This window comes from Trichosurus vulpecula, chromosome 2 (genome assembly GCF_011100635.1).
Source record: "Trichosurus vulpecula isolate mTriVul1 chromosome 2, mTriVul1.pri, whole genome shotgun sequence".
NCBI classification, from domain to species: domain Eukaryota; kingdom Metazoa; phylum Chordata; class Mammalia; order Diprotodontia; family Phalangeridae; genus Trichosurus; species Trichosurus vulpecula.
Window position 1 is genome coordinate 41935084 of NC_050574.1, and position 72089 is coordinate 42007172.

Consider the following 72089-nt stretch of genomic DNA (forward strand, 5'->3'; position numbering starts at 1 on the left):
CTATGAAAGGCTCTCTGTGCAAAGCAGATATGCTTGTATATTATCCTAGAGGCAAGCAAGAATCCATTCTTGAGCAAGGAAGTGAAATGGTTAGACCTGTGTTTTAGGAAAATCAGGCAGGCAGGGTGGATTAATGAGAGGAGAGGCTGGAGGTGAGGATGTCAATTGGGTGGCAGAGGGGGTGAGAAAAGGGGGGACAGGTGCAGGAGATAGGATTGTGGGAAATGGCAAAACTAGGCAGCAGATTAGGGCAGCCGGGTGGTGCAGTGGATAGGGTGCCGGGCTTGGAATCAGGAACACTTATCTTCCTGAGGTCAAATCAGGCCTCAGACACTTCCTAGGTGTGTGACCCTGGGCAAGTCACTTTACCCTGTTTGCCTCAGTTTCCTCATCTGTTAAACAACCTAAAAAAGAAAATGGTAAACCACTCCAGTATCCTTGCCAAGGAAACCTCACATTGGGCTACAAAGAATCAAATACAACTGAAAATGACTGAACAACAGCAAATAATAATACTTAATATTTATAAGCACTTACTGTTTGCCAGGCACTGTCCTAACTGCTTTACAGTTACCACTTCATTTGATCTTCACAACAACCCTGGGAAGCTGTTATTATCCCAATTTTACAGATGAGGAAACTGAGGCAAACAGGGTGAAGTGACTTGTCCAGGGTCACACAGCTAGGAAGTGTCTGAGGCCAGATTTGGATTCAGTCTTTCTTACTCCTGGTTCAGCATCCCATCCGCTGTGCTGGTAGCCTCCTCTCAAGACAATGCATTCTGTTTTGGCTATGTTGAGTTTAAGGTGCTATGGGAACATCCAGGTAGACCTGTCCAACAGTTAGTGATCACGGCACTAGATGAGGATCATATATGTTGGGTTGAGAGACATCTGTATAGAGAGGATAGTTGAATCCATGACCCCCATAGCCACAGTATCAGAAACTTATCCCAATAGAGGAATGTACCCCGACACCTCAAATTCTACTGTATAGGTCTCTCTCCTCACTGGTGGAGATCAGTGCTGCATATCTGCATGGGGAACAAGGTAGTGTTGGGGAGAGCGGAGAGAATAGAGATTCCATCTCTTTGGGCTCCTCAGTTCCTTTGGGTTCATTCATCTTCTGGCTTCCAGTGTTGACAGAGAAAATGGATGATGCCAATTGCATTTGAGGTTGGCTAAGGGAAGCAATGACTGTGGAAAGAAGCAGACATGTACAACTCAACCAGGTCCTTATTTATAGCTTCCTGCACTGGAGACTTCAGGGAATTCTCTCCCCTTGCGTAAGATCTAGAATTCTTTCTCTCGACTGAACTGAGTTTTCTTGCTCCCGATGGGAAAGGTCCTCCTCTACGGTATATATCTGGTACGTATTCTCCTATGTATATCTTCACTGATTTCTATTTTGCTACTTATTTCTGTAAATGAGCTTCCTTGCTCTTTGCTACGTTGTGTTCATTGTGAAACTGGTATTAGGTGAGAAGAGAGTTAAGCCTTGTATGTGAAGCTTGAGGTCATCCTTTATCCATCTACCAATGATGAAAACTACATCTTCTAGGCTAATATATTGGAGGGATCAGATAGATATAACTCTAGCCCAGTACCCCCTGTTTCTGAGGAGAGGCCCCACCCTCCTGCTTCCCCTCCTGGCAGGAATTGACATCTCCTTTGGAAAAGGGTGGTGGGAAAAGAGGCTACATGTGTCTATTCTGCTTCAGGAAGACATCCTTATGCTACACGTGGGGACAGCCTCATTATGGTAACAACAAAGCACAAAATAATAATCAGGACATGTATGTTTACAGTTACATGTACTTGTAATAGCAAAAAGAGAAAACCCCAGAAACAATGTAAATTCTCTCAGGAGGCTCTTAGGAAGTAACTGAACAAACAGCAGACTTGGGAGACAGGTTATATATACAGCAGAAGGAGTGCCATGGTCAAGAACCCTGGGTTCAAATCCCCACTCTACCTCTTACAAGTGACATAACTTTGTACAGGTCACTCCCTCTCCTTGAGATTCATTTTCCATTTTTGTAAAATGGAAATTTATTACTTTCACTTTCTACTTCAAAGGAGTAGTTGTGAAGAAAACGCTTTGTAAACTCAAGTCAGTACCCAAATCTGGATTAAGCAAGGTTGCAACGAGAATGATCCCTCCATAAAGCAGAGTGGTTCAGAAGGAAAAGCACTGGGTTTGAGGACCAGAAGAACTGGGTTTGAATCCTGACTCATCTCTCCACTATCTTCGTGGTCTTCCCTTTACTTTTCTGAGTCTCAGGGGAAAGAACACCGATGTAAAAGTCAGAGGATCTGGGTTCAGATCCAGCCTCTGCTGATCATCACCAGTGTGACCTATGTAAAATCATTTTTTTCTCTCTCTCTGGGCCTCAGTTTCCTCACATGCAAAATGAGGAAGCTTGACTAGATGACCTCTAGGGTTCTGCCAGCTCTAGGTCTACGGTCAAATGAAATAATATTTATAAGGTGCTTAGCATAGTACCTGGCACATAATAGATGGTTAATAAATGTTTATTCTCTAATGAGAGACTAGATTTTTCCTAAAAGGTAACGAAGTTGGGATATGATTGGGGGGAGGAGGAATTGGGCAGGGCTCAAATCATGCTTCCTTGACTGTATTGAGATAGCTTCCTGGTTGCTTAAGGACATCAAGAGAGCCACCCATGTGGGATCAGCACCCTTCAGACTTGGTGGCTATCCCAAGACTAAGGCAGTCACCACACCTGTCCTGATGACTAAATATAGTTCCTTATCGAGAAGAAGGCAGGGAGGGCCCCATATTTATCAAAACTAAATTGGCTATGCTTGTTATGTTAGGGCTAAGACAACCTCCTTTCCTTAACAGTTCAATGACCTGTAAGTGACCCATTTCAGCCCAAAATGGAATCTCAAATAACAAGGTGCTTCCCTAACACCATGGAATTCCCCATGTAGATTTCAGAGCATGAGCAGGCATTATTTCCAGGCTGTTTGCTTGGTGTTGAAGAGTGACTTTTTTGGTTGGTCACTGAAACAACAGGCAGACAAAAGATTCCCATAGGGGCAACTCAAGCTTCTCTTTCCAGCCTCAACGTTTTGAGTGAGAAAAATGTGCTGCAAGCCTTTGGTTGAAGAGAGAGTCTGCATATAGTCCCTGAATTCCAGCCTCCATTCTTTGCCTCTCTATGTTTGTCCTTTCCTGCTCTTGGGTGAAGGAGTATTAGACCAGGGTATGACCTTGTGCAACGTGAAAGGCTAGCTGGCTGAAGGTTCTCTGAAAACTCCATCAAAGCCCTGAAGAGTGAAAAGAACTGTGGGACCCAACCTGGCAACAAATTGGACACATCAGCCAAGATGGTATTTTCTAGAGTGACTTCATACCTTAGGTATACAGATTTGGAAGTGTATTTGGAGGGAAGAACATTTGTAGCTTTAGTGTAAAACCACTCCCCCTAAGGGCTAAGGTGGTATAGGGAGTGTATTCAGAATGATGATTTGTACTTCTTTTCTTCCTATACCTCCTCAATAAATGCCACTTTGTAAAAATGAATTGTTCTTAATTGGTTAAATGAAACTTGAGGAATAATCCCTGGAAGGTAGCTATTTTGTAAAAGAAACAGTAAACCATAATCAGTGATTGATGCTGAGGAGAATACATTGGGATGAGAGCTCAAACTGATAGCATGAGAGAAAAATCTCATTATCTGGTACCCAGAGAACCCTGGAGAGGAATAATAGCTCTGGGCATCCAACTTGTCAGTGAAAGTGAGAATTGGGATTAGGATCTCAGAGCCCTCAAAAGTACTGTTTAAAATTGACTTGATGGCTTAAAAAGCCACGTGAAAGTACAGTCAGATATATCAGGAGGCCATTCAGAAGGCATTACTGATAAAAAACAAAGAACAACAAACGCCAGCTTATTAATTAGACAGGAGTGGGAAACCTGCAGCCTCAAGGCCACATGTGGCCCTCTAGGTCCTCAAGTGTGGCCCTTTGACTGAATTGAGGCCCATAGGTGGCAGATTCACCAACCCTGGCATTGGAAATGATTTTTAGTTTTAAAATTCAATGGCTTTCTTATGTAAACTTTTAAAAAGAAATCCTTTAGTTGTGCTTTTAAAAATAATGCTGAATTTGTTGAATTAAAGTGTCTCTATTAAATTTCATAAACACTTAAAAGCCCTGAAACAGCTCACAAGTCCTCTTTTTTTTCTTCTTTGTATATTGAAATGTTTCAGTTTGTTAACAATTTAATTAATAACAAAAAAGAACTATTTAAAGATGTACATTGCTGGCACTTCACAGTGATCTCCCCACCATCCTGCAGACCGTCTACCTCCACGTAGAAACATCCCTTATAACAAGGAAGCATCATTAAGCAAAACAAGCCAGCATACTGACCATGTTGGATAGTGTATACCTCATTCAGCACCTGTAGCCCACCACCTCTTTGATGATAAAAAGGAGAGCACTGGCCATTCTTTGGAGCCAAGCTTTGTCCCTCATTATTTGAGTTCTGATGTCTCTCAATGTTATTTTCCTTTACATTACTGTGGTCATTATGCAAGTTGTCTGCCTTGTTCCACACCAGTTCAAATACAGGTCTCCCTAAGTCCTTCTGAATTCTTCACATTCATTGTCCAGCCTGTCGTCAAGCCTACAGAAGAATAAGCAAGGCAAGAATCTCAGACCAAAGAGAAGCCTACAATTCTGCCCCTTTGAAACAACAGAACTTCCCAGCAGGCTGATAGGGGTGGAGTCCAGCAGCATCTACTCCTGCTCAAGCCCAAACCCAGGTCAGGAACTTACAGAGCTCAGACAAAGAGGGTAGTGATCAAATTTTTCCCTGGATCAGACCACTTTGGAAGTGTTGAAGGCTTTCAGGTGCCCAGGCTGTCCCTGCAATCCTGGAATAGCACAACACTCGTACTGAGTACTCAAGAAAGTAGCAACAGGACCAATCCAGATCTTCCCTCCAGAAGTGTGACAGAGCCCAGCCCTAACACCAAATTTCACATCAGAAAGTTGGCTGCAAGGATGGGCAAACAGAAAAAGAACTCCATCATAATGAGTTATTATGGTGTCAGGGACACTCAAGACATAGATGCTGCTCACCGAAGACGCTAAAACGTGTCATTTGCAAGAACAAACCCCAAAATCTAAAAGAGTTTGAGAAAGAAATTGATTAGGTCACTTGGTAAGGAAGAGTGAGCCAGAAAGGAGGTGTGGCTCCATCTTGTCCACGCATCTGAGAGTTTATTTTATATGGGATGTACATAAGGTTTTCTACACACAACCACACATACACAGTTGAGCAATTTTGTCAAGATGGCAACTTGAAAGGAAGGTAGATTGAGATAGACATAAGTGAATATAAGCATTCGATAAAATTTGGGTGAAGCCAAAACACAAAGGAGCCCAAAACATAAGCTTGAGTGAACCCAAAACAGTATGTGGGTGTGGGACTGAAAATAAGAATGTTTTGGGTGGATCCAGGACTTGGTGGAGCCTAAAATACCTTGTAGTCATCTCTAGCATTTGTGGGGAGTTACTGATGTCAAGGTAACATTCTGAGTTGAAACAATCTTTAGTCACATAAATTTAAGTTCAAATGATATTGATAGGTGATAAATAATAATGCACAATCCCCATTTTTGGGCTTGTCCAGCATTCTTATACTAGCAAAAGCATAATTGCAGAAGCAGAAAGCTAGGTTATGGATTCAAATGGAGTTTATTAAAATAATTTGAATCAATCAAAATGTCCTCCTCATCCACTTTGTCCAAGGCTTGATAAAATTCCTTTAAGGAGGGATAGGGCCAGAGTGGTGAAAAAACTTTACCCTATTGTCCTATAGTCAGAGGGATCAATTTGAGAAAGTCTCAGTGGCTGTAAGTCAAGAGACTTAAACATACACTGGGAAGTGCATCTGCTGTGGCCATGAGTATCACAAAAATCATAATCCCGTGTTTTCTTGAGCAAAACTAGGTCAGCAGAGTTATAACCTCATACATCCTTTAAGGAGACACATCTTGTTGAACAGCCTCTGTAGGTAAGCCAGGTGAGGTTAAAGCTTAAACTACTTAACAAGGTTCCAATAAACAGTTTTGAGAGAAGAGATTTATATATTACCAATTAGGGCTGCTGAGAAATAATGAAATTGCTTTAGGAAGATCAAAGTTCCCCTTGTCAAACAATTAACAGTATTATTCCCTAAGTCAAGTTTTGGTAGGCTAATAGAAACACAGGACAGGCTTTCAGTTGACCAAAAGTTGCCAGAGGAATAGTCCTGATGCTGGAACAGTAAATAGAAGAAATTAGAACATTTGCCTCTTCCAGGCAAGTATAAACACCATGAAACTAATAATAATGATCTTCAATATTAAGTAACATCATCTCCTTGTTCCTGGTTACTCAGTTCCAATGTCCATTTGATCAGAAACTACATGTTGGGTACCAACTGTCCCATGTAGTCATCTGATCCCTGGAAACATCTTCCCTGGGAAGTTCTTGAAAAAGCCTCATTCACAGGGCAACTCTGGAGGGGGCTCCTCTTAGCAGATTGACTTTTCTGGTTACAAGTCACTTGTAGAGATTCCCTATTTAATGTTCCTAAAATCTGCAAGTAACAAGACTCAATACAATTTAGTACAACCTTCTAAATTTGATTTTCCATTAACTAGTTCATGCAGTGAAAACCATGTTAAACCTTATGGAGCTAATCCTATTAATGACAGAGCTATAAGAGGAGCATTAAATTAGAAACCTATAAGTCACCTGAAATTTCTGAGAATTTCAGTTTTTACATACCTCTTGCTCTTCCTAGCTTTACTTGAACCTTCGCCTGATATGGACAATGCCATCAACAGGCTGAAGGAAAAATCTTCAAAAAACAAAAAAAAAAAAGGATCAATGAGAGCCAGACTTGTGAAATTAGTCCTTCTGTCTCTTAATGGTATTGAAGACTTCAAAACATGAAAAACTCATTATTTTAAAGTTCTTTACAATTATTAATGCAATTTTGTACATAAAATCCTTAATTCAGTTTTGAGAACTTATTACTAAAACATACTCAAAACTTGTATATCCCATTAGAAACATTTGGAAACTAATCATAGATGTATACACACACACATATGTTTTTAGAGAAAACAGTTTAATCTTGTTGCTTTGTCCAAGTTTACTACTCCATTAAATTTAACAACTTTTACATCTTTATCTTATCCCCCTCTTTTGAGAATATATATTATGTTCATATCATCCTGAAAGAACAAGATACTTTAAGGATCTAATCTTGTAGATGGAAAGCTTAAGAACCCATTTGCCTAATTGGTTAGGATATGGAGTTGATCACAAATTCAGATTAAAAATGGTAACATCTTTTATATTTGCATGCTACTATAGTAACTCAGAGATGTTTTAGTGTTAATGTATTAATTAATAGATTTAATGTGGAAATGACAAAAAACTTCTATAGTTCACCTTCCTTAAATATAGAAATTTGTTCTGACAGGAAAAAGGAGGGTCATGGATATAAAAATAATCTTCAAGATCCCTCCAAGGGAATGGGCTGACCTGATATGAACAGGGGCGGGGGATGGGGGGGAGCTCCCATAGCTCTGTTTGATTCTCGGTAATTGTGATAGTTAACAGTCAATTATGAAGCAAAGTTCTACATCACTCACAGTGTATCATAGCCAGGCTCAGAATTAACCAGGTGGGAAATTTTCCTGTTTAGAAAGGAAATAGCACAATGGGGAAACTGAGTCAAGAGGATCTTACTTTTGTGTATGCAATATTGTCCCTTCAACTTTGCCAGAAACAGTTATCCCCTTGTAGCAGTTCTCAAATGGAACTCCTTTGGGCAGCACATAGCATTCCCCTTGAATAGTGGACTATTTGTTTAGTGACACTCCAGACAATCCTACCTGAAATCAAAACTCAGAATGACATCAGATTAGAGTACCAAAAGATTTTATGTCAAATAGCAAAATTTCACTAATCCCAGCTTAGGACTATTATTTTTATTTTTCTCGTATTGCAATAACCATTAGCAATAAGTATACATACAGACAGCTATGTGGTACAGTGGATAGAGTATAAGGCCAGGAGTCAAGAGGACCTGAGTTCAAACCCAGCCTCAGACACTTAATAGCTGTGTGACCTTGGGCAAGTCACTTAACCCCAGTTGTCTCAAAAAAAACCCAACCCACACACATAAATAAGGCCTTATCTTATTCATCCTTTCTAATTTACATCCATCCTGGAGCAGAAATCCATCATTAAAACTTACATTTTGGAATTTTGCACATATAGTGAATACATGATAGTTGATCCAAAACCCTAGAAAAATCGTGGCTACTGTAGGCCTCCAGACTAACATGTGTCTGTATTGCCTATTAACTCCTAAGGCAAAACTGAAATCTTCGAATCTAAGGCTTATTGTTTCTAAGTTGGCTCGATGATATAACTTCAATACATATTATTTATTAACAGATACAATTTCATGATTTTCATAAGTGACAGTCAAACAATCTATCAGATCAAACTTACTCTTTAAGCAAACTTATAAATTCTTTAGAACTTCACAAGCTGCTGTCAGCCTCTTCTCTCAGATTTGATAAAATCTTATGACTCCCCCACCAAAAAAACAAGGTCCCAAGGAGCCTGGAAGATAAGGACAACTTAAGAGGCCTGCGGTGCTCTTCCCCCACCCCCATGCACTTGTCAACAGTAAGCTATTATTATTATAATACATCATAAAGCAAAATATAATTAGATACTTCACTTTTAAACTTTATTACAATATTCTTCAACAACTCATTTAATAATCTAAACACATCAGTTTAAAGGAGAAGTTACTTTTGTAATAATACAATTGTCTCCCTCTTGGGTATCATTTTCAAATTAACAGTATTTCTTATATCTTATTTCTCCAAAATCACAATACAAGAAAAATTAGAAGCCCAACAATAACATAAATAATATTTGGAGTTTTATAACAGAATACTTTTTTGCCAGTTAAATAATACCAATTCATTTGGACGCATCTCCAAATCCCGTTAGATAACTATCAATTTGGCTTTCTGTGCCAATCACATTCAAAAAAGAGCATAGAGTAATTATACTTCTTCAAAATAATAATAGCTAACATTTATATAATGCTCACCACGTTCAAGGCCCTATGCTAAGCTCTTTACAATTATCTCATTTGATCCTCCCAACAAACCCAGAAGACAGTTACTGCTATTATTTCATGTTACAGATAAGGAAACTGAGGCAAACAGAAGTTAAGTGACTTGCTCAAGTTCATACAGCTAATAAATTTCTGAAACCCGATTTGAACTTCTATTTTTCTGATCCATGCAGTTTCCAAGCACATCACCTTAATGCCAAATATCAAATGTATTTTGCACTAAGTTCAGATTTACTACAATTATCCCAATAGAAAAACATATCTCAATGTTAATGAGACCACGTCATGATTTCGTTTCAGGAAAAACTTCAATTAAATCAAATGTGGATTTACAATCACAAATAGTAACATTCAAAATCTCAATTTTGCCAAGTGGCATTAACTCAAATTATAGAGTCCTCTGCTTTCAGTTGGCTCACTTTCAAAGATTCATGGTAGTAGTCTCACCTGCCCATCACCTTTTTGTTGGAACCCATGAGGCTGTAAGGATTGGCACATGACCTTCTTATAGTTCTTCAAGGACAGAATTTTAGTATGCTATACTCAAATAATTCCATGCTGCAAAACTTGTTTCTATAGTTTCCATTTGGTAAACCTTATAACTTGATAGAATATTATCTGTCTAAAATTGGTAGTAGGTCCTTCTCCAAAAAGTTTTTCATATCCTTCTTATCTCGATGAGATAAAAAAAAAAAAACCTTTCTCAAACCTCCCTTTCCAAAACTCCAAACCCTTGTCTTTCAAACCCTCTATTTACTGTCCATGCAAAGGGGGCTCCACCTTCCTTGAACATTCCATCCACTCTCCTCCTATCTCTATTTGCTTAAACCTTCTCTCTTGCATATTTTCTTTCCTTCTAGTGAACTTCGATTAAAGCCATGGACTCCAAATTGGTCTTTCTTTTGCCATCGTGTTTCCACCCTTCATCTTACCTTTGCTATTTTTCTTAAATCTATCTCATCTCATTTCCCGATGCTATTCTAGTCTAACATTCCACTGAATCTCTCCTGTACAGATTTCCTTGTACAATACCAATTCATCACTAAACTTTTCCTTCTGGAGTGGCATAGTCTATTTCAATTTGGGTGACTTAGCTACATACCATTTTATGTCATTTTTGTAATTTCAATAAGACTCAGAGCGTGAACTAATTTACCAGAAGAAGAGTCTGGACCTAACAGTCTCTTTGTTCTCTGAGTAAGCTCAGAGATGCCTCTTCTTATGTCAACACACTCAGACAGAGCGTTCCTTCCTCTGTCCATGGCCATCAAGGGTGAAAACCTCAACCCCAGACACTATCTTGAGTTATGTGACTTTTCCTTATCCTAATATTTTATGGGCATATATGATGTTATGGAATGTTAATGGCAAATTAAGCACAGAGATCCTGGGTTGTAATTTCAGGTGACACTTTGTCAACTATCTGACTTATTGTATTTACAATCTATTTCATTAAGAAAAATCCTTGTCTTGTATCATAATTAACATACATGGGGATCATAAAAATGATGTAATGCAGGCTGCTGTGTTGGGATCAAAAAATGTATTTCAGCTTCCCCATTTGTTTGTTCGGGGAGTCAGACTTAGTATGGCCCCCATGCATGCATCTGCTAAGTTTAAAGGGAATGAATACATAAATGTATAAGTAATATGAATTTTTCTATCACTTAGCCTGTTGTTTCCTTCAACCAACTTTCAGGTTTAACACTACTAATTTCCTGAGACAGTAAAAATGTGTTGAAATATTTCAAACTAGCTTTATTTCTGCTTGTGTGCTAGTAGGTGAAAATCACCTTCTACTAGAAAATATACATCTAATACCTCTCAGGAAGTGGAGAGTTATGTGCTGTTTGTCCTTAATCTTAACCCTCTCTGTAAACTTCCAAAAATCCACTAAGATGTTTTGACAGTTACAAAAATCTTTAAACCATAATTTAGAAATTTATAGTTGGGATATTACATTTCAGTTACAATTTTTAGTCTCTAATAGTTGATAATGCTATAAATATCCAGAAACCAAAAGGAAAAAAAAATTCCTTCCTTTTCTTGTCTATCCTTATCTTTACAATCTCCAACCTAGTCAGGGTGTAAAGGCAAAGAGAAAGAAAGAATCTTGCAGTTTTCCTCCTTATCTCCCACTGGAAGTCACAAAGTCAATGAGAGTAAATCCCTGTTAAACATTACAAGTAACTGGGTAAGCTGGTTTGGGTACAAAACTTTCTTAGACTTCCCCATCCATCTAAGCTCCCTTTTCTGCACTGCCTTGTGGAAGATTTATGGGTGACAAGGTGTTCCTCTTCAAAGTTCTCCAAGGTAAACAAGACTTTGTGCACGCTAGAAGTTGTTATTGCTTGTCCTTCATTCTTGAAGAGGATCATGACATCAGGGAGGCGATTCTATTGTAGTCTAGGGATGCTGGGAACTCCAAAACGCAAGGGTGTAGGCCTTGGGTCTGCCTCAAAAGAATTCAACCACTCAGACCTTCCAAAGTAATGAGTTTATTAATGATGTCAGTGCAAGTGGGCCAGACTCCTAGTGAGCTTGCACATTTGATGGGGAGGAGACTGATATTTTTATAGGGAAAAAGACTGGTGGCGATTTGGAGGTAACAGAGAATGGGGGTTTGGATAGGATTAAGGAGTGGGAAGGAAGCTAATTTAAGTAATCAAGGTGGACTGCTGTGGGCCAAATTCCTTGGGCAGAGGGACCAGGTGATTTGGGCCATTGAAATACATGAAAAAATTCCTTGCATGTGGTGGTGCCTTCTGTAACAGCCTTCATGGACCAACTGAGCCACAAGTTAGGGACTTTTCATTAAGTTTTGGATTTGGAAAATACTTTTTTTCTATCCCTATTGCCCCAGAAAGTGAAGAACAGTTTGCCTTTTCAGGGGAAGGGTGACAGTGGATATTTCAAGTGTTATCCCAAGGCTATTTGCACAGCCCCACTTTGTGTCATGGCCTGGTGGCTGCTGACTTGGCTGCCCTTACCTTGGTGGCTCATCTACATGAGAAAGGATGGGCAGTCAATCAAGACAAGGTCCAAGGGCCTGGCTTATGTGTCAGATTCTTAGGTGTTGTTTGGCAGAAGATTATGCCTTCTGCAGTTATTGATAAGATACAATCCTACCCCACCCCTACAACTGCAAAGCAATTACAGGAATTTTTAGGTTTATTGGGATATTGGAGAGTGTTCCTCCCTGAGTGGAACAAGTGAAGACCTCTCATAAAAAGGACAAATTGAATAAGTAGGAAATAAGGAAGATAGTAAGGCCTCTCATGAAATCTAATCTTCAGCTTCCTACTTAAGTTTTTCTGTAAGACAAGTTAGTGACTGTGGGAAGACAAGTTAGTAACCATAGGATCCCCCGAGAATAAAAATAGGACACAGGATGCGATCCTGTGTATTTACCCAAGGGCACGGGGCTCCTGAAAGAGAAATGCATGAAAAGCTGGAAAGCCAGGTGCAATGTAGCCGTGCAAGACCTGGTCAGAAAGGCCAGTTAGGTATAAGAATGATGGGAGACAAATGTAAGGGTGCTGGGAGATATCCATCACAGATGTAAGGGTGATGGAAGGCATCTGTTGTAGAAGCAAGGGTGGTGGGAAAGGCTAGTTTGCCACTGATGTGAAGATGAGGTAACCAACAACTGGCTTCTGCTTGTCACAGATAACCAAACCATTTGTTCATTGTCATTGTCACTGAGGTAGATTTATCACTTAAGATGTAAGAATGGTGCATCACCTGCTTGTCAAAAATAACCATACCATTTGTTCTTTGCCATTGTCACCGGGGTAGATTTATCACGTCCACATTGTATCCTGAAAGCTTGTGTCTTTAAGCTGAGAGGAAAGAGGTTGGGAAGGGGAATTGTGGTTAGGGACCTATAAAAACACCTGAATTTTCTGTGTTCAGCATGCTCTGACCCTGAGAGGACCCTAGGTGCTCTCGGCACTTGAGTTGCCCTTTCCTGTGGGATTGTAATTAAATTTCCTTTCTACTTTCTACCTGAGATGAGTCTGATTTCAACTAGTCATCTGTGCCACACATCCCTCACTTAGCTTAGATCCTGAAGCTCCTGTATGGTGTGACACACAAAGGTGTTCAGTGGGACTGGGATGTGGAGTGTACCCAAGCCTTTAGTACTGCCAAGATGACTATTATGGCTGTATAGGCTGAAAGGGTCTTTTATCCTTCATGTGCTTGTAAACTGGAAGTTCACATAACCCCAGAGGGAAATGGTTGCCGATTTTGGCAAAAAAAATGGAGAGAACCTGGCAACCAATACGGTTCTGGTCACAATTACCGAAGGGAGAAGAGGTGTGATATTCTTTGATTCAAAAGCAGTCATGTACTGGGTACCACACCTTCTTGCAACAGAACCTATCACAGAAGTGGGACCAGTTACAGTGTGGACTGCTTACCCCATAGCTGGTGCATGGTTGGACTCAAAAGCCAAGAAGTGGCGTAGCACAGACCCCAACCTTGGCTCAGTGAGATTATCACCTCCAGCAGCAAAGCTCAATGTCCACCAGTCTGCGGAGCCCTGAGCTTCAGGCAGTTTTGGGATCTGTTACCTATCTGTCTGATAAGGCAGAAGAGGCTATTGATTTGAGTGTGTTGGAAAGCTCCTATAAAGATGGCAAGGGACCTACATCCCCTACCATTGGTACATGGATGGGTCCATCTGGGGGCATTCCCTGAAGTAGAGAGCTGTGGCCTTCCACCCAGAGACTGCAAATACATGGATGGAGGTGGGAGAAGGACAAAACAGTCAGTGGGCTGAGTTACAGGCCCTGTGACTTGCGGGGACCCATGAGAAAGGCCCTTTAACTATATGTACTGACACCTGGGCTGTATTCTGTGGCCTAATAATATGTATTCTTCCCAATGGTTAGTGAGCTATTGGCCATTGTGAGGCACGGACATGTGGAAAGACTTGTGGTCTATAGGACAGCAGAAGGTGATAACCATGTATCATGTAACTGGGCATGATCCCCTGGCTTCACTAGGGAATGATGAGGCACTAGTATGGTGGCTTGAAGATGCCCTAGCCTCAGATGTAGCACAATGGTTGCATTGTAGATTGCAACATGTGGGGTCCCATGCCATGTGGAAGATTGTTAAGCAATGGGGCTTGCCCCTGACTTACGAAGAAATTGTTGTGGCTAAAAGTGATAGTGTGGCCTGTTCTAAACAGGACCTCCAGCGCATACTGCAGGTGGATGGCACCGGGACATGGGGAATCTGACCCCTGGCAAGATGGCAAATTGAGTATATTGGGCCACTCCCACTTTCACAGGGGTATCAGTGTATTTTAATGTGTTGACATGGCTACTGGACTGGTAATGGGATTCTTTGTCTGGAATGGAGATGGCTAAATTAGCTTCTGTTAACTACTCACCCCACCCTGTACCAGGATTTACAGGAAACTCTCCACACCCAGGAGAATCATTCCCTGCTGGAATGGGTGATGGCAGCTACTCAGGCAGCTTGGTCAAATCAGAATTTGCCTTTGGCTCCTAGGTAATGGCAGAGTTATGCTGACCTACAACAGGTGATAAGGGAACTGGGTATGAAAAATGCTATATATAATTTGAACACCAGAGGAGATTTTTACAGCCGGCATGTGCCGCTGCACCCTCTCACCATTTGGGTCCCTTAATGGCTATATTAGCCCTGTATGTGGGACAGCCTATCATTGTGGTGACCAGCACAGTTGCAAATCTAGGAGAGGCTGAAAACATATGGAGCAAAAAGGGAACATGTACTACAGTTGACAAGGAAAAAATAAGGGCCAGGATCCTGGCGGTGTGGAATGTATGTAAGGTGGATTTTTAGTTTGTGTAAGGTGGATTTTTATTATTCTTTTTAAATAACAATTCCCAGCCTCATGGCCTAAAAACAGTTCTACTATCCTTGCATGTCATTATATAGCCTTCCAACATAGAAACATTTGTGCATAAAATCACATGAACTATGCTGAACCAACACGATATTGCTAAAGGTAATGTAACCTTATTTGTGGAGTTGTGAATTGATCCACCCATTCCAGAAAACAATTTGGAACTATGCACCATGGGTTATAAATCTTCATACCATGAGAAATGGTCAAAGGATATGAACAGGCAGTTAGAGGAAGAAATTAAAGATATCTATAGTCATATGAAAAAATGTTCTAAATTGCTATTTATTAGAGAAATGCAAATCAAAACAACTCTTAGGTACCACATCTCTCCTGTCAGACCAGCTAATATGATGATACAGGGTAATGATAAATGATGGAGAAGATGTGGGAAAACTGGAACATTACACTGTTGGTGGAGTTGTGAACTGATCCAGCCATTCCAGAGAACAATTTGGAACTATTCACAAAGGGCTATAAAAATGTGTATATCCTTTGACCCAACAATACCACTTCTAGGGCTATGTCCCAAAGAGATCATACAAGTCAAATTTTTGTTCCTAAAACTTGGATCTTTGGGTTTATCATATATTGGATTACTATAGCTATTTACTACAATGTAATTTGTGCCTAACCTATTCCAGCGATCCACTATTCTATTTCTTAGCCAGCACCAGACTGTTTTGATAATTACCACTTTTGAATACAGTGTGAGATCTGGTTCAGCTAGACCACTTTCTTTTGCATTTTTTTCCATTGATTCCCTAGTGATCCTTGAGCTTTTGTTCTTCCAGATGAATTTTGCCGTTTTTTTAGCTCTATAAAATAATCTTTTGATAGTTTGACTGGTGTGGCACTGAATAAATTGATTAATTTAGGTAGAATTGTCATTTTTCTTATAACTCAGCCTACCCATGAGCAAGTAATATTTTTCCAACTGTTTAGATTTAACTTTATTTGTGTGAAACGTATTTTATAGCTTTGTTCATATAGTTTCTCAGTTTATCTTGGCAGATAGACTCCCAAGTATTTTATAATGTCTACAGTTATTTTAAATAGAATTTCTCTTTCTATCTCTGGCTGCTGGACTTTGTTGCTAATATATAGAAATGTAAATGATTTATGTAGATTTATTTTGTATCTTGCAACTTTGCTAAAGTTGTTAATATTCAAGTACTTTTTTGTTAATTCTCGAAGATTTTCTAAGTATGACATCATATCATCTATGACATCATATCATCTGCAAAGAGTGATAGTTTCATTTCCTTGTTGCTTATTCTAATTCCTTTCATTTCCTTTTCTTCTCTTATTGCTATAGCTAACATTTCCAGTACAATATTACATAATAGAGGCAATGATGGACATCCTTGCTTCACCCTTAATTGTACTGGGAAGACTTCTAGCTTATCCCCATTACAAATAGTGCTTGCCGATGATTCTGGATAAGTATTACTTACCGTTTTAAGCCTGGTAAGCTCCATTTCTTCCTATGCCCTCTAGTGTTTTTAATAGGAATGAGTGCTATGTTTTGTCAGAGGCTTTTCCTGCATCTACTGAGATAATCATATGATTTCTGTTGGTTTTATTATTGCTATGGCCCATTATGCTGATGATTTCCCTAATACTGAACCAGCCCTGCATTCCTGGCATAAATGCCACCTCGTCATAGTGTATGATCCTTGTGATATATTGCTGTAATCTACTTGCTAGTATTTTATTAAATTTTTGCATCAGTATTCATGAGGGAAATTGGTCTATAATTTACTCTGATTTGGCTTTTCCTGATTTAGGTATCAGCACCACATCTGAGTCATAAAAGGAATTTGGTAGGATTCCTTCACCTATTTTTCCAAATAGTTTATATAGCATTGAGATTGATTGTTCTTTAAATGTTTGGTAGAACTTGCTTGTGAATCCATCTGGTCCTGGGGATTTTGTCTTAGAAAGTTCATTGATGGCTTCTTTGATTTCTTTTTCTAAGATTGGTTTTAAGTATTTTATTTCTTCTGTTAATCTGGTTAGTTTATGTTTTTGTAGAGATTCATCCATTTCATTTAGATTGTCAAATTTATTGGTGTATAATTGGGCAAAATTGCTCCTGACAATTGTCTTAATTTCCTCTTTATTGATGGTGAATTCACTCCTTTTGATACTAGCAATTTGGTTTTATTGTTTCCTTTTTTCAATCAAACTAATCAATGCTTTATCTATTTTATTGTTTTTTTTATAAAACCAGCTTGTTTTGTTTATTAATTCAGTGATTTTCTTACTTTCAATTTTATTAATTTCTTCTTTGATTTTCAAGATTTCTAATTTGGTGTCTAATTGGGGATTTTTCATTTGTTCTTCTTATAGTTTTTTTTAGTTGCATGCCCAATTTATCGAGTTGCTTTTTCTCTATCTTATTTATGTAAATATTTAGAGATACACATTTTCCCATAAGTGCTGCTTTGGCTGCATCCCATGAAGTTTGGGATGTTGTTTCATTATTGTTATTTTAAAAAATGAAATTATCTAATGAAATTATCACCTGTTTCTATGATTTGTTCTTTGACCCACTTATTTTTCAGGATTAAATTATTTAATTTCCAATTAATTTTTAATCTCTCTTTCCACCATCCATTACTGAATGTAATTTTTATGCATTATGATCTGAAAAGGATTCATGAATTGACGCTGTGTGAAGTGAGCAAAACCAGGGGAACATTGTACACAGCAACAGCAACAGTGTTCTCTGATCAACTTTGATAGACTTAGTTCGTCTGAGCAATACAATGATTCAAGACAACTCCATAACACTCATGATGGAAAATGCTGGGCACATCCAGAGGAAGAACTAGGGAGTCTGAATGCAGACTGAAGCACACTTTTTCACTTTGGGGGGGTTTGTTTTTGTAGCTTTTCCCTTTTGTTCTGTTTCTTTTTTCACAACATGACTAATGTGGAAATGTTTTCCCATGATTGCACACATGTAACCTGTATCAGATTGCCTGCCTTCTTGAGGGGTGGGAAGGGGGAGAGGTAGAGAGGGAGAAAAATTTGGAACTCAAAATCTTATTAAAATGAGTGTTGAAAGCTATCTTTATGTGTAATTGGAAAAAAATGAAATACTATTCACAAAAAGAAAAGAAAAAACCAGAGTCTCTCTACCAGCAGGCCCTGGGGGAGGACTCTTATTACTGGTCTGCCCCAGGGATGGGGGCCCTGATACTGGGTTGCTATGGAAACAAGATCTCTCTGCTGGCAGGAGGGGCTTCAATACAGGTCAGCAATGAGGTCAAGGCCTTGTTGGTGAACTGCCCCAGGTTTGGGGCCTTGCTGCAGGCTCCTTGCTGTGAGGCTGGCTGCTGCTGCTCTTCAACCTTGATCCCCTCCCACATCTGGGCTGGTTACCTGCTTCCCTGATCCTGGACCACTTCTGAGGCTTATTATTAAGCAGAGAACCCCAAATGTCCAATGATCAATAGTAATACACTCCCAGTTCCTTTTCCCTTTGTCTGTTTCTATAATTACCATTGGGATTTTGGGAGTTGTTTTGAAGGGATCCACCACTGTTCTGGCTGCCACCCCAGACCACTGATTATCTGAACTCTTGGCAGGAATCGATCATACTGGCCCCCAAGAGAAGTAACCCAATTGATTAAACTACTACCTATACTCAATCTGGAACTCTTTGGCCTCTGCCTTTAGTATCAAAAGAACACCTCATGGTTATGGGAGAGGTACAGGGTTCTCCAGCCAGGGGGAATTCTAGACCTTACACCTTAGAAAACAACATGGTTGTTGTTAGGATCAAATGAGGTCACTTTTGTAAAGTGCTTGCTACAGTGCCTGGTACATAGTAGGTGCTTAATGAATAAATGCTTGTTTCTTTCCAGTGAACATGAAAAGATGTTCAGGATAAATAGGAGGTTATATCCTGGGAGGTAAAGGTGGGTGTGCCATCAGACTCAGAGTTCAGTTTTGGTTTTAGTTCCCATTCTGCAATCCTATTATTCTGTTTTCCTCCACAGGGCACTTAAATCAATATCATCTCAAGGGAATTGCTCTAAGGTGGGGTCAAGAAAAGTAACATTCAAAAGTAACAGTCAGAGGCAGGCAGAGACAGAAGCCCTAGGTCAGCCAATTCAAGAGGACCATCTGAGTGGTGTGCTGCTACTACTCTGTGTCCTGGGAACCACCTGGACCTTGACTGGTATGTGAGAGGATGGTGGCCTGGGGTGGGGGAATCAGGATTCTTGGAACCCTGGGGAGTGTGTGGATTGGAAGTCCACCATACCCATGGGTTCTCCTCTCCCTTCCCTGGGAGGTTAGACAGCATCTCAGTGGGTTTTAGGTTGCTTTATTGAGCCCACGCTCAATTCAAGAGACATAGAAACCCTTTGAAGGATTGGGGATGGTATCTGTCAAGACACTCACAATTTTCACCCAAGTCTCCTGAATCTGGGGAGTAAGATCAGAGCTGCCATTGGCAGAGCAGAAGGAGAACTGGGCTGGGGTTCCAGAGGCTTGAGTCCTGGTCACAGGTCTCTCCAGAACGTACTGCATAGCCCTGCATATTTCCCCTCTGGGCCAAAGATGCCCATCTGTAAAACTGGACTAGATTCTAGAGTCACAGATTTGGAGCTAGAGGGAGCTTCAGAAATAATCTAATCAGACTGCCTCATTTTAAAGATGAGCAAAATGAGGCCCAGAGTGATTAGGACACTTGCCCAAGGTCACACAACCTGTTGCCAAGGCTGAGATCTGAAACCCATTACTCTGACTTCAAGGCCAATGGATTGTCCATTGAATGCAACCCCCATACCACTAAAGTGCCTCTTTTAGGGTATTTTCCTTCTGTATTCTGACAGTCTTTGTTCTAAGGTCCCTCCCAGCTCTGACATGCCATATTCTAATGTCTTTTCTCAGCTCTGACACCCTATGTAATAATGTTACCTTAAGCTCAGCCATTCTCTGTTTCAAGATTCCTTCTAGCTTTGCTTATAGCTCTGACATCCAATATTCTAAGGCCCCTCCCAGCTCTGATATTCTCTGTTCCAAAACCCCATGAGCTCTGACGTCCCACATTCTAAGGCCCCTCCCAGTTCTGACATCCCATGTTCTAAGGTTCTTCCTAGTTATGGCATTCTGTGTTCTAAGCTCTCTTCTACTTCTCTAATTCTAGGTTCTAGGTCTAAGATCCTTTGCAGTTCTAACATTGTCTCACCAGGTCATAGCACAACTCCCAGTGATTCTTGCCGGAATTTCCCCACTTGGGGTTCACAGCTCCTCAGTGATGCTGGTTTGGGTGAGGAAGCTCCCGTCATCCTTGGCCATGTTCCTTCTCTATATTTGAGGAACAGCTGATGTTACCCCCCCCATCCTTGTTGCTTCCTTATGACATCTGCCCATCAGATCCTTTCCCCTATGTTCCTGTCTGGCCTTTCTGTTCAGAAGTCCAGGACATGGTTGAAAGGCCACTGGGAAATGGTTAGGGTTAAATGTTTGTGCCATGGGAGGAGGGAAAGAGAGAGGGTGGCAAAGAGAAAGAACAAGAGGGTAAGAGAAACTCATTGTCTTTCACCCCAAACTTGTGACAAATTTCCCTACTCTTGTTTAGGGTCCCAGTCCCCTAGGCTCACATTTCTGATGGCAACTTCAGCTCCTCCATCTCTCTCACTCATCTGCCAGGGCCTGTCATTTCTACCTTGAAATCCCCTTCTATCCTCACAATGATCCATGCCTTCATCACCTTGTGCCTAGATTATCGATAGCCTCTGGTGAACAGGGGGGTGCCCCCACCTGCCTTTGGCCTCTGTCCACCCCAGTCCAACCCCCATTCAGCCACCAAAGGAATTTTCCTAAAGCACAGGTCGGATCATGTCATCTCCTGCTCAATAAACTCCAATGGCTCCCTATGGCCTCCAGCAGCAAAGACAACACCCTCTGTTTGGCTTTTCAAGTTCTTCACTACCTGGCCCCCTCCTCCCTTTCCATGCTTCTCACACCTGACTCTCCTCCACATGCTGCAGTCCAATGGCTGGGCTCCTGGCTGTTCCTCACACAAAATGCCCCAGAGCTGACATTTTCACTGTCTGTCCCCTACATGTGGAAGGCTCTACCTTCTCCCTTCTGCCTCCAGGCTCCTTTGGCACACTGTAAAACTCAGCTGGCATACAGCCTTTTGTGATAAGCTTTTCCTGGTCCCTCAGCCCCTTATCCCTTCCCTCTGAGATCACTTTCCATTTACCATGTATGGATCTTACTTGTGTCTAGATGCCCCACGCACACTTTGGAGAGAGCTGGTGGTACAGTAGATACTGCTGGGCTTGGAGTCAGGAAGACCTGAATTCAAATCCAACCTCAGACACTTACTAGCTGTGTGAACCTCAGTCTCCTCGACTATCAAGTGGGGATAATAGTAGCACCCACTTCCCAGGGTGGTTGTGAAGGTGGAATGAGAGAATCTTTGTACAAAGTACTTAGTACAGTCCTTCACTCCCTTCCCATCTCTCGTTGTATACTAAGCACAGGCCTTGGTGCTAATAGGTAACTGATAAAATTCTCTGCCTCTAAATCATTATTCTTTTAAGTCAACCTAAGGAAGGAGAGAGGATTGGGAAAGCTGAAGAGAAAGCATGGGGATAGAAGGAGGGCTAGACAGGAAGAAAGTTGTGTTAAAGACAGGAGGGGCAGGGTGGTCAAAGTCAATGTCAAGCTGTGCAACTTTTCTCCCTCCCCCCCATCCCTGGGCTGTCTTAATAAATGATTGACACATTCTGAGTTGAGGCAAGTCTGGAGCAAAGATGTCCTCACCTGATGAGGAAACTAAGGACCAGGAACCCTGATAGATTCCCCCAAGGGGGCAGGGTCTAGGGAATGGGATGCCCCAAGTCTCTGAGGAGTGGCTGGGTACCTGGGTCTCTGAGGATTGTGGGGGATGGAGGATGAAATTTCCCTAAGGAACCAGAAGCCTGGCTGCTAAGGTGCTCTACCCTGGCATGCCTTTCCTTTGACTCAATGGTTAAGTTATTTTGAGTTCTCTTTCCCTACCCTGAGGTGGAAGTTTGCTGAGCAGAGGGACATAAGAAGAGAAGTTGGATCGCTTGGAAGGTGACAGAATAACCTTCAGCTCCCAACCAGACCAAGGCTCCAAGATCATGAGACTCCAGATGCTGTTCTGGCTCCTTGGAGCAGCCTTCGAGCTTCCTTGTATGTTGTCGGGATCAATGGTCCCCCGGGTTCTCTGGCAAAGACCTGGAGCTGAAACTGCAAAATCCTGGAAGGGGGAGGGAGATGGATTCTGGAGAGTGAAGTCATCCTTGTTGTAGGGGAAAGGGGAGGAGAGCTAGACCTCTGGTGCCTAAAAGTGTAGAGCTGCAGATCCAGGCACGTGGGTTAGTTTGTGTGGGAGGCAAGAACTGGTAAATCAGGACTCCTTGACTCCAGATAGGATGGAGGCTGGGGACTTCAATGCCTTAGTCCTTTGGGGAGAGGTTGGAGGGAGAGGGAGCAGGGAGGGATGCAGGAGCAGGAGTCTGGATCCCTGGAGAATAAAGAGGATCCTCAGAGTCCTCTGCAGGACAGCCACTGGGGAATACTGATCCCTGACTGGGGAAACAGGGCAGCACAATCTTGCCCCAGATAGTCATCTAGTGCAATATGCCCAGATTCACAGGGACAGGCTTTGAATCTTGGCTCAAGCACTCATTCCCTGTGTGATCTCCATTTCCTCATCTGTGAAGTGGGGATAACAGTGGCCCAGACTCAGGGCTGGTGTGAGAAAATCCACATCAGAGCAGTCCAGAAATGGAAGTGGCTGGTATTTCCCACAGAGCCACCTCCTCCTGGCTAATGCCAGGATTTCCCTCAGGAGAGCATCCAGGGGGTCAGCCTGGGGTGGGAGATAATGGCTAGAGGACCTGGATCCTCAAAGGGAAAGAGACACTGGTGCTGAGCCAGACCCTTCCTCTTCCAGGCACTGGGGCCTTGGATTGTTATAATGGGGTGCTTTTTAACATTCTACAAAACCAGACAGAGCAACTACAAAACCTAATAAGTGACAATACCATCACCTGTCAGGACGGGGAGGTGTGTCAGGAGACTGTGCTGTTCACAGGTGAGGGGCTCCCAACTCTATCCCCTTCCAAGACTCATAGAGACCCAGGCATCCTAAACTCCCTGAGTCCCAAATCCTCATTCCCTAGCTCCTAACTTCATAAGGCACCTGGTAGTGCTGACCTCTAGCCTCCAGACTCTCAGAGATTCGAGAGTCCCCATTCCTTAGTTCCCCTACTCCTCAGGGACCCACACATCCTGAGCCCCCAGTTCTTACCCAGTGTGTGATCCTAAGTTCCCTGATCCCCCCATTCTCGGCCTCTATCTCCAGGGACCAGTGGCACCATTGTGAGCAGTAAGGGGTGCACAGCAGATGGGATCACTTCCTCTGGCCCCAGTACATTTGCGGCTTTTGGGGTGACTATCATCTTCTACAGGAAAGTCTGCTCTTCTGACCTGTGTAATGACATCAACAGCGTGGCTTCCATCCTGACTCCAGCTCCTACAGGTAACCCAGCGCCTGGGGGAGCCAATCACCAAAGAGAGACCTCAGGAGCCCTGACTCTGGTCCTCTGCAAATTTAGGCCATTTCTGGCCCCTTCCCAAGCCTCAGTTTCACCATATGGGAAATGACACTATTAAACTGGACGATTACTAAGATTTTTTCTGGCTCATATGTTCCATATTGCCTGTCCTCAGGCCCCTCCCAGCCCTGACATCCCCTGTTCTACAGCATTCCAAGTACTCCACCATTCATTCTACATCATTACTCAATCCTCACATCCACAAGCCAATGAACAAAGATTTTTATTCCCATCTTAGAGCTGTTGTTGCTCAGGGAGGAGAAGCAGTCACACAGATCAGTCCAGAACAGAGCCAAGATAAGGAAATAGGTCCTGGGGTCTTTCCATCACAACCACCATGAAGATGAGGACCCAGAGAGAGACAGAGACAGAGTCAGAGACAGAGGGAGCGGGGGGAACCATGGGGGCCCCTGATCCTCCAACAAGCCCCTGACCCTCTTCCTCCTCAAACAGCTGTGCCTTCCTCTGATGGTCTCCAGTGTCCAATGTGTGCGGCCTTGGGATCCTCCTGTTCAAGCAACACTCTTTCCCTGTGCCCAGAGGGCACCTCCCGCTGTTACCAGGGACTGTTGCAGCTCAGTGGAGGTAACCGCCAGAGCTGACGCCTTCTGGAGTTGGGGCTGGAGGATTAGAACACCTTGGACCCTGAACGAACAGGGGGCAGGGGATCAGGAGGGCTGGGAAATTAGACTGTAAGCAGTCAAATCAGGAAGCCTGGGTCCATGGGGAGGAGGTGGGAACTGGGGGGTCTGGACTTCTGGGTCCATGGGGATGGTAACTGGAGATCTGGACTCCTTCATCCCTGGGGGGTGGGAATTGGGGGGGGATCTGGACCCCTGTGTCCCTGGGTGGTGAGAACTGGGAGATCTGGACTCCTGGTCCCTGGGGGGTGGGAACGGGGGATCTGGAATCTTGGGTCCCTTGTGGGGTGGGAACTGGGAGATCTGGACTCCTGCGTCCCTGGGGGTGGTAGCTGGGGATATGGACTCATGCATCCCTGGGGGATGGTAGCTGGGGGATCTGAACTCCTGGGTCCCCAGTTCTAGAGTGACAGTTCTTTCTGTGTGCCTCTGGGGACAGGAGGGATTTCATTTGACTTGGACATCCAGGGCTGTGCCTCCAAAGCCATCACAGGCTGCTATCTACTTGGAAACACCCAGGCTTTTGGGCCCTTTACTGTGACTGAGGAATGCGAAGGGCAATCTGAGGACGAGGGCAACTCTAACGGGGTTTCTACTACCACAGTGCAAGCCTGGGGAATGGGTACGGGATTGCTCCTGGCCCTGTGGGGGTGCCTCCACCAACTCTGAGGGCCTTTGGCCCTTCTGTGACCCATTAATATCTGGAGAGCCCCCTGACTCATTTTGCTATGAGAATTAGCTTAGATGCAAATGGCTCCTCATTCCCAATCCCTCCACCCCATACCCCTGTGCCTTGATTCTGGAAGGGGCTTGGCAGGAAGCATGTGGAAATATTCATTGAGATTCGAAAATACAATGTACTCTACTCATCTGAGGTCTCAGTCTGTGTATGTCACTATGGGGGAGGAGAAAGCAAAGACCATCCCCTTCCTCCCCTTCTTCCCCCACTTTCTGACACTGCTTTTGTGCTAGCTCAGCTCCTGACAGGCTAGTGATCTCTGCATGGGCCCTTCTTAAAGAATAGCTCCATCTTAATGAACAGAGAGCTGGGAGATCTGGGGACAAGGCGGCCTGAGACCCATCCTGGCTGTGAGACCCTGGACAACCGACTTCCTCTTGGCCCCTAGTGCTGACCTGCATTGGTTTATGGGATTGGAGCCATTTAATCTGAACCATGGAGGTTTCAGATGAGGAAACTGAGGCCTGGGAAAGTTAGGTGATGCCCCAAGGTCTCACTGGTACTCTGCATTACAAGTGGGATTTAAGCCCAGCTCCTTTGCCCTGAGAGCCAAGAACTTTTCCCCTGCAGAGGAAATTTCCTCATGGAGATTTTCCCATCCAGATTACATCACAGTGTTATAAAAAAAAATTGCCCAATGAGCAAATGGCTCACTTGCTCTAGAGAACACCCAACTACCTGAAGTGGCCTTGTCCATGACCTCTCCACTCCCCTCAATGGTCTCATCCTCAGAGTGACCGCACCCCCCTCAGTGGTTCCTATCATCCCAGTGACCCCCTCTCCTCTGTACTCTCGTCCTCACCATGCCTTCCCCACCCCCACCACCTCTCCTCAGTGGTCTCCTCAATCTCACAGTATCCCCCCACACCTCTCCTCAGTGGTCTCATCCTCACCATTCCCCTGCTCCCATCTCTCCTCAGTGGTCCCATCCTCACAGTGTCCCCCCTCTTTCCACTAGGATCCTCCACAAGCCTGTGATACCCCATAGTAGAGGGCAAAAAAGGTACCTGCAGATAACTTCAATACACAACATTAAACTATTCAACAAAAATTCATTAAACACCTGCTATGGACATACCACTCTGCCAAGTGCTGGGGATACAAAGGAAAACAACTGCATCCCTGACCTCAGGGAGCTTCCACTCTACTAGGGGGAGGGCAACAGATCCCGCCCTCTTTAAGTGCTTCATGGAGCAGTTGGCCCCAGCTGACTCTTGGATAAAGATTGAGATTCTGAGAAACACAGAAGGAGAAAGAGCATTCTAAACATGGGACAATTTAGATGAAAGTGCAAAGACAAGGATAGTCAAGTTCAGGATCAGGTCTGTGTGATTTCACTGGCATGGGAAGTCTCAGTTGAGTAGCCTCCCTGCTCCACTGCAGGCTGGCACCTTTTCTGCCAGCTTGTCATCTGAGCAAGCACTTCCTAGAGTGCTGAGTAGGAAAACATCCTGGGAGAGATCACACAGCAAGGATATGTCCCAGGGAGGTCCTCAACCCAGGTCTTTGGCACTTAAAGGCCAGCTCTCTGCCCACTATGGCCCGTCAGACCAATATGAGCTCAGAATGCACTATCACAGGTGGGGAACAAATAGTAGGTGGAAACAGTTGGAGTGGAGATGTTTCTGAATTTTGCATCTCATGTTTCTTCTGAGCTAATACAATTCTGCCTCACTCAGAGAGCCCAGTGCCTTCTTTGATGCACACATGACATGTTGGGCAGTCCAAGTCTCATGATCAATATTAAAGTTCTTCAGAGAGACCTTGAGAGTGTCCTTGTATCATTTAACAAACATGCTCTCCTCTTGAAGCTTTGTCTTTCCCTCAGTCTGCTGGCCTTCACTTTGACCTGCCTCCTTCCTGATAACATTGAATCTCTGATCACACTTCCCAGGACTGTTTGCACTTTTACTCACTAGTTGTGTCAGGGATGCAGGGATACTCCTTGTTCCTCAATAGAAATGTTGAGGTTGAGATGAAGTCAAGGAACCCCAAGACTGGAGTTGCCAGACAGAGTCATTGCAGGGGTAACCCCTCAAGAACCAGAGTACTGGAGAGGGTCGGGCCCATCTGGAATGAATTCACAATCTCAAGCATTCTTTAAGTCAAGGTGGCAAAAATTTACTACACTTTTCAGCAGCAAAGAGTTGTTAGGGAACTTGCAACTTTACAGGGGTACAGGTAAAATTTATAAAGGTTAAACTTTAGTAAGACATATGCCAAATATGTTAATTAGATGATTCAGAGTGGTATTAGGGAGTGGTTAAGGAGTGGTCAGCTCTCAGAAGAACATCCACTTTTCGTATCTACTAAGCAGTGATCTTACCCAGAATTCACTGGGAAATAGCCCAAAGCGGGGCTACATGGAGGTGTGGTTTTAGGCCTGAAACATCACTTAGTCAACTAACAGTCAGGGCTGACTGGGAGATACCCAGGCTGATGGCATCAATATCTTGTTAGATAAGATAAATGTAAGGGAGTATACATATGTATAGGTCTAGCATGCATATGATAGGTCAGTGAGTAGTAAATATCTCTATGACCCAGTACACAGTCACTTCAGTCAGTACATAGCTGGTTCAAACTAATAAATTCTATAGTTACAGCAGAACACTGTATCAGGAAGAGAGGTAAGTGTTTTGCTAGGGCATGCTGTCCTGTTTTCCTAGAGAGCAACTGCTAGGTACACTGTTTTGAGGCTAAGGGGAGATGTGATTTTGGAACTGGGGTCCAAGCACAGGCATTCAAGCACCCCATCATTCCCCCCTTAAATATATGGGATGCAAAATCATTTGGGATAAGGGACAAAGGTCTCAGCTTCTGAAACTGCTTCATGCTGAGAAAATATGTAGAGCTGTCCCTGCCTCCCAGGGTCCCTCATTCAAGGGGTTGAGGCTATAGCCAGTGTCCAGAATACAGTTGACAACATGTCCAGGAGTGATGGGTCATGACCTCGAACAGGGGTTTGTACCCAGCCTGAGCTGTCGTATGCAAGTGGAGGGCAGTGAGCCTATAAGAGACTAATGTGACAAAGAGATTAAACAAACAAGGACCAAAAAGGAGTAAGAGGAAAATGACCAGAAGTGGAGTGAGTATGGGCTAGTAGAAATTGGATTGAACTATCAACTTTCAAATCAAGCTACATAATTTTCCGTTATTAACCCATAAGTCAGATTACTTCACTTTCCTATATATTTCTACCATAGACAAGATAGCTCATAAGTTATTACTCTTCACCAACATAACTGTACTGCCTTAAACAACAGAGGTTCCTGACTTGAATCTTACAACTGAATAGATATACATCTTTGTGTCACAAACTTGTTTATCCTTCTCTGATTATATTCACTCTGGAAGAAAGATACTTCAGAAATTGAATCGTTTATATATAAGTTCAAACACTAATTTAACTGTTGCTTAGGCCATGGAATGACTACAAATTCAGATCAAAATAGCAAGATCTGTTTTACAACTCGTTGCTTTAATTCAGCAATAAATTATGTTGCAAATGAAAGTTTATTAGTCCTTCTAAAACTTACAAAAAAGATTTTTTCAACATTTCTTCTAAAAGTGTTTCCCCTTCTTTTAAAACAGTTTTAACATTTATCCTGATGTTAACAGAAATAATCACTAAACTTTTCAGAAGAAATTTAGTTGAAAACTTTTAAAATGACAGCTTTCTTTTCCACCTTAAAGCAAAAATAAACCTTTAAAATTGAGATTCATTAAAACTAATTTGGTGTAAAATTGCTAAGTAAAATAAATTCCCAAAGTATTATACCAACCTAAATTCCTAATTATTGCAGAATTCGTAGATATCACTAAGTTTCTTAGGCAAAAAGGTGTTGTAATGGAATCTCACATTGGTAACAGTAAGAGACTGATCGAAGGAAAAATACAGCTGCTCTTAGAATCCCTTTAAACAAAGGGGAACATCTTACGGTGAGTCTTAAGCAGTTTGCATAAACTTCTGCATATGTTCTAGCTCTAGATAAAAATAATACTAAATTTCCTAAGAAGATAACACAAAACAGCTTATATCTTTTACTGACTACTGGCTCTGATCATAGAAATTTGCTATGGAAACAAAAAAGCAGGGACATGTGACATGCCAAATATGACAGGATAAAACCTCCTTGGCTCTGTTTAAATTCAGATGGAGTTACAGTTCTCCAATAATGCAGTATTTGTTCCACCTCATAGCCAGACTCAGAAATAGTCAGGTGGGAAACATTCCTTTCCAAAGGAACACAATGGGGAAACTGAGTCAGGAGGATCCCATCCTAGACTAAGGCTAAGATTGTACCCAGGGCTTTTTCCCAAATGCAGACCTCCACCTGTTAACCGTACAGGATGACATTCCCTCTGAGTAGCTTGTGGCATTTCTCTCAGATACTGATTTAATGCAGACAACTATACCCAAATTCAAACTCAAACAAAATTAGTTATGGTCCCAAGTGCCTTTAACCTTAAACAGTAAGCTTCACTAATCACAACGTAGAGCCAGACACAGTTGCTTTTACTTGCATGGAGTTGCAATAAGCAATAAAGTTTTACCAATACCCACATACATAAGCGATTCCATTTAATGTCCTTCCCTCTCCCATTTAGACTTGTCCTGGTGTAAAAGCCAATTATTAGAATCCTTTAACTTGCAACTTCTCAGCAAGCCAAGTTCATTGTTCAGGACCTACATAATTCAAACAAGTTATTTTCCTGGGGCTGAAGACTTTGCCCACACAGATGGTTTCCAGAGGCCTTGGCAACTTTATAAAATAAGGACAATCGACCTGGACCCCAAGGAGGGCCTGACACTGGTGCCTCTGCCTGCCGACTCCCATGGATACAGGAGGATTGTTCTGAATGGGCAGAATCAACCCGATAAGGCTTCCACCCAATTCCCTTCTTTCCACATACATTAATCAATTAACCATTTTAGGTTTTAGGATCAAATACCCCAAAGAACTCAGTTAATGAACTCACAAGTTTCATAAGTGATAGCCAAATTATTTTAGCTGTCTAAATGGCAGCTATAAAACATTATAAGACAGGGTTAGCAAGGCTGATAAAGTAACATAACTGGTGGGGCAACTAGGTGGTTCAGTGAGTAGAGCACTGGCCCTGGAGTCAGGAGGACCTGAGCTGAAATCTTGCCTCAGATACTTGACATACTTTACTAGCTGTGTGACCTTGAGCGAGTCATTTAACCCTAATTGCCCTGTCTTCCCCCCCTCAAAAAAATGAAAAAAGTAACATAACTGGTTTTACATGATTTTTTCCATCTTTTAGTTTCAACATAATTGAGAATAAAAATTGCTTTGTCTAACACCATTTCTGGTTCACAATAGTCACTCAAGTTTTTACAATACAGGAAAATTTTACTACAATTTAGAAATACAATAATAACACAAACAGAAAACTTCAGATGACATTAATTGCATTTCCAAATCATTACATATAAAAATTATTGATAGAAGGTTGGGCTTACCAATTGTAGAGGCTTCTCTCCTTTCCCCACAGTTGCAGAGCCTGGTTGTGGACTCAGGGGTGGTTGAATCAGGGATTTGGGAAGAGGGGAGAAAGAGGCACTATGGACCAAGGAGTGATGGGAGGCTGTAGAGTCCAGCACCTGAATTGAAGATCCGGGGAGCCATTGAGGAGGGAGATTTGGTGGATAAGGAGGAAGGACCCTGAGGAACCTATGAGCTTCTTGATAGGGACTGCTCAGCTTCAGGGAACTTGGAGCAGAAGCTCCAGGTTCCACTAGGGTAGGAACAAGGACTTAGGGGCTTGAGTGGAGAGGTTCCTCTGATTCCCTAGAGGGGTGGGCTTCAGGGTGGTCAGGGGCCCAGGGCTGTTGCCAGTGGGGTCCCTGATACAACTGCTATGCCTTCCCCATGTTGCCAGGTGGTGAAGGATAACTCAAATTCCCTAACATTCTTCAGCACTCTCTTCCCTTAATCTGATCTGGGATGAGAGGAATCTGCTAAAATGTTTTTAGCTGTTCTAACTTTTACTGCAGCCCTGGCTCAGTCAGAGGCAGAACGACAGGGTGAAACATCTTATGGTTCTAACTCTTACTCAAGTGAACTTCACTTTTGTGTCCACTCTTTAAAAACTTTTTTGAAAGTGAGAGCTGTGAACCTGCTAGTCAAGATGAGTGGGTGTAACAGCAAGGCAGTAAACACAACATCATTGATAATCATGAATATGCCTAGGTAGTTTTGTATTGCAAAGAATGAAAGACTCTCCATAGAGAAGGTGGAAGAAGTAAAACATTTATTCAGACACCAGAGAACCATATCCCATAACGAGGCAATCTGCTCCCACAACCAGTCAGTCCACTTTATCATAATAGCAAGGAACTTAAAACACAATACCACAGCATGGAACCTCACCATCCCAAAACCTCTCTGACCCACTCCTGGGGCCTTCCCAAAAACTCACTCACTGACAGCCACCACATTCTTCTCAGCTATCACAGGTCGACTCTTTTTCCCTCAGTTCTATCTGTCATTAATGGCCATAACTGTCCGAACAGCTCTCTCAGCATTTCCTGTGACACAACTTCCTTTTCCTCTCAGTAAGCTCCTCCTACCACATGTGACTTAGGCTTCCTGAGATGCAAGCAGGTCACACAGTCTTTAAATGGGTGGGAAAGATCGTCAAATCTAAGTCGCTATTACTTTCAGCCCCAAGATCCTTCTTATCCATCACATAGGACAATGGGAGTTTTGGGATAACTGGTGTCAACAGGACTTTACACAACAATATAACAGGAATATCACAAGATAAGCACACAAAACAATGTCATCATTCCCCCATCGAACAAATGGGGCTTAAAATCTTGGGGTAATGGGCAAATATCTCATCCTCCATAGTTTTTTCCTGCTGTAATTGGACATAGAGCTGTTCCTGCCCCAAGAGGTTAAGAGTCCTATTGAAAAGATCAGCTCTTTAGCAAGCTGGCATCCAGAACTTGGTTAATGCCAGGTCTAAAGATGACACATCACAGTCACAGACAGGTCCAGAGCTGACAAATGAACACATCAGAAGGTGACATCTTGCTTAAGTGGTCAGGCATTTGCAGGTGGATGGTGCTAAGCCTGCAGGAAACAAATCTTACAAATAAATTTAACAGACAAAAATCCAAAAAGAAACAAAGAGACTTTCATTGCTTCCTTCATGATAGAATACATGAGTTAAGGATACAGTTTCATAATCATTTTCTCCTGGGTAAACCACTGTTACAGTATTACATTTCCCACATGCTTCAATTTCTGCAGCTTTGGAACATCGCCCTGCTTCCATTTTACCCATACTTTAGCTCCCAATTTTATTCTATCAGTAGAATACCCCTTCCTTTCCTCTGCTAGTGATTTCGGAAGGAGGGTCACTTTTCACAAGGGGTATTGTTTCACAAGAAATAATAGTCAATTGAACTATTCTATCATTTTTAAAAAACTGTATAGGTTCTTCAACCAAATTCTGGAATGTTACAATAATTTCTTCTTTATAACTAGAATGTATCACTCCAGCCAATACATGTATTCCCTCAGCTGCTAATCCTAGTTTAGGTAATATCCATCCAAAATGATTCTCAGGGTTTTTGATACATATCCCAGTAGAGATTTTTCTTTTCTCTGTTCTATTCAACCAAAAGTCCTCTAAACAATGTAAATCATATCCTGCCAAACCAGGTACTCCTGGATACGGTGATGGGACATCTTCCCTCACAGTCAAATACTCAATATTTTGGATTTTATGTGTTTGTTGCTTTCTAATTTGCAGATTTGGGGTCATCATTCTGGCCAGAGCTGCACTTCCTCCTAATGGTCTATTATGCAAATTACATAAAGCAGGGAACAAATTATCCTTCCAATGTTGATACCAATTATTAGAACATAACTTTCTTAACTGTTCTTTCAATAATCCATCAACCCAGATGCTTGTGGATAATATGGAATATGACATATCCACTCTATATTAGCAATCAAAGACATGCCCCATATATCTTCCCATACTTCTTTGCCCCAAACTTGCTTACCATGAATTTACCAATTTTGGTTTTTCCACATTGGCTAACCCATTAGCTACTGCCCACGAATCAGTGAATATATGACACTGTCCTCCTTTCTCTCTTTTGATAGCTTGATGTACTTCCATAAGTCCACCATAGTGAGTACTTCCACCTATCCCAGTACTTCCTAAAGTCTGCTTAGTACATAGGGTACAGGTTACTGCTTTCCAATGTCTTTTATGGCCCAAATATTTTGCTGTCCCATCAGTAAACCATGTATGTTTCTTCTGTTCTTTAGTCAATCCATCATAGCCTTCATTCCATTTTACCAAGGATTGTACCAACACTCGCCTTGGTGCAGGGGGTTTGATTTGTAATTTCTGTCAATGTCTGTATTTGCTAAAGATTCATGCAGAGCAGAAACTCCACTTTTGCCTGTTTTCAATCTCTCCTGAATATACCATTTCCAGTCAATTATGCTAGCCTCTTGTGCATGTCCAATTCTGTGAGATGCTGGGGTACTCATTACCGAAGTCATAATCGGGATTCCAGGCCTTACTATCACTTCGTGGCCCAGAGTCAGTTTTTTCCATCTCTGCCAGAGCCCAATATGCAGCTAACAACTGCTTTTCAAAAGGTATATATTGTATTCCAGATGTAGGTAGTTTCTTTGCCCAAAATCCTAAGGGTACATTTCAGCTTTGTTGTTTCTGCCATAATTCCAATTTGCATGGTCATCTTGTACAGTCACCGGCCTACTTTGCATAGGCCATAAATCCAGAGCCAATTGTATAGCACCTTTGGCTTCTTCAAAAGATTTACTCTGTTCAAGTCTCCAAACAAAATCATATTTTTTTCCTGGTAACTTTATGTAACGGTTTCAAAATCTGTCCTAAATGTGGAATGTGGTGTCCCCAATATCCAAACAGTCCTATGAACTTTTGGGCCTCTTTCTTCTTGGTGGGGAAAGGAAAATCTTGAATCTTTTGTCGAGCTGTGGGAGAACTTCTCAGTCCTTTATTCCATTGTATACCCCAAAACATTACAATTTGAGCTGGCTCTTGAATCTTTGCAGGGTTAATTTCCCGTGTTCTTTTCTTCATATGCTCAACTAAAAGCATCAAACTCTTCTCCACTTCTTTTACAGTTTCTCCCTGTATCAAAATATCATCTATGTAGTGGGTGAGCTGTACACCAGGTAGCTTTGATTCATCCAAATGTTCAGCCACAATCCTATGACAAATCGTTGGGCTGTGCAGATATCTTTGTGGCAAGTGGGTACAAGTATATCGTTGGCCCTTCCACGTGAAAGCAAACTGGTCCCATTGTTTGGAGTCTATTGGCATTGTAAAGAAACATTGGCCAAATCAATAACTGCCTACCAAGTCCCATCATATTTCTGGATCTTTTCTGTTAAGGTAACAATATCTGGAACAGCACCATACAAGGGAGGAGTCACTTTATTCAATCGTCTATAATCCATTGTCATCCTCCATGTTCCATCGGACTTTTGTACTGGCCATACAGGATTATTCCGTTGAGTTGTTGTGGGGACTAACACTAACATTTTTTTGTTGTGTCTGACTATTTGTGATCCCACTTCGGGTTTTCTTGGCCAAGATACTGGAGTGGTTTGCCACTTTCTTCTCCAGCTTATTTAACAGATGAGGAAACTGAGTCAAATTGGGCCTTGCCCAAGGTCATACACCTAGTAAATATCTGAGGTCAGATTTGAACTCAGGAAGATGAGTCTTCCTGACTCCAGGCCTGGTGCTCTATGCACTATGGCACCACCTAGCAACCCTTTCTGGTATATAGAAGGTAGTTACTAAATGCTGTTTCTATCATTCCTTCCTTCCTTAATCGATTCATCCAAAATCCTATAGCTCCCCACCTTTTCACCTTTACCTCTTATTTTACCGCCTAAGAAAACAGAAGTCCAGGGAAGGGAAGACCATTGTCTCCTACCTCAGGTCACAAGCCAAATAGGGACTGGGATCAATCCCCAGAGTGGGGTCTCCTGAGTCCTAGCCCATGTCTCAGGGAACCGTCCTACAGCTGCTCTCTCACATGTGAACAGTAATTTTTTCCAACAGCTGGGCCAGTCATGGAGAGGGTCCCAGGGCATCTCCATGGGCCTGCACTCTCCTTGCCATGCTGAGATTTCTCTCCTACCCTGCCCACAGAGCAGATGGTCCTCTGCCTCTGCCTCTGTCTCTGCCTCTGCCTCTGACTCTCTCGGACCAATCTTGCCTCTGGTTCACTCCCCCACTTGTTTAATTCCTTAAGGTCAGATCACATGGGCTCTTTAAGAAAAGGGCTTAGGGAGGCAGGGACTAGCATGAACTCCCCATCGAGTCCCTCCAAAAACCTATAAAAAATGGCTCTGAACCAATTCTAGAACTGCAGAACCCACAAAATAACAGAGGGAAGCAGGGCTCCAGCCCAGGACAGCTTGGATCATCTCTGGGTAAGGTCTATCCTTCACGGAGCTGGGAGCGGAGCAGAGCAGAGCAGAGCCAAGCATGGGCAGTGCAGACCAACCAGACCAGGAGCCTGGCAGAGCGTGCCCTAGTGCCCTGAATCAGTGAGCTGCAGCAGTTACCAGACTTCTCAATCCACAAACATCAAAGACAACAGAGAAGGTTAGTGGGAAAAGCTGCGGGAGTGGAAGGCATTTGCAGTTCGGCTACCACCCCGGGGGCAGCGGAGGTGGGGCAGCTACAGAACTACAGCTGCAGTTGCTTCAGGCCCCAGGCCCACCTGGTGGGAGGAATAAAGTGGCAGATCAGAGCAGGAGTGAAGAGCCTGCTGAAGATCTAAGTCCAGTCTGGGTTGGGGGTTCTTGGGGAAGGAGGAGTGCTGGTGTGACAGAGCTGGTGCATCCCCCCAAGCTTGGAACATAGCTCTCTTAACTCTACAAGCAGTCGTACCCCACTGAAAAACTCAAGGGTCAAGTTAGTTGGCTGGGAACATGGCCAGGCAGTGAAAATGCACCCAGATTCAGTCTCACACTCTGAAATCTTTGGTGACAAAGAAGACCAAAACATACAGCCAGAAGAAGTCAACAAAGTCAAAGAGCCTACAACAAAAGCCTCCAAGAAAACATGAACTGGTCTCAGGCCATGGAAGAGCTCAAAAAATATTTGGAAAAGCAAGTTAGAGAAGTAGAGGAAAAATTGGGAAGAGAAATGAGAAGGATGTGAAAAAACCATGAAAAACAAGTCAATGACTTGCTAAAGGAGGCCCAAAAAAAATACTGAAAAATACACTGAAGAAAACAATACCTTAAAAAATAGACAAACGCAAATGTCAAAAGAGCTCCAAAAAGCCAATGAGGAGAAGAATGCCTTGAAAGGCAGAATTGGCCAAATGGAAAAGGAGGTCCAAAAGACCACTGAAGAAAATATTACCTTAAAAATTATATTGGAGCAAGTGGAAGCTAGTGACTTGACGAGAAATCAAGATATTATAAAACAGAACCAAAGGAATGAAAAAATGGAAGACAATGTGAAATATCTCATGGGAAAAACCACTGACCTGGAAAATAGATGCAGGAGGGATAACTTAAAAATAATTGGACTACCTGAAAGCCATGATCAAAAAAAGAGCCTAGATATCATCTTTCAAGAAATTATCAAGGAGAACTGCCCTGATATTGTAGAGCCACAGGGCAAAATAGAAATTGAAAGAATCCACCGATCGCCTCCTCAAATAGATCCCAAAAAGAAATCTCCTAGGAATATTGTTGCCAAATTCCAGAGCTCCCAGATCAAGGAGAAAATACTGCAAGCAGCCAGAAAGAAACAATTTGAGTATTGTGGAAACATAATCTGAATAATGCAAGATCTAGCAGCTTCTACATTAAGAGATCGAAGGGCTTGGAATACGATATTCCGGAGGTCAATGGAGCTAGGATTAAAACCAAGAATCACCTACCCAGCAAAACTGAGTATCATGCTCCAAGGCAAAATATGGATTTTCAATAAAATAGAGGACTTTCCAGCTTTCTCAGTGAAAAGACCAGAACTGAATAGAAAATTTGACTTTCAAACACAAGAATCAAGAGAAGCATGAAAAGGTAATCAAGAAAAAGAACAAGAAAAAGAAACTGCAAGGGACTTACTAAGGTTGAACTGTTTTGTTTGCATTCCTACATGGAAAGATGACATGTATGATTCATGAGACCTCAGTATTAGGGTAGCTGAAGGGAATATACATATATGTATATATGTTTATGTATATATATATAAAGTGAATGTGTATGTATATATCTATGTGTGTACATATATGTATATATATATATATATATATATATATATATGGAGAGAGAGAGAGAGAGAGAGAGGACACAGGGTGAGTTGAAGATGAAGGGAAGATATCTAAAAGAAATAAAATCAAATTAAGGGATGAGAGAGGAACATATTGAGAGAGGGAGATAGGGAGAGATAGAATGGGGTGGATTATCTCGCATCAAGGTGGCAAGTGGAAACAGTTCTGTGGGAGGAGGGTAGAGGGCAGGTAAGGGGAGAATGAGTGAATCTTGCTCTCATCAGATTTGGCCTGAGGAGGGAATACCATACATACCCAATTGGGTATCTTACCCCACAGGAAAGAAGAGGGAAGAAGATAAAAAAAGGGGGGGATGATGGAGGGGAGGGCAGATGGGGGTGGAGGTAATCAAAAACAAACACTTTCAAAAGGGGACGGGGTCAAGGGAGAAAATTCAATAAAGGGGGATGGGTTGGGAAGGAGCAAAATATAGTGAGTCTTTCACAACATGAGTATTGTGGAAGGGTTATACATAATGATACACATGTGGCCTATGTTGAATCGCTTGACTTCTTGGGGAGGGTGGGTGGAAAGGGAGGAGGAGGGAGAATTTGGAACTCAAAGTTTTTAAAAACAGACGTTCAAAAACAAAAAGAAAATCTTTTTGCATGCAACTAGAAAATAAGATACACAGGCAATGGGGAGTAGAAATTTAGCTTGCCCTACAAAAAAGGAAGGGAAAAGGGGATGGAAGGGGAGTGGGGTGACAGAAGGGAGGGCTGACTGGGGAACAGGGCAACCAGAATATACACCATCTTGGAGTGGGGGGGAGGGTAGAAATGAGGAGAAAATTTGTAATTCAAAGTCTTGTGAAAACCAATGCTGAAAAATAAATATGTTAAATAAAAAAAGGTAAAAAAAAAGAAAAGGGCTTAGGTTCCAGATCTTGGGTTCTTCCCATGCTGTTGGATGGGTACAGTGGCTTCCTGCCTCCCCTAAGAAATGTATTCTTCCCACTGCCCACAGAGAAGAAGGGAACCAAGTGCCCCATGGTCACCCAGGACTTCTCACAGGTGTGACCCCACCACTACCCCTTCTCCTGACTGCCCCTCACACCTGGAGAGGTCCAGGAGGCAGAAGGTGCTGCCCATTCCTAAATTCTCATTCCGAGGTTCTCCTCAGAGGATAAAGAAGCCTCCTTGCCCAGAACAGAATGGGTTCCTTCCCTCCCCTCCTGGCCTTGATATCTGTTCTTTCCTTTGGGCCTGAGGCCTCAGGGCTGACAAAGATGCTTCTGTGAGGCTAAGGCTTGGGGCCTATACTGATCCCTAGTGCTAGGATAGACACCCATCTGGGTCAGAGGGCACCATGGATGGGCTTTCTTGGGGACTTCCCTGTGAGTCTGAAGGAGAAGGAGACTTGGCTCCCTTCCCCAGCAGCAGGGCCAGGTAGAGGATTTTCTTTCCCCCTTGGCACCTGGGAGGGGGGTGTTACTGCTTCTGGGGGGACTGGGAGGAGACGGTCATGATGACGACCAGGGGTCATCTAGAGTCATGACTAGAAGAGCAGCCAGGATTAGGCTTCACCACCATCTTTCTTCCATGGGTCCATCCATTGATTCCCTCTGTGACTTCTCTCTCTAGGTTCTCCCCATGTGTTTTCTCCAGTTTCTCTCAGTGTGTTCTCACCCAGTCCATGAAGAATGCTTATCCTACCACACACAGTTATGTGCACTTGCTAAAACATCACCTTGTCCATCAGCCTATCTCAAACAGAGTGCCCATGGACAATGAATCAGGCCCAGCATTGACCAGAAGGAGGAGGGCAGGAATGGCCTGCTTTGGGGATGTTACAATGCTCACCAAATAACCTCCACCTTTTCCCTGAAACAAAGGCCCATCTTTTCAAAACTGGTACTCTTCCAGTGACCTTACAAGGCTATGAGATATGGGACATGACAGCCTTCACCAAACTGAAGTTGGGGATGCCCACAAACGACCACAGAGGGGTGCACGGAGAGAGTGAGCAGGTAATGACATATTTAGAAAGGGATCCAACTGGGGAAATGGTGGGATGGACATCAGCCAAGAAAAGTGATACCAGCCACAAATGTGGGCTGGTCATATGACCATGCCCTCCATTGGTAACCAAGCGATGGATGTTGAGGGAACTCAGGGAATGTCTCAAGTATGAAGAAAGTAGGGAAGAGTTCTCCAAATGGACGTGAGCACACAGAAAAGGGTGGGTTGGTTACATTTGGTATCATTAGAAGTGGCCAGTCAGTCGATCAGCAAACATTTGTTAAGTACCAGAAACTCACTGGCCGTGTCATCTGGGAAAGTCACTTGACCTCTCTGTGCCTCAGTTTTCTCATCTCTAAAACAGGGATAATACTAGTACATATGTCCCGATATTGTTTTGTGGCATAGTCTATTTCAATTTGGGTGACTTAGCTACATACCATTTTATATCATTTTTGTAATTTCAATAAGACACAGAGCCTGAACTAATTAACCAGAAGAGTCTGGACCAAACAGTCTCTTTGTTCTCTGAGTGAGCTCAGAGATGCCTCTTCTTATGTCAACACACTCAGACAGAGCTTTCCTTCCTCTGTCCGTGGCCATTAAGGGTGAAAACCTTGACTCCAGACACTATCTTGAATTATGTGACTTTTCCGTATCTTAATATTTTATGGGCATATATGATGTTATGGAGTGTTAATGGCAAATTAAGCACAGAGATCCTGGGTTGTAATTTCAGTTGACACTTTGTCAACTATCTTACTTATTGTATTTACAATCTATTCCATTAAGGAAAATCCTTGTCTTGTATCATTATTAACATACATGGGGGTCACAAAAGTAATGTAATGCAGGCTGCTGTGTTGGGACCAAAAAATGTATTTAAGTTTCCTCATTTCTTTATTTGGAGAGTCAGACTTAGTATGGCCCCCATGCATGCATGTATCTACTAAGTTTAAAGGGAATGAATACATAAATGTACAAGTAATATGAATTTTTCTATCACCTAGCCTGTTGTTTACTTCAACCAACTTTCAGGTTTAACACTACTAATTTCCTGAGACAGTAAAAATGTGTTGAAATATTTCAAACTAGCTTTATTTCTGCTTGTGTGCTAGTAGGTGAAAATCACCTTCTACTAGAAAATATACATCTAGCATGTCTCAGGAAGTGGAGAGTTATGTGCTGTTTGCCCTTAATCTTAACCCTCTCTGTAAACTTCCAAAAATCCACTAAGATGTTTTGACAGTTACAAAAATCTTTAAACCATAATTTAGAAATTTATAGTTGGGATATTACATTTCAGTTACAATTTTTAGTCTCTAATAGTTGATAATGCTATAAATATCTACAAACGAAAAGAAAAAAAAAGATTTCCTTCCTTTTCTTGTTTGTCCTTATCTTTATGAACTCCCACCTAGTCAGGGTCGTAAAGGCAGAGAGACAGAAAGAATCTTGCAGTTTTCCTCCTTATCTCCCACTGGAACTCAGAAAGTCAATGAGAATAAATCCCTGTTAAACATTACAAGTAACTGGGTAAGCTAGTTTGGGTACAAAACTTTCTTAGACCTTCCCAACCATCTAAGCTCCCTTTCTGCACTGCCTTGTGGAAGATTTATGGGTGACAAGGTGTTCCTCTTCAAAGTTCTCCAAGGTAAACAAGACTTTGTGCACGGTAGAAGTTGTTATTGCTTGTCCTTCATTCTTGAAGAGGATCATGACATCAGGGAGGTGATTCTATTGTAGTCTAGGGATGCTGGGAACTCCAAAATGCAAGGGTGTAGGCCTTGGGTTTGCCTCAAAAGAATTCAACCACTCAGACCTTCCAAAGTAATGAGTTTATTAATCATGCAAGTGCAAGTGGGCCAGACTTCTAGTGAGTTTACACACTTGATGGGGAGGAGACTGATATTTTTATAGGGAAAAAGACTGGGGGGAAGATTTGGATGGGGTCTAGGAGTGGCAAGAAACCTGGGGGTGATTTGGAGGTAACAGAGAATGGGGGTTTGAATAGGATTAAGGAGTGGGAAGGAATCTAATTTAAGTAATGAAGGTGGACTGCTGTGGGCCAAATTCCTTGGGCAGAGGCACCAGGTGATTTGGGCCATTGAAATACATGAAAAAATTGCTTGCATGTGGTGGTGCCTTCTGTAACAGCCTTCATGGACCAACTGAGCCACAAGTTAGGGACTTTTCATTAAGTTTTGGATTTGGAAAATACTTTTTTTCTATCCCTATTGCCCCAGAAAGTCAAGAACAGTTTGCCTTTTCAGGGGAAGGGTGACAGTGGATATTTCAAGTGTTATCCCAAGGCTATTTGCACAGCCCCACTTTGTGTCATGGCCTGGTGGCCCCAGACTTGGCTGCCCCTATCTTGGTGGCTCATCTACATGAGAAAGGATGGGCAGTCAATCAAGACAAGGTCCAAGGGCCTGGCTTATGTGTCAGATTCTTGGGTGTTGTTTGGCAGAAGATTATGCCTTCTGCAGTTATTGATAAGATACAATCCTACCCCACCCCTACAACTGCAAAGCAATTACAGGAATTTTTAGGTTTATTGGGATATTGGAGAGTGTTCCTTCCTGAGTGGAACAAGTGAAGACCTCTCATAAAAAGGACAAATTGAATAAGTAGGAAATAAGGAAGATGGTAAGGCCTCTCATGAAATCTAATCTTCAGCTTTCTACTTAAGTTTTTCTGTAAGACAAGTTAGTGACTGTGGGAAGACAAGTTAGTAACCATAGGATCCCCCGAGAATAAAAATAGGACACAGGATGTGATCCTGTGTATTTACCCAAGGGCACGGGGCTCCTGAAAGAGAAATGGATGAAAAGCTGGAAAGCCAGGTGCAATGTAGCCGTGCAAGACCTGGTCAGAAAGGCCAGTTAGGTATAAGAATGATGGGAGACAAATGTAAGGGTGCTGGGAGATATCCATCACAGATGTAAGGGTGATGGAAGGCATCTGTTGTAGAAGCAAGGGTGGTGGGAAAGGCTAGTTTGCCACTGATGTGAAGATGAGGTAACCAACAACTGCCTTCTGCTTGTTACAGATAAACAAACCATTTGTTCATTGTCATTGTCACTGAGGTAGATTTATCACTTAAGATGTAAGAATGGTGTATCACCTGCTTGTCAAAAATAACCATACCATTTGTTCTTTGCCATTGTCACCGGGGTAGATTTATCACATCCACATTGTATCCTGAAAGCTTGTGTCTTTAAGCTGAGAGGAAAGAGGTTGGGAGGGGGAATTGTGGTTAGGGACCTATAAAAACACCTGAATTTTCTGTGTCCATTGTGCTCTGACCCTGAGAGGACCCTAGGTGCTCTTGGTGCCTGAGTTGCCCTTTCCCGTGGGATCGTAATAAAATTTCCTTTCTACTTTCTACCTGAGATGAGTCTGATTTCAACTAGTCATCTGTGCCACACATCCCTCACTTAGCTTAGATCCTGAAGCTCCTGTATGGTGTGACACACAAAGGTGTTCAGTGGGACTGGGATGTGGAGTGTACCCAAGCCTTTAGTACTGCCAAGATGGCCATTATGGTGTACAGGCTACAAGTGTCTTTTATCCTTCATGTGCTTGTAAATTGGAAGTTCACATAACCCCAGAGGGAAATGGTTGCCGATTTTGGCAAAAAATGCAGAGAACCCGGCAAGCAATACAGTTCTGGTCACAGTTATGGAAGGGATCAGAGTTGTGATGTTCTTTGATTCAAAAGCAGTCAAGTGCTGGGTACCACACCTTCTTGCAACAGAACCTATCACAGAAGGGGCAACGGTTACAGTGTGCACCACTTACTCCATAGCTGGTGCATGATTGGACTCAAAAGCCAAGAAGTGGCATAGCACAGACCCCAACCTTGGCTCAGTGAGATTACCACCTCCAGCAGTGAAGCTGAATGTCCACCAGTCTGCGGAGCCCTGAGCTTTAGGCAGTTTTGGGATCTGTTACCTATCTGTCTGATAAGGCAGAGGAGGCTATTGATTTGAGTGTGTTGGAAAGCCCCTATAAAGAGGGCAAGGGACCTACATTCCCTACCACCTGGTACATGGCTGGGTCCATCAGGGGGCATTCCCTGAAGTAGAGAGCTGTGGCCTTCCACCCAGAGACTGAAACTACATGGATGGAGGTGGGAGAAGGGCAAAACAGTCAGTGGGCTGAGTTACAAGCCGTGTGGCTTGCAGGGACCCATGAGAAAGGCCCTTTAACTATATATACTGACAGTTGGGCAGTATTCTGTGGCCTAACAATATGTATAACTCCCAATGGTTAGTGAGCCATTGGCCATTGTGGGGCATGGACATGTGGAAAGACTTGTGGTCTATAGGCTAGCAGAAGGTGATAACCATGTATCATGCAACTGGGCATGATCCCCTGGCTTCACTAGGGAATGATGAGGCACTAATATGGTGGCCTGAAGATGTCCTAGCCTCAGATGTAGCACGATGGTTGCATTGTAGATTGCAACATGTGGGGTCCCATGCCATGTGGAAGATTGTTAAGCAATGGGGCTTGCCCCTGACTTAGGAAGAAATTGTTGTGGCTAAACGTGATGGTGTGGCCTGTTCTAAACAGGACCCCCAGTGCATACTGCAGGTGGATGGTGCCGGGACATGGGGAATCTGACCCCTGGCAAGATGGCAAATTGAGTATATTGGGCCACTCCCACTTTCACAAGGCTATCAGTGTGTTTTAACATGTTGATGTGGCTACTGGACTGTTAATGGGATTTTTTGTCTGGAATGGAGATGGCTAAATTAGCTTCTGTTAACAACTCACCCCACCCTGTACTGGGACTTACAGGAAGCTCTCCACACCCAAGAGAATCATTCCCTGCTGGAATGGGTGATGGCAGCTACTCAGGCAGCTTGGTCAAATCAGAATTTGCCTTTGGCTCCTAGCTGATGGCAGAGTTATGCTGGCCTACAGCAGGTGATAGAGTTATCAGTTTATGCAACTCATAGCCTAAAGCCCCATCTCTCTATTGTCCAACTGTATAGAAATCCAATACAAAAAAACATAATTAACATGGAGGCAATGTGACATAGTAATCAGAGGGATGGCCTTAGGATTAGGAAGAACTGCTATCAAGTCCTTCTGTTGACCCCTACTAGATGTTTGATCATGGATCACCTAACCACTCAGACCTAGATCTATGGACAACTATCTAAGATTATAAGCTATAGGTATGGTTTTGATGGGCATTGGTGGAGCAGTTTCCACAATGGGAGTCTCCTACACTAAAGAAATCATGTCTGGATAATCAAAATAATGGTAAGGGTGATTATACGAAATAACATAAGTAACAAGAAAAGGAATCTGGTAGTAAAAGCATAGTCTTGTAACCCTTTGGGTATAGTCCCAAATTGCTAATGGCTGCCCTCACATTTGTTAGAACTGAACAGGCTGCCTTAGCTATACTGTGAGTTTGTTTTGGGGAAGACCCCAGCAGGGGGTCAGAGAGGTTTTGGGATGTTGAGGCTCCATGTTGTGATATTCCGTATTGGACGTTTTGGGTTCCTTGCTGTTATGATGATTGGATCAGTTCACAAATCCACTAACAATGCATTAAGTTTTCCCATGTCCCATCCAACATCCAACATTTTCCTTTTTTGTCATATTAGCCAATCTGATAGGTGTGAGGTGGTGCCTCAGAGTTGTTTTAATTTACATTTCTGTAATCAGTAGTGATTTAGAGCATTTTCCCTCATAACTATAGATAACTTTGTTTTCTTCATCTGAAATCTACCTGTTTTGACCATTTTGACCATTTAACAATTGGGGAATGACTTGTATTCTGATAAATTTGACTCAGTTCTCTATATATTTGAGAAATGAGCCCTTTATCAGAGATACTCACTGCAAAAAAAAATTTTCCCCAATTTTCTGCTTTCCTTATAATTCTGGTCGTTTTGGTTTTGTTTATGCAAAAAATTTTTAATTTTATATAATCAAAATTATCTATTTTATATTTTATAATGCTCCCTACATCTTCTTTGGTCATAAATTCTTCCCTTATCCATAAATCTGACAGATAAACTATTTCAGGCTCTCTTAATTTGCTTGTGGTATCACTGTTCATGTATAAATCATGTACCCATTTTGATCCTTTTTTTGACCAGTTTTCCCAACAATTCTGTCAAATTTTTGTTCCTAAAACTTGCATCTTTGGGTTTATCATATATTGGATTACTATAGCTATTTACTGTAATGTAATTTGTGCCTAACCTATTCCAGCGATCCACTATTCTATTTCTTAGCCAGCACCAGATTGTTTTGATAATTACCACTTTTGAATACAGTGTGAGATCTGGTTCAGCTAGACCACTTTCTTTTGCATTTTTTTCCATTGATTCCCTAGCGATCCTTGAGCTTTTGTTCTTCCAGATGAATCTTGCCATTTTTTTTAGCCCTATAAAATAATCTTTTGATAGTTTGACTGGTGTGGCACTGAATAAATAGATTAATTTAGGTAGAATTGTCATTTTTCTTATAACTCAGCCTACCCATGAGCAAGTAATATTTTTGCCACTGTTTGGATCTAACTTTATTTGTGTGAAAAGTATTTTATAGCTTTGTTCATATAGTTTCTCAGTTTATCTTGGCAGATAGACTCCCAAGTATTTTATAATGTCTACAGTTATTTTAAATAGAATTTCTCTTTCTATCTCTGGCTGCTGGACTTTGTTGTTAATATATAGAAATGTAAATGATTTATGTAGATTTATTTTGTATCTTGCAACTTTGCTAAAGTTGTTAATATTCAAGTACTTTTTTTGTTAATTCTCGAAGATTTTCTCAGTATGACATCATATCATCTATGACATCATATCATCTGCAAAGAATGATAGTTTCATTTCCTTGTTGCTTATTCTAATTCCTTTCATTTCCTTTTCTTCTCTTATTGCTATAGCTAACATTTCCAGTACAATATTACATAATAGAGGCAATGATGGACATCCTTGCTTCACCCTTGATTGTACTGGGAAGACTTCTAGCTTATCCCCATTACAGATAGTGCTTGCCGATGGGTCTGGATAAGTATTACTTACCGTTTTAAGCCTGGTAAGCTCCATTTCTTCCTATGCCCTCTAGTGTTTTTAATAGGAATGAGTGCTATGTTTTGTCAGAGGCTTTTCCTGCATCTACTGAGATAATCATACGATTTCTGTTGGTTTTATTATTGCTATGGCCCATTATGCTGATGATTTCCCTAATACTGAACCAGCCCTGCATTCCTGGCATAAATGCCACCTCGTCATAGTGTATGATCCTTGTGATATATTGCTGTAATCTACTTGCTAGTATTTTATTAAGATTTTTGCATCAATATTCATGAGGGAAATTGGTCTATAATTTTCTCTGATTTGGCTTTTCCTGATTTAGGTATCAGCACCATATTTGTGTCATAAAAGGAATTTGGTAGCATTCCTTCACCTATTTTTCCAAACAGTTTATATAGCATTGAGATTGATTGTTCTTTAAATGTTTGGTAGAACTTGCTTGTGAATCCATCTGGTCCTGGGGATTTTTTCTTAGAAAGTTCATTGATGGCTTCTTCGATTTCTTTTTCTGAGATTCGGTTAAGTATTTTATTTCTTCTGTTAATCTGTGTAGCTTATATTTTTGTAGATATTCATCCATTTCACTTAGATTGTCAAATTTTTTGGTGTACAATTGGGCAAAATTGCTCCTGACAATTGTCTCAATTTCCTCTTTATTGATGATGAATTCACTTCTTTTGATACTAGTAATTTGGTTTTATTGTTTCCTTTTTTCAATCAAACTAATCAATGCTTTATCTATTTTATTGTTTTTTTTTTATAAAACCAGCTTGTTTTGTTTATTAATTCAGTGATTTTCTTACTTTCAATTTTATTAATTTCTTCTTTGATTTTCAAGATTTCTAATTTGGTGTTTAATTGGGGATTATTCATTTGTTCTTCTTATAGTTTTTTTTAGTTGCACACCCAATTTATCGATTTTGCTTTTTCTCTATCTTACTTATGTAAACATTTAGAGATACACATTTTCCCATACGTGCTGCTTTGGCTGCATCACATGAAGTTCAGGATGTTGTCTCATTATTGTCATTTTAAAAAATGAAATTATCTAATGAAATTATCACCTGTTTCTACGATTTGTTCTTTGACCCACTTATTTTTCGGGATTAGATTATTTAATTTCCAATCAATTTTTAATCTCTCTTTCCACTGTCGATTATTGAATGTAATTTTTATGCATTATGATCTTAAAAGGATTCATGAATTGATGCTGTGTGAAGTGAGCAAAAGCAGGAGAACATTGCACACAGCAACAGCAACAGTGTTCTATGATCAACTTTGATAGACTTAGTTCGTCTGAACAATACAATGATCCAAGACAACTCCATAAGACTCATGATGGAAAATGTTGGGCACATCCAGAGGAAGAACTAGGGAGTCTGAATGCAGACTGAAGCACACTTTTTCACTTTGGGGGGGGTTTGGTTTTTGTGGCTTTTCCCTTTTGTTCTGTTCCTTTTTTCACAACATGACTAATGTGGAAATATGTTCCCATGATTCCACACATGTAACCTGTATCAGATTGCCTGCCATCTTGAGGGGTGGGAAGGGGGAGAGGTAGAGAGGGAGAAAAATTTGGAACTCAAAATCTTATTAAAATGAGTGTTGAAAACTATCTTTATGTGTAATTGGAAAAAAATGAAATACTATTTACAAAAAGAAAAGAAAAAACCAGGGTCTCTCTACCAGCAGGCCCTGGGGGAGGACTCTTATTACTGGTCTGCCCCAGGGATGCGGTGCTGATACTGGGTTGCTATGGAAACAAGATCTCTCTGCTGGCAGGAGGGGCTTCAATACAGGTCAGCAATGAGGTCAAGGCCTTGTTGGTGAACTGCCCCAGGTTTGGGGCCTTGCTGTAGGCTCCTTGCTGTGAGGCTCGCTGCTGCTGCTCCTCAACCTTGATCCCCTCCCACTTCTGGGCTGGTTACCTGCTTCCCTGATCCTGGACCACTTCTGAGCTAGTTTTTCAGTTGTTTTGAAGGGAAATTTGGGTTCTTCAGAGAATCCAGAGGGTTCCTCCCTCCATCTGCCATCTTGGCACACTGGAAGAACCCAAAATACATTTATTTAAAGTCTGGCCTCATACACCTACTGAATGTGTAACCCCCAGGCAATTCACTTAACTCTATTTGCCTCAGTTTCCTCATCTGTTGTTGTTTCATTTCTGAAAGTAGCTGGAGAAGGAAATAGAAACCACTCCAGTATCTCTGCCAAGAAAACCCCCAATGGGGTCGTGAAGAGTTGGACATGACTGAAAACGACTGAACAACAACAGAATAGGCCCCCCCAAAAAAGAGGTTTAAAAATATTATGGCACAGAAAACAAAAATGAAAAAAATTTTGAAAGCTATTGAACTAATAATCTCACCTAATTTAAAAAAAAAACTAAATCAATCAAATTAACAAAATCTAAAACGAAAAGAGGGAATTCACAACAAATGGAGAAGCTAAGAATATTGTCAGGTACCCAATCATTTGGCAACAAAACTGAAAACTCAAAGGAAGTGGATCACTAGCTACAAAAATATGTATGAGGGAGGTGTTAGGGAATTTTCCCATTATTTGACAACTAGGTGTGAAGAAGTTCCTCCATCAATCTGATGAGATATATAAGACACTAGATAAAAGCAACTAATGTCACATAGGCAACAGCTATCCATCAGTTGGCTAAAGGATTAGCCCTGCCACTGTTGGCCTTCAAATGCAAGAGTGAGCAGTGTGCAATCAGTAATCCCTGGCAGTTAAAAAAAGAGCCAGCTACGGAAGAAAAAACCCAGCTCTGGAGAAGAAAGCTCTCTGCCTTTTCCTTTGTAACTCTTCCAGAGTGCAGTAGAGAAGGCAAAGAGTTTTCCTCTCTTTTCCCCCATCACTGGCAACAGCAAAGCAACTTGTCCAGTAGGAGATGCTGGGTCCAATAGAGAGCAGACCCAGAGAGGCCAGCAGAGATACTTTCTTTTGGGGGGAGCTTTGTGAGGAGACCACAAAAAGAGAAAAGACATTGGGACTCTTTGGTCCCTGATGTGGGAGTTATCTTGGCCTTCTGTGTTCCCTACTAATGTGCTTCTCTCCCTGTGAACCCTGTGTACATTCTGGCCACTTATATTATGTGTATTTGGGTAAGAGTAGAACCCAAATTAATGGGGGAAAGGGATGCTATGTAGCTACTGTTCTTACTATGTCATTCCAATAAATGTCTACTTCCAGTTAATTTTGTCCTCAGGCTGATTCTTGAAGTTAAACACATTTATGGGGGCTCATAAGTTATGGTTTTAGAAGACCCATAGGCTATCCTGAACCTAGGATAACTGTCTCTGGCATTTGGCAAGGGCAGATTTGAGGGGATAGCTCAGAATGAGTATTACAGATAGAATACCTAAATTTCCTAAACAGGATATAGATAACTAAAATATAACAATCTCAGAAAGAAATGAACAAGACATACATCAGAAATTTAAAACTTTTTTGTGGGTCAGAGACCTTTTAGGAAGTCTAATGTAGTCTATGGACCTCTTCTCAAACTAATTTTTTTAACATATAAAATAAAATACATAGGCTTGTAAAGGATATCAGTTATATTAAAATGTAGTTATCAAAATATTTATTAAAAACAAGTTCATGTACCCAGTTTAAAAACTCTTGATATATATGAATTTCCATAAGAAAAGATTCTCAGTCCGCAAGAATTTACAAATAAATTCTATCAAATATTAAAGAATAAACAATCCTATGTTATATCAACTCTTTCTGTGAGACAAATATGATATTGTTTCTCAAACCCAGAGGGGATAAAGCAGAGAAAGAGAACTACAGATCACTAATAAATTTTGATGCAAAATTGTTACATAAATTTCTGGCAAAGAGATTATGCTGATAGATTTCCAAAGTTATTTAACATGTGAAATTTATTTTATGCCAGAATTCAAAAATATTTCAATATTAGTAAAAATTATTAGCATACTAAGTCATATTAATAACAAAACAAATATGATTATAGCATGATACAGAAAAAGCCTTTGACAAGTCCTAATTTGTGTTTGTTTGTTTATTTTTAAGAAAGAAGCAAGGATATGAAAATCCCTTTATAATCCAAAGAATTTTCCTTAAACCAAGAATTAGCTTTGTTAGTGTAGACTCCTTCTAAAACCATTTTGAGCCCCCAAGATCTGAGAAAGGCCTAAAATCTCGATTGGTCAATCAGGAGAGTCATTGTGGCCCACTCTGAGCTTAATCTACCATAATGCTTTGCAATTTTTTGGCATTACAGACATGCCTTGCTCTCTGAGTGAACTCAAAATGCCCCTTCTGTGTCAACACCACAAGGCTAACCAGAGCATTCTTCTGTTAATGACTACCAAGGACAAGGCATCATGACCAGGCACTACATTAAATAATGGGACTTGTCTTATCTGAAGTATTTGGACATATACTATGTTGCGTCATGTTAATGATAAAGGAAACACAGATATCCTGGGATTGTAATTTCAATTGACACTTTGTCAATTGTCTTGTCTCATTGTATTTACAACCTATTCATTTAAGAAATTCCTTTTCCATATCATGTTTAACCATATAGAGACCATAGTTCTGGCTGACATAGGCATCCTGAGCCAGTAAGGGAGGGAGGGGTAAGAAGGAATTGCCCTGAAGATATAAGGTCTGCTTTGTCTGTCCATCTTTGAGTTTGTTGTCTCAAGATGAGCTCCCATGCATATCTCTATATGCATATTCTGTAAGCTTTGAGAGAAATAAACATTCATATTCAGACTAATTTTGTTTGTCTTTCTATGAAGGAACTTAGCAGTGGTTGACATTTGTAATGGAGATACACATAAAAGGCATTGAGGGGCTCAGTGCAGACAACAAGGAGTAGATTTGCATCTCTTTGCTGCAAAGTAATAGTTTCCTTAGTGTGGGGTCCCAATGGGGAAAAGCTATAAGATACAGTAATAAATGAAAAGCCATAAAAACTTCAATTTGTGAAAGGTGGGAGCCTGAACATGGTGACCTGTTAAAAATAACTTAGATAGTGAATCATAACTTAGACACTGAGTCATAACTTAAGATGGTCAATGAAAGCCATAACAAGAATATTGTGTCCCCTATGTGACCAGTATGCGATCAATAGACAAAGTTCTATTTGGGCATAACATGAGCTACAAGTCTAAGCTTATTATTAAGCAGAAACCCCAAATTTCCAATGATCAATAGTGATACACTCCTAGTTCCTCTTCCCTTTGTCTGTTTCTATAATTACCATGGGGATTTGGGGAGTTCTTGTGAAGGGATCCACCACTGGTCTGGCCACCACCCCAGACCACTGATTATCTGAACTCTTGGCAGGAATCCATCACTCTGGCCCCCAAGAGAAGTAACCCAATTGATTAAACTACTACCTATACTCAATCTGGAACTCTTTGGCCTCTGCTTTTGGTATCAAAAGAATACCTCGTGGTTATGGGAGAGGTACAGGGTTCTCCAGCCAGGGGGAATTCCAGACCTTACGCCTTAGAAAACAACATGGTTGTTGTGAGGATCAAATGAGGTCACTTTTGTAAAGTGCTTGCCACAGTGTCTGGCACATAGTAGGTGCTTAATGAATAAATGCTTGTTTCTTTCCAGTGAACATGCAAAAGATATTCAGGATAAATAGGAGGTTATTTCCTGGAAGGTAAAGGTGGGTGTGCCGTCAGACTCAGAGTTCAGTTTTGGCTTTAGTTCCCATTCTGCGATCCTATTATTCTGTTTTCCTCCACAGGGCACTTAAATCAATATAATCTCAAGGGAATTGCTCTAAGGTGGGGTCAAGAAAAGCAACAGTACAAAGTAACAGTCAGAGGCAGGCAGAGACAGAAGCCCTAGGTCAGCCAATTCAAGAGCACCATCTGAGTGGTGTGCTGCTACTACTCTGTGTCCTGGGAACCACCTGGACCTTGACTGGTATGTGAGAGGATGGTGGCCCGGGTGGGGGAATCAGGATTCTTGGAACCCTGGGGAGTATGTGGATTGGAAGTTCACCACACCCATGGGTTCTCCTCTCCTATCTCTCTTCCCTGGGAGGTTAGACAGCATCTCAGTGGGTTTTAGGTTGCTTTATTGAGCCCATGCTCAATTCAAGAGACACAGAAACCCTTTGAAGGATTGGGGATGGTATCTGTCAAGACCCTCACAATTTTCATCCAGGTCTCCTGAACCTGGGGAGTAAGATCAGAGCTGCCATTGGCAGAGCAGAAGGAGAACTGGGCTGGGGTTCCAGAGGCTTGAGTCCTGGTCACAGGTCTCTCCAGAACGTACTGCATAGCCCTGGATACTTCCCCTCTGGGCCAAAGATGCCCATCTGTAAAACTGGACTAGATTCTAGAGTCACAGATTTGGAGCTAGAGGGAGCTTCAGAAATAATCTAATCAGACTGCCTCATTTTAAAGATGAGCAAAATGAGGCCCAGAGAGATTAGGACACTTGCCCAAGGTCACACAACCTGTTGCCAAAGCTGAGATCTGAAACCCATCACTCTGACTTCAAAGCCAATGGATTGTCCATTGAATGCAACCCCCATACCACTAAAGTGCCTCCTGGTCCCCATTCTCCTTCTGTATTCTGACAGTCTTTGTTCTAAGGTCCCTCCCAGCTCTGACATGCCATATTCTAAGGTCTTTCCACATCTCTGACACTATGTAGTAAGGTTACCTTAAGCTGAGATATTCTATCTTTCAAGATTCCTTCTAGCTTTGTTTATACCTCTGACATTCAATATTCTAAGGCCCCTCCCAGCTCTGATATTCTCTATTCTAAAACCAATCCCAGCACTGACATGCTGTGTTCTAAGGTCTTTTCACAACTTTGACACTCTGTGTAATAAGGTTACCTTAAGCTCAGACATTCTGTGTTTCAAGATTCCTTCTAGCTTTGATTCATACCTCTGACATCCCATATTCTAAGGCCCCTCCCAACTCTGACATCCCACATTCTAAGGTTCTTCCTAGTTATGGCATCCTGTGTTCTAAGCTCTCTTCTACTTCTCTCATTCTAGGTTCTAGGTCTAAGATCCTTTGCAGTTCTAACATTGTCTCACCAGGTCATAGCACAATTCCCAGTGATTCTTGCAGGAGCTTACCCACTTGGGGTTCACAGCTCCTCAGTGATGCTGCTTTGGGTGAGGAAGCTCTCGTCACCCTTGGCCATGTTCCTTCCCTACATTTCAGATCCAGCTGATGTTACCCACCCCACCCCCACCCTCGTTACTTCCTTATGACATCTGCCCATCAGCTCCTTTCCCAAATGCTCTTGCCTGGCCTCTCCGCTCAAAATCCAGGACATGGTTAAAAGGCCATTGGGGAAGGGGGAGATAGATGTTTGTGCCATGGCAGGAGGGAAAGGGAGATGGAGGCAAAGAGAAAGAACTAGAGGATAAGAGAAACTCATTGTCTTTCATCCCAAACTTGTGACAAATTTCCCTACTCTTCTCCAGTGTCCCTGTCCCCTAGGCTCACACTTCTGCTGGCATCCTCAGCTCCTCCCTCTCTCTCATTCAGCTGCCAGGGCCTGTCATTTCTACCTTGAAATACCCTTCTCTCCTCACAATGATCCATGCCTTCATCACCTTGTGCCTAGATTATCGATCCTCTGGTGAACAGGGGGGTGCCCCCACCTGTCTCTGGCCTCTGCCCACTCCAGTCCAACCCCTATTCAGCCACCAAAAGAATTTTCCTAAAGCACAGGTCAGATCATGTCACCCCCTGCTCAGTAAACTCCAGTGGCTCCTTATGGCCTCCAGGGGCAAAGACAACACCCTCTGTTTGGCTTTTCAAGTTCTTCACAACCTGGCCCCCTCCTCGCTTTCCACACTTCTCACACCTGACTCTCCTCCACATGCTGCAGTCCACTGGCTGGGCTCCTGGCTGTTCCTCACACAAAACGCCCCAGAGCTGGCATTTTCACTCTGTCCCCTACATGTGGAAGGCTCTACCTCCTCCCTTCTGCCTCTAGGCTCCTTTGGCATTCTGTAAGACTCAGCTGACATACCACCTTTTGTGATAAGGTTTTCCTGGTCCCTCAGCCCCTTATCCCTTCCCTCTGAGATCACTTTCCATTTACCATATATGGATCTTACTGGTGTCTGGATCCTCCACACACACTTTGGAGACAGCTGGTGGTACAGTAGATAGTGCTGGGCTTGGAGTCAGGAAGACCTGAGTTCAAATCCAACCTCAGACACTTACTAGCTGTGTGAACCCTCTGTCTCCTCGACTATCAAGTGGGGATAATAGTAGCACCCACTTCTCAGGTTGGTTGTGAAGGTGGAATGAGAGAATCTTTGTACAAAGTACTTAGTACAGTCCTTCACTCCCTTCCCATCTTTCTTTGTATACTAAGCACAGGTCTTGGTGCTAATAGGTAACTGATAAAATTCTCTGCCTCTAAATCATTATTCTTTTAAGTCAACCTAGGGAAGGAGAGAGCATTGGGAAAAACGAGGAGAAAGCACGGGGCCAGAAGGAGGGCTAGGCAGGAAGAAGGTTATGATAAAGATGGGGGGGTCAAAGTCAATGTCAAGCTGTGCAACTTCTCTCCCCTCCCCCACCCCGGGCTGTCTTCATAGAAGATAGATGATTCACATTCTGATCTGAGGCTAGTCTGGAGCAGAGATGTCCTCACCTGATGAGGAAACTAAGGAGCAGGGACCCTGATAGATTCCCCTGAGGAGGCAGAATCTAGGGAATGGGAGGCCCTGAGTCTCTGGGGAGTGGCTGGGTACCTGGGTCTCTGAGGACTGTGGGGGTTGGAGGATGAAATTTCCCTAAGGAACCAGAATACTGGCTCCTAAGGTGCTCTACACTGGCATGCCTTTCCTTTGACTCAATGGTTAAGTTATTTTGAATTCTCTTTCCCTACCCTGAGGTGGAAGTTTGCTGAGCAGAGGGACATAAGAAGAGAAGTTGAATCGCTTGGAAGGTGACAGAAATAAGCTTCAGCTCCCAACCAGACCAAGGCTCAAAGACCATGAGACTCCAGCTGCTGTTCTGGCTCCTTGGAGCAACCCTCGAGCTTCCCTGTATGTTGTGGGGGTCACTGGTCCCCCAGGTCCTCTGGCAAAGACCTGGAGCCAAAACTGCAGCACCTTGGAAGGGGGAGAAGGATGGATTCTGGAGAGTGGGGTCATCGATGTTGGGCCGGAAAGAAGAGGGGGGCTAGATCTCTTGGTGCCTAAAAGTATAGAGCTGTAGATCCTGGCACGTGGTTTAGTTTGTTTGGGAGGCAAGAACTGGTAAATCAGGACTCCTTGACTCCAGATAGGATGGAGGCTGGGGATCTCAATGCCTCAGTCCTTCAGGGAGAGGTAGGAGGGAGAAGGAGGAGGGAGGGATTCAGGAGCAGGAGTCTGGATGCCTGGAGAGTGAAGAGGATCCTCAGAGTCCTCTTCAGGACAGCCACTAGGGGATGCTGGCCCCTGATTGGTAGGACAGGGCAGCACAGTCTTGCCCCAGATAGTCACCTAGTGCAAAGTGCCCAGGGTTTGAATTCAGAGGGACAGGCTTTGAATCTTGGCTCAGCCACTCATTCCCCGTGTGACCTCCATTTCCTCATCTGTGAAGTGGGGATAACAGTGGTCCAAACTCAGGGTTGGTGTGAGAAAATCCACATCAGAGCAGTCCAGAAATGGAAGTGGCTGGTATTTCCCACAGAGCCACCTCCTCCTGGCTAATGCCAGGATTTCCCTCAGGAGAGCATCCAGGGGGTCAGCCTGGGGTGGGAGATAATGGCTAGAGGACCTGGATCCTCAAAGGGAAAGAGACACTGGTGCTGAGATAGGCCCTTCCTCTTCCAGGCACTGGGGCCTTGGATTGTTATAGGGGGACGCAGTTGAGCATTGGACAAAACATAAGAGAGCAACCACGAGACCTACTAACTACAACCATCACAACCTGTCAGGTCGGGGAGGTGTGTCAGGAGACTGTGCTGTTCATAGAGTCAGGTGAGGGGCTCCTGACTCCATCCCCTTCCAAGACTGTAGAGACACAGGCATTCTAGATGCCCTGAGTCATAGCTCCTCAGGGACCTATACATCTTATTCCCTAGCCTCTAACCTCCTAAGGGACCCGGTAGTGCTGACCTCTAGCCTCCAACCTCTCAGCATTTCGAGAGTCCCCAATCCTTTGTCCCCTCTCTTCTCAGGGGTCCACACATCCTGATCCCCCAGTCCTCACCCAGCATGGGGTCCTAGGTTCCCTGATCCCCCAGTTCTCAGCCTCTCTCTACCTTCAGGGACCAGAGGCATCATTTTGAGCACTAAGGGGTGCACAGCAGATGGGATCACTTCCTCTGGCCCCAGCACAATTGCGTCTCCAGGGGTGACTATCATCTCCTACACCAAAGTCTGCTCTTCTGACCTGTGTAATGACATCAACAGCACGGCTTCCATCCTGAGTCCAGCTCCTTCAGGTAACCCAGGACCTGAGGGAGGGGAGCCAATCACGAAAGAGAGGCCTCAGGGGCCCTGACTCTGGTCCTCTGTAAATTTGGGCCATTTCTGAGGCCTCTGGCCTCAGTTTCACCATATAGGAAATGATAGTATTAAACTGGATGATTACTAAGATTTTTTCTGGCTCATGTGTTCCATATTGCCCGTCCTAAGGACCTCCCAGCCTCAACATTCCAAAGGTCCTCCCAACTCTGATATTCCCTGTTCTAAGGTCCCTCCCAGCCCTGACATCCCCTGTTCTACAGCATTCTAAGTGCTTCCCATTCATTCTACAGCATTACTCAATCCTCACAACCACAAGCCTATGAACAAAGATTTTTATTCCCATCTTAGAGCTGTTGTTGCTCAGGGAGGAGAAGGAGTCACACAGATCAGTCCAGAACAGACCCAAGATAAGAAAGTAGATCCTGAGGTCTTTCCATCACAACCACCATGAAGATGAGGAACCAGAAAGTTGCAGAGAGAGACAGAGACAGAGACAGAGGGAGCAGGGGGGAACCATGGGGGCCCCTGATCCCCTGACAAGCCCCTGACCCTCTTCCTCCCCAAACAGCTGCCCCTTCCCCTGATGGTCTGCAGTGTCCAACGTGTGTGGCCTTGGGATCCTCCTGTTCAAGCACCTCTCCTTCCCTGTGCCCAGAGGGCACCTCCCGTTGTTACCAGGGACAGCTGCAGCTCAATGGAGGTGAGGGCCAGACCTGGCGCCTTCTGGAGCTGGGGCTGGGGGATTAGAACACCTGGGACCCTGAAAGAACAGGGGCCAGGGGATCAAGAGGGCTGGGAGATTGAGCTGTAAGCTGTTAAATTAGGAAGCCTGGGTTCATGGGGAGGAGGTGGAAACTGGTGGATCTGGACTCCAGGTCCCTGAGAGTAGTAACTGGGGATCTGGACTCCTGTGTCCCTGGGGGTGTAACTGGGGATCTGGACTCCTGGGTTCATGGGAAGCCAGTGGGAACTGGGGGATCTGGAGTCCTGGGTCCCCAGTTCTAGGGTGACAGTTCTTTCTGTGTCTCTCTGGGACCAGGAGGGATTACGACTAACTTGGGCATTCAGGGCTGTGCCCCCGAAGCCATCACAGGCTGCCATCTACTTGGAAATACCCAGGCTTTTGGGCCCATTTCTGTGACTGAGGAGTGCGAAGAGCAATCTGAGGGCGAAGGGCAATCTGAGGGCGAAGGGCAATCTGAGGGCGAAGGGCAATCTGAGGACACGGGCAACTCTAACAGCGTTTCTACTACCACAGTGCAAGCCTGGGGACTCGGAGCTGGATTGTTCCTGGCCCTGTGGAGTGCCTCCCCCCAACTCTGAGGGCCTCTGGCCCTTCTTTGACCCATTAAGATCTGGAGAACACCCTGACCCATTTGGCTATGAGAATGAGCTTAAACACAAATGGCTCCTCACTCCCAGTTTCCCCACCCCATACACTTGTGCCTTCACTCTGGAAGGGGCTTGGCAGGAAGCATGTGGAAGTATTCATTGAGATTCGAAAATACAATCTGCTCTACCCACCTGGGGCCTCAGTCTGTGTATGGCATGATGGGGAAGGAGAAAGCAAAGACCATCCCCCTCCTCCCCTTCTTCCCCCACTCCCTGACACTGCTTTTGTGCCAGCCCAGCTCCTGACAGACCAGTGACCTCTGCATGGGCTCTCCTCATAGAATGGCACCAGCTTAATGAACAGAGAGCTGGGAGATCTTTGGACAAGCTGACCTCTCACCCATCCTGGATGTGAGACCCTGGACAACTGACTTCCTCTTGGCCCCTAATGCTGACCTGCATTGGTTTATAGGATTGGAGCCATTTAATCTGAACCATGGAGGTTTCAGATGAGGAAACTGAGGCCTGGAAAAGTTAGGTGATGCCCCAAGGTCTCACTGGAGCTCTGCATTAGAAGTGGGATTTAAGCATAGCTCCTTTGCCCTGAAAGCCAGGAATTCTTCCCCTGCAGAGGAAATTTCCTCATGGAGACTTCCCCATCCAGATTATATCACAGTAAGAAAAAAAAAAAGATTGCTCAATGAGCCAACTTCCCCCTTGCTCTAGAGAACACCCAACTACCTGAAGTGGGCTTGTCCCGGATCTCTCCCCTACCCTCAATGGTCTCATCCTCACAGTGACCCACCCCTCCTCAGTAGTGTTCTCCCCACCATGCCTTCCCCCCCACCTCTCCTTAGTGGTCTCATCCTCACACAGATACGCCCACCTCTCCTAAGTGGTTTTCTCAATCTCAAAGTAACACCCCCCTTCCTCAGTGCTCCCATCCTCAACATGCCCCCCTCTTCTCCTCAGTGGTCCCATCCTCACAAGGACACTCCCCTCTCCTCAGTGGTCTCAACCTCACAGTGATACTCCTCCTCCCCTCAGTGGTCTCCTCAATCTCACAGTGCCCCCCACCTCTCCTCAGTGGTCTCATCTTCTCCGTGCCCCTCCCTCCTCAGTAGTCTCATCCTCACAGTGACACCTCCCTCTCCTCACTGGTCTCATCCTCACTGTGCCCCCGATTTCTCCTCAGTGGTCTAATCCTCACAGTAATACTCCCCTATCCTCAGTGGTCTCATCCTCCCAGTGATACCTCCTCTCCTCAGTGGTCTCTTCTTCATGGTAACACCCCCCAAAACCTCCTCAGTGGTCTCATCCTCACCATTTCCCTGCCCCCATCTCTCTTCAGTGGTCCCATCCTCACAGTGTCCCCCCTCTTCCCACTAGGATCCTCAAGCCTGTGATCCCACATAGTAGAGGGTAGAAAAGATACCTGCAGATAACTTCAATACACAACATTAAAGTATTCAACAAAAATTCATGAAACACCTGCTATGGGCACAACACTGTGCCAGGTGCTGGGGATACAAAGAAAAACAACTGCATCCCTGACCTCAGGGAGCTTCAGCTCTACTGGGGGGAATGGAACAGGTCCTGCCCTCTGTAAGTGCTTCATGGAGCATTTGGCCCCGGCTAACTCTTGGATAAAGATTGAGATTCTGTGAAGAAAAGAAGGAGAAAGAGCATTCTAAACATGAGACAATTTAGATGAAAGTGCAAAGACATGGATTGTCAAGTTCAGGGTCAGGTTTGTATGATTTCACTGGCATGGGAAGTCTCAGGTGAGGAAGCTCCCTAATCCACTGCAGGGTGGCACCTTCTCTGTCAGCTTGTCATCTGAGCAAGCACTTCCTAGACCACTGAGCAGGAAAACGGCCTGTGTCAGTTTACACAGCCAGGGTGTGTCCCAGGGAGGTCCTCAACCCAGGTCTTCAGGACTTAAAAGCCAGCACTCCACCCACTATGGCCCATCAGACCAATATGAGCTGGGAATGCACGACCACAGGTGGGGAACAAATAGTCGGTGTGAACATCTGGAGTGGAGATGTTTCTGAATTTTGCATCTCATCTATCTTCTGCCTTGGTGAGAGAGCTCAGTGGCTTCTTTGATGCACACATGACATGTTGGGCAGTCCAAGTCTCATGAACAATACTAAAGTTCTTCAGAGAGACCTTGAGAGTATCCTTGTATCACTCAACAAATGTGCTCTCCTCTTGAAGCTTTGTCTTTCCCTCAGTCTGCTGGCCTTCACTTTGACCTGCCTCCTTCTTGATAACATGGAATCTCTGATCACCCTTCCCAGGACTGTTTGCACTTTTACTCACTAGTTGTGTCAGGGATGCAGGGACACTCCTTATTCCTAGATGGAAATGTTGAGGTTAAGATGGAGTCCAGGAACCCTAATACCAGAGTTCCCAGACAAGGTCATGGGGGGGGTACCCCATCAAGGACCAAAGTACTGGAGACAGTCAGGGCCATCTGGAATGAATTCACAATCTCAAGCATTCTTTAAGTCAAGGTGGCAAAAATTTATTATTCTATTCCGTGGCCAAGAGTTCTTAGGGAATCTGCAACCTTACAGTGGTACAGGTAAAGTTTATATAGGTTAAAATTTAGTAAGACATGTGCTAAATATGTTAATTAGATGATTCAGAGTGGGATTAGGGAATGGTTAAGGAGTGGTCAGCTCTTAAAAGAACATTCACTTTTGTATCTACTGTGCAGCTATCTCACCCAGAATTCACTGGGAAATAGCCCAAAGCGGGGCTACATGGAGGTGTGGTTTTAGGCCTGAAACATCACTAAGTCAACCAACAGTCAGGGCTGACTGGGAAATACCCAGGCTGCTTCCATTAATGGCTTGTTAGACAAGATAAATGTAAGGGAGCATACATATGTCTAGGTATAGCATGCATATGATAGGCCAGTGAGTAGCAAATATCTCTATGACCTGGTACACAGCCACTTCAGTCAGTACACAGCTGATTCATACTAATAAATCCTATAGGTACAGGTGAACACTGTATCAGGAAGAGAGATAAGTGTTTTGCTAGGGCATGCTGTCCTGTTTTCCTAGAGAGAAACTTCTAGGGACAGTGTTTTGAGGCTAGGGAGAGATGAGATTTTGGAACTGGATGCGATTTTGGAACTGGGGTCCAAGGACAGGCACCCAAACACCCCATCGTTGCCCCTTAAACAGATGGGACACAAATTCATTTGGGATAAGGGACAAAGGTCTCAGCTACTGAAACTGCTTCATGCTAAGAAAAGACATAGAGCTGTCCCTGCCTCCCAGGGTCCCTCACTCAAGGTGTCAGGTACCTAGCTAGTGTCCAGAAGTTGGCCGATGGCAGGTCCAGGGAGTGATGGGTCATGGCCTTGAACAGGGGTTTGTACCCAGCCTGAGCTGTCACATGCAAGTGGAGGGCAGTAAGCCTATAAGAGACAAATCTGACAAGGAGATTAAACAAACAAGGACCAAAAAGGAGTAAGAGGAAAATGACCAGAAGTGGAGTGAGAATGGGCTAGTAGAAATTTGATTGAACTATTGACTTTCAAATCAAGCTACATAAGTTTCCTTTCTTAACCCATTGATCAGATTACTTCACTTTCCTATATATTTTGACCATACACAAGATAGATCATAAGTTATTACTCTTCACTAACATAACTGTACTGCCTTAAAGAAAAGAGGTTCCTGATTTGAACCTTACAACTGAATAGATATACATCTTTGTATCACAACCTTGTTTATCCTTCTCTGATTATATTCACTCTGGAAAAAAGATACTTCAGAAATTGAATCATTTATATATAATAAGTTCAAACACTAATTTAACTGTTGCTTAGGCCATGGAATAACTACAAATTCAGATCACAATAGCAAGATCTGTTTTACAACTAATTACTTTAATTTAGCAATAAATTATGTTGCAAATGAAAGTTTAGTACTCCTAAAAATCACAAAAAAAGATTTTTTGAACATTTCTTCTAAAAGTGTTTCCCCTTCTTTTAAGATTTGTCCTGATATTAAGAGAAACAATCACTAAACTTTTCAGAAGAAAATTAGTTGAAAACTTTTAAAATGGTAGCTTTCTTTCCCACCTTAAAGCAAAATATAAACCTTTAAAATTGAGATTCATCAAAACTGATTTGGTGTAAAATTGCTAAGTAACATAAATTCCCAAAGTATTATTGCAACCTAAATTCCTAATTATTGCAGAATTCTTAGATATCACTAAGTTTCCTACTCAAAAAGGTGCTAATGGAATCTCACATTGGTAACACAAAGAGACTGATCACAAGAAAAATACTACTGCTCTTAGAATCCCTCTAAGCAAAGGGGAACATCTTTTTTCTTTTACTTTCTAGCAGGGCAATTGGAGTTAAGTGACTTGCCCAAGGTCACACAGCTAGTATACGTGTCAGGTGTTGGAGGCCGAATTTGAACTCAGGGACTCCTGACTTCAGGGCTGGTGCTCTACGCACTGCGCCACCTGGCTGCCCAAAGAGAAACATCTTAACGTGAATTTTAAGCAGTTTGCATAAATTTCTGCACATGTTCTAGCTCTAGATAAAAACAATACTAAATTTCCCAATAAAATAACATAAAACAGCTTATATCTTTTACTGACTACTGGCTCTGATCACAGAAATTTGCTATGGAAGGAAAAAAGCAGGGGCATGTGACATACCAAATACGACAGGATAAAGCCTCCTTGGCTATGCTTAAATTCAGATAGAGTTACTGTTCTCCAATAATGCAGTATTTGTTCCACCTCATAGCCAGACTCAGGAATAGTCAGGTGCAAACATTTCTGTCCAGAGGAACACAATGGGGAAACTGAACCAGCAGGATCCCATCCTAGACTGAGGCTAAGATTGTACACTTGCTTTTTTCCCAAATGCAGACCTCCACCTGTTAACCGTACAGGATGACATTCCCTCTGAGTAGCTTGTGGCATTTCTCTCAGATACTGATTTAATGCAGACAACTATACTGAAATTCAAACTCAAAACAAAATTAGTTATGGTCCCAAGTGCTTTCAACCTTAAACAGCAAGCTTCACTGATCACAGCTTAGAGCCAGACACAGTTGCTTTTACTTTCATGGAGTTGCAATAAGCAATAAAGTTTTACCAGGACTCACATACATAAGAAATTCCATGTAATGTCCTTCCCTCTCAAATTTAAACTTGTCCTGGTGTAAAAGCCAATCATTGGAATCAATTTCTATCTATTGTACATAAACTATTAACTTCTCAGCAAGCCAAGTTCACTGTTAAGGACCTACATAATTCAAACAAGTTCTTTTCCCGGGGCTGATAACCTTGCCCACACAGATGGTTTCCAGATGCCTTGGCAACTATATAAAATAAGGAGAATCGACCTGGACCCCAGGGAGGGCCTGATGCTGGTGCCTCTGCCTGCCACCTCCCATGGATACAGGAGGACTGTTCAGAGTGGGCAGAACCAACCTGATAAGGCTTCCACCCAATTCCCTTCTTTCCACACACAGTAATCAACTAACCATTTTAGGTTTTAGCATTAAATACCCCCAAATAAGTCAGTTAGCAATCTTACTAGTTGCATAAGTGATAGCCAAATTGTTCTAGCTGTCTAAATGGCAACTATAAAACATTATAAGGCAGGGTTAGCAAGGCTGATAAAGTAACATAACTGGTGGGGCAACTAGGTGGTTCAGTGAGTGGAGCACTGGCCCAGGAGTCAGGAGGACCTGAGCTCAAATTTGGCCTCAGATACTTGACACATTTTAATAGCTGTGTGACCTTGGGCAAGCCACTTAACCCTAATTGCCCTGCCTTCCCCCTCAAAAACTGAAAAAAGTAACATAACTGGTTTTACACAATTATTCCCGTCTTTTAGTTTCAACAGAATTCAAATTAAAAATTGCTTTGTCTAACACCATTTCTGGTTCACAATAGTCACTCAGTTTTTACAATACAGGAAAATTTTACTACAATTTAGAAATACAATAATAACACAAACAGAAAACTTCAGATGACATTAATTGCATTTCTAAATCATTACATATAAAAATTATTGACAGAAGATTGGACTTCCCAATTGTAGAGGCTTCTCTCCTTTCCCCACAGTTGCAGAGCCTGGTTGTGGACTCAGGGGTGGTTGAATCAGGGATTTGGGAAGAGGGGAGAAAGAGGGACTATGGACCAAGGAGTGATGGGAGGCTGTAGAGTCCAGCACCTGAATTGAAGATCCGGGGAGCCATTGAGGAGGGAGATTTGGTGGATAAGGAGGAAGGACCCTGAGGAACCTGTGAGCTTCCTGATAGGGACTGCTCAGCTTCAGGGAACTTAGAGCAGAAGCTCCAGGTTCCAGTAGGGTGGGAACAAAGACTTAGGGGCTTCAGAGGAGAGGTTCCTCTGATTCCCTAGAAGGGTGGGCTTCAGGGTGCCCAGCGGCCCAGGGCTGTTGCCAGTGGGGTCCCTGATAAAACTGCTATGCCTTCCCCCTGTTGCCAGGTGGGGGAGGATAACTGAAATTCCCTAACATTCTTCAGCACTCTCTTCCCTTAATCTGATCTGGGATGAGAGAAATCTGCTAAAATGGTTTAAGCTGTTCTAACTTTTACTGCAGCCCTGGCTCAGTCAGAGGCAGAATGACAGGGTGAAACATCTTATGGTTCTAACTTTTACTCAAGTAAATTTCACTTTTGTGTCCATTTTTTAAAAACTTTTTTGAAAGTGAGAGCTGTGAACCTGCTAGTCAAGATGAGTGGGTGTAACAGCAAGGCAATAAACACAACACCAATGATAATCATGAATATGCCTAGGTAGTTTTGTATTTCAAAGTATGGAAGACTCTCCATACAGAAGGTAGAAGAATGAAACATTTATTCAGACACCAGAGAACCATATCCCATAACCAGGCAATCTGCTCCCACAACCAGTCAGTCCACTTTATCATAATAGCAAGGAACTTAAAACACAATACCACAGCATGGAACCTCACCATCCCAAAACCTCTCTGACCCCCTTCTGGGGCCTTCCCAAAAACTCACTCACTGACAGCCACCACATTCTTCTCAGCTATCACAGGTGAACTCTCTTTCCCTCAGTTCTAACTGTCATTAATGGCCATAACTGTCCTAATGGCTCTTTCAACATTTCCTGTGACACAACTTCCTTTTCCTCTCAGTAAGCTCCTCCTACCACATGTGACTTAGACTTCCTGTGATGCAAGCAGGTCACAATGGGTGAGAAAGATCTTCAAATCTGAATTGCTATTACATTCAGCCCCAAGATCTTTCTTATCCATTACATAGGACAATCGGAGTTTTGGGATAACTGGTGTCAACAAGACTTTACGCAACAATATAAAAGGAATATCACAAGATAAGCATATAAAATTATGTCATCATTCCCCCATCGGAGAAATGGGGCTCAAAATCTTGGGGTAATGGGCAAAGGTCTCATCCTCCATAGCTTCTTCCTGCTGTAATTGGACATAGAGCTGTTCCTGCCCCAAGAGGTTAAGAGTCCTATTCAAGAGGTCAGCTCTTTAGCAAGCTGGCATCCAGAAATGGGTTAATGCCAGGTCTAAAGATGACACATCACAGTCACAGACAGGTTCAGAGGTGACACCCGAACACATCGGAAGGTGACATCTGGCTTAAGTGATTAGGCATTTGCAGGTGGATGGTGCTAAACCTGCAGGAAACAAATCTTACAAATAAAGTTAACAGACAAAAATCCAAAAAGAAACAAAGAGACATTCATAACTTCATTCATGATAGGATACATGAGTTAAAGATACAGTTTCATAATCATTTTCTCCTGGGTAAACCACTGTTACAGTATTACATTTCCCACATGCTTTAATTTCTGCAGCTTTGGAACATCGTCCTGCTTCCATTTTACCCATACTTTAGCTCCCAATTTTATTCTATCAGTACAATATGCCTTCCTTTCCTCTGCTACTTATTTTGGAAGGAGGGTCAGTTTTCACAAGGGGTATTATTTCACGAGGAATAATTATCAACTGAACTATTCTATCATTTTTACAAAACTGTATAAGTTCTTCACCCAAATTCTGGAATGTTACAATAATTTCTCCTTTATAACTAGAATGTATCACTCCAGCCAATACATGTATTCCCTCAGCTGCTAATCCTAGTTTAGGTAATATCCATCCAAAATGATTCTTAGGGATTTTGATACATATCCCAGTAGAGATTTTCCTTATCTCTGTTCTATCCAACCAAAAGTCCTCTAAACAATGTAAATCATATCCTGCCAAACCAGGTATTCCTGGATATGGTGATAGGACATCTTCCCTCACAGTCAAATACTCAATATTTTGGATTTTATGTGTTTGTTGCTTTCTAATTTGCAGATTTGGGGTCATCATTCTGGCCAGAGCTGTACTTCCTCTTAATGGTCTACTATGCAAATTATATAAAGCAGTGAACAAATTATCCTTCCAATGTTGATACCAATTATTAGAACTTAACTTTCTTAACTGTTCTTTCAATAATCCATCAACCCAGATGCTTGTGGATAATATGGAATATGATATATCCACTCTATATTTTTTAATACATGGTATCTCTTCTTCCCATTACCTTTCATATGTGACCCATTGTCACTTTGAATCTGTACTACATGTGTTTTTCTGGGTTGCATTCTATAAGGACAAGCCATCAGTACACCTGAATAGGTATCAACCCAAGTACATATCAATTTGAATCCTTTATCTTGGGGTAGTGGTCTAGTATAATCTATCTGCCAGATCTGGGATGGAACTTTTCCTCTTGCTATTTCTCCAGTTACTAGCCGAGGAATCGTTCATTCCTTTTCCAATAGACATATATGACATTGCTCTGCTACTTGCTTTAACAATGGATGAGAGATACTAATACCTCAATCTTGTGCCCACCAGTGTGTGTTCTGGACCCTTATTGGCCAGCCATTTTTGCTAGTACCAGATCATCAGTTGGTGTTGGTATAGGGACAATACATTCAGTAGCAATCTCTGCTGGTGGATCAGCATGTGCGTTGTACTTCCACGTGTGCATCTACATGAAAAACTGACTAATTAGTAATCAAAGACATGTCCCATACATCATCCCATACTTCTTTGCCCCAAACTTGTTTACCATGAATTTGCCAATTTTGGTTTTTCCACATTGGCATCCATGTAGCTAACCCATTAGCTACTGCCCACGAATCTGCAAATATATCACACTGTCTTCCTTTCTGTGTTTTGATAGCTTGATGTACTTCCATAAGTCCACCATATTGACTACTTCCACCTATCCCAGTACTTCCTAAAGTCTGCTTAGTACATGGGTTACAGGCCACTGCTTTCCAATATCTTTTATGGCCCAAATATTTTGCTGTCTCATCAGTAAACCATGCATGTTTCTTCTGTTCTTTAGTCAATCCATCGTAGCCTTCATTCCATTTCACCAAGGATTGTACCAACTTTTGTCTTGGTTCAGGAGGTTTGTCATTTCCATCAGTGTCTATTTGCTACAGATTCATGTAGAGCAGAAACTCCACTTTTGCCTGTTTTTTATCTATTCTGAATATACTATTTCCATTTAATAATGCTAGCCTCTTGTGCATGTTCAATTCTGTGAGATGCTGGGGTACTCATTACCTAAGTCATAATGGGGATTCCAGACCTTACTACCACTTCATGACCCAGAGTCAGTTTTTCCATCTCTACCAAAGCTCAATATGCAGCTAACAATTGCTTTTCAAAAGGTATATATTGTATTCCAGATGAAGGTACTTTCTTTGACCAAAATTTTACAGGTACATTTTGGCTTTGTTATTTCTGCCATAAACTCCAATTCGCAAGGTCATCTTGTACAGTCACTGGCCTACTTTGCATAGGCCATAAGTCCAGAGCCAATTGTATAGCAGCTTTGGCTTCTTCAAAAGATTTACTCTGTTCAAGTCTCCAAACAAATTCGTATTTTTTTCCTGATAACTTTATATAAGGGTTTCAAAATCTGTCCTAAATGTGGAATGTGGTGTCCCCAATATCCAAACAGTCCTATGAACTTTTGGGCCTCTTTCTTATTGGTGGGGATAAGAAAAATCTTGAATCTTTTGCCGAGCTGGTGGGAGAACTTCTCAGTCCTTTATTCCATTGTATACCCCAAAACATTGCAATTTGAGCTGGCTCTTGAATCTTTGCAGGGTTAATTTCCCATCCTTTTCTCTTCCTATGCTCAACTAAAAGCATCAAACTCTTCTCTACTTCTTTTACAGTTTCTCCTTGTATCAAAATATCATCTATGTAGTGGGTAAGCTGTATACCAGGTAGCTTCAATTCATGCAAATGTTCAGCCACAATCCTATGGCTGTGCAGATATCTTTGTGGCAAGTGGGTACAAGTATATCGTTGGCCCTTCCACGTGAAAGCAAACTGGTCCCATTGTTTGGAGTCCATTGGGATCATAAAGAAACATTGGCCAAATCAATAACTGCCTACCAAGTCCCATCATATTTCTGGATCCTTTCTGTTAAGGTAACAATATCTGGAACAGCACCATACAAGGGAGGAGTCACTTTATTCAGTTGTTTATAATCCACTGTCATTCTCCATGTTCCATCTGACTTTTGTACTGGCCATACAGGATTATTCTATCCAGTGGTTGTAGGTACTAACACTCCTGCTTCAACATATTACTTTATAGTATTGGCAATTTCATCTTGCCCACCTGGCACACAATACTTCTTCAAAGTAATTGTTTTAGAAATTTCAGGTAAAGTGATTGGGTCCATTTTTTACTGTTCCCACTAAAACTGTATTAATTTTTATCTTCCTTACTGAAAATTGATATCTCCCCTCAGGTAAGTTCAGAGTCATACTTTTCAATAGATTTATTCCACTGATGTATTCAGGAATGGGTACAATGACCACGGTATAGTTTTTCTTAGGCAGTTGTCCAATTTTCATCATCAGTTTGACTTGTCTGGCTGATACTTCAGCCCCTCCTAGTCCTATGATGGTAATAGTAATGCTTAAATTTGAAAGGGTTTCCATATATCAAGGTGGCCTCTGCCCCAGTGTCTATCAATGCCCTAGTTATAGTATTTGATCCTTTTTTCCAATATGTAGTCAGATTAATATGGGGTCTGTAATCCCATCTGTGTGTTTCTTTAATCTGAGCTGGGGCTCAGCCTATTTCCTTTTCTCCCTGAAGGTGTGACTCACTTGGATACAGGGGTTCAAGATCTGTAGGATTTGTAGGGGCAGTTCTTATTTCTCTATTCCATCTGCTATTTGTATAGCTCATTAGTTGGAATACCATCTATTCTTCTAAAATCTACCCCTGTTTTCAATAGAGCAGTAAACATTTATTTTCTTGTCACTCTATTCTGACATTGAATGAACTGGTTTTTTATTCCTGTCTCTTGAGGAAGTTTATCTTTTCTGCAGTCTCCTCAGTCACTTAATTGTGAAATCTTATCCAGCACTTCTGGAAGAGGGTTACCTGCTTCTGGAATTAGCAGAGTCATAATTAGGTGTTTGTAAGTGGGGGGATCCATTTTAATGATCAAATTCCTACAAGAGATTCCCAAGTGAGTGTTATAGTATGTACCTGCATTTCCTATCATAACAGCAGTCTTCATTACCTCCTCCTTTTACTTTCTCATACAATCCCTAAGTGAACACCAGGGTCTATCTACAGTAGGCCACATAGCATCAGCAGGGTATTCTCTCTTACAGCTGGCAGCAGCCAAAGCTAACAAATTGGTTGTTTGGTTACCTCCTTGCAAACAATAATTCCTAAAAACTTGCTGTACTAATACTTATGTATCTCATACAATCCATAGTATCTACAGATACTCCTGCAGCCGCTTCATCACTGATTCTCACCTTCCGAGATAGTAACAATTCTCCCACTCTCTGGGTGAACCTACTCAAGATATCTGTGATTTCCTGCTGTGTAAAATCCTCCAACATCTCTCTGAACACTGTATTATATTATCTTGGGTTTCTTGCCTCCTTTGCTGTATGGGGTGCACTTCTGGCTGAAGGTCTTACAATGTCTCATTCTCTGTGTGAGGGGGACCATGCGACAAAGTATCATCTCGTGCCTCAGCTTCTGATGTTGTATCATTCTCTCTAGATTCTCTCCTCCTGTCACCATGGTAACCACACTGGCTGCTAGACTCGACCTGGGCAGAATTGAGATGCACTCTTGACCTCCTTGGCTTTCTCTGCCTTCTAGATGAATTTACAGCAAAATCAGTAGATTTTTGAACAAAAATCTGTTTTTCCAACACCTGAGATTCCCCATCTTGCTGTGGTATAGAAGAAGTATTCTCATTTGAGTTAGGTGTTTCGGTAACTGTCTGAGTTCTCTCTTGTAACAATCTGTCCCTGCTTTCATATATAATACTGTGAGTAAAATCCAGCCTTGCGTAGAGATTTTTGTTGGCATTTCTCTTGCTGGCTCAGCTTCTTTCAGACATCTTTCCAAATCTCTAGGTTCTCCCCTCTGTAGCTTCTCTGTCATGTCCTCACACAAACCAGTGCCTTTAGACCATTCCCTTGCTGGAGAGGAATAAGTTACATCATCCCATCTTGGGATAACTATTTCTTCTTCTAAAGCCCTTCTTCCTCCAAATAGAGATCTTATACCTTGTGATCCCATCCTATACATCACCAAATTATGTAACAGCAAGGCAATAAACAAAACATTGACGATAATCATGAAAATATCTATGTAGTTCTGTATCATAAGGTATGAAAGACACTCCATATTGAAGGTAGAAGAAGTAAAACATTTATTCAGACATCAGAGGACCAGATCCCATAACTGAGCAATATGCTCCCACAACCGGTGAGCCCACTTTATCATAACAGCAAGGAACTTAAAACACAATGTCACAGCATAGAGCCTGATGGCCGTAACTGTCATAACAGTTCTCTCAGCATTTCCTGTCACACAACTTCTTTTTCCTCTCAGTAAGCTCTTCCCTGGCCTATTAATGGGTGGAAAAGATCTTCAAATCTAAATTTCTATCGCAAAGGGACTCTGCAAAAGATCCAGTGGCGCCTTGTCCCTTCTCCCCCATACTGGAGAGCTCAAAGCATTGTCACATCTCTTTATGATGTGAGGGGAAAAGATCCCTTTTTTCTCTCTTATCTCTAACTTGGTCAGAGTTGTAATGCAAAGAGAAAGAAAGAGAAATTTTTTCCAGCAACTTCCCAAAAAGTTTCCAAACCTTTCCCTTCTGGTGGACTTTGATTAAAGCCCCTTTAAAACTACACATACCTTATCTCTTTCTAATTCTGACCTGATACTGCTCCTACCCTCTTAGACTTTACAGGATATCAAATTACACACCCACTTCACACAGAAACATAAAGACAGAACAGATACAGAAAATGGCAGGGAGAATCCAAAAGCTCAGAGAGGATTGTTAGAAATCCCCCACACAAATTAGACATTTTGCTTTGCCCTCCAGAATGTAACAGAGGCCAGGTACCAATGTGCTTTGTTGAGGTCTCGTAGACCACGCCTTAAAATGACCAAGGGGAGATCCCGGGGTATAGGGAAAATGTGTCCATCTCTTTGTCTGTAAGTCTATAGAGCTCCTGTAGTCTACTCATCTCTATCAAGCATCCTGGAAGAGGGAGTGAGAGAGAGGCAATGTGTTTCCCAAAACAAGGCATCCCCTTTCAAAAAGGGTGAATTAAGTCAATTTATGCCCAAGCCTGTTGAAGGTTCAATCCAAATGTCCCTGCAAGCATAACCTAGGGTGCTTGAAGGGAAAAACCCAACTCTAGG

General features: G+C 42.6%; 1 protein-coding gene across 1 annotated transcript; it reads left to right on the forward strand.

Annotated features, from left to right (window-relative positions):
- The first annotated feature begins 18298 nt into the window (after window positions 1–18298).
- On the forward strand, window positions 18299–58275 carry LOC118836372 (CD177 antigen-like). The gene is made up of 7 exons (XM_036743684.1): window positions 18299–18437; window positions 23475–23651; window positions 24181–24312; window positions 24808–24990; window positions 56751–56927; window positions 57521–57652; window positions 57992–58275. Exons 1-7 carry the CDS (start codon window positions 18299–18301, stop codon window positions 58273–58275), a joined length of 1224 nt encoding a protein of 407 aa, XP_036599579.1.
- The last annotated feature ends 13814 nt before the right edge of the window (window positions 58276–72089 follow it).

Coding starts and splice junctions, on each gene's coding strand:
- LOC118836372 (XM_036743684.1), top strand. CDS start 18,299: ATGGGGGCCCTGATACTGGGTTGCTATGGAAACAAGATCTCTCTGCTG. Junction 24,991..56,750: donor AGTGCAAGCCTGGGGAATGG/GTACGGGATTGC, acceptor CTCTACCTTCAG/GGACCAGAGGCATCATTTTG. Junction 57,653..57,991: donor ACAGCTGCAGCTCAATGGAG/GTGAGGGCCAGA, acceptor CTCTGGGACCAG/GAGGGATTACGACTAACTTG.